The sequence below is a fragment of the Tamandua tetradactyla genome, chromosome 11, assembly GCF_023851605.1.
Source record: "Tamandua tetradactyla isolate mTamTet1 chromosome 11, mTamTet1.pri, whole genome shotgun sequence".
NCBI classification, from domain to species: Eukaryota; Metazoa; Chordata; class Mammalia; order Pilosa; family Myrmecophagidae; genus Tamandua; species Tamandua tetradactyla.
In genome coordinates, this window is record NC_135337.1 from 74,802,252 (window position 1) to 74,874,340 (window position 72,089).

Sequence of the window (72,089 nt, forward strand, 5' to 3'; positions counted from 1 at the left end):
TTCATGGCATCCACCACCGTGTAGCCCCTGCAGAGAACATCTCTGGGAGTACTGGTCAGGTAGTTAGAAATGAATGCATAAACCTTCTTCCTCTCTTGGGTGTTATTGTCCTTGATGCCTGGAGTCATTTGTGTTCCTCCTGATCCATAGAAAATCACAAGTCAAGTGGTGAATCTTTAGAACCAGAACCATGAATAAAATACAAAAGCACGAGCAAATAAATCTCAAACCTTCAGTGCCAGTGAACACAGTCTTGTTAAAGTAGATTGATGCACTGAACTCAGAGGTTTTCCAGATAAATCTGTTTCTGGGACATAAAACTCTGATGATGTGTCAGTTCAGATCACATTCAATTCAGTAGTTCCTGCCAGTACTAGTATTTCTTTGGTCTCAACCATGAGCCTTGGGGTAGCTGGCAGGAGTCCCACATGTGAGCTGTGGACACTCGAGGATTGAGCAGCGTTTAGCTGCCATGCCCTGGAAGGGTCTCGCTTGGTCTGCCGGTCTGTGATGGGGCCTCTGGCCTTGGACTGAGAAATGTGGAGAAATCAGAGGCATCAGCCCGAGTCAGCCTCATGTGTCGGTTTCTGGTGACTTGGTCCGTCCTGATTTTCTACAATGGAATAAAGAGAGCTTTCACCCAAGAAACTGGCCCCAGGCAGGCACATAATGTGGCTCATATTTCCTTTTTAGATTTGTTCATGCTATGTCCTAATGAATAGGAGAAGAGAGCTATGAGGGGAAGCTCTGAAATGCAGGTGAAGGAGCCAGGAGGCCCAAGTTCTGACTTTTATCTCTTAACAGAAAGGCTTGGATTCTTTCCTCTGCTTGTGTTTGTAAATCCACTGGTTTATGTGGGAGGTGTGAGGGGACATTTGAATCCAGAACTCAGACTGCTGGGAGGGAAACAAAACAGGATTTTACTTAGGGAACTAGCAGTGTCATATGTTTCTTCCCTGTTCCAGGAAGCTGGAACTAAAAGAATGCAAGAAGCGGGAATATGAGAGGTGGCCGTTAGCTGCAAAGGAGAAGGCAAAAGCAGCCATGCAAGCAGTTCAGAAATACAAATGAGTTCAGCTGCTGAGCAGCAGTGGCTCTTGGAAACCCTGCTTGTGTGTTTTTCCTGTTTTAATTTTTAATCCTTTGTGCATTGGTCAGACCCAATTACCACAGAAGCATTCATAAATGGTCAGAAGACAGGTATCTTGAGAATATTCACAAGCAAAAATAATTTAATTTGTTAAGTTGACCAATTAAAGAAAAAGTTATCAGACATGTCCTGCTCTCCAATGATGGCCCAACTGTCAAGAACTTAGTTCATGCAAACATTTCTGGCGGTGTTATAAATTATCATAATTCCTTGGGAAAGCAGTTTGGTGTTGGATGAATCAAAATCCATACAGATGGGTGGGCCACGGTGGCTCAGCAGGTAGAGTTCTCGCCTGCTATGCTGGAGACCTGGATTCGATTCCTGGTGCCTGCCAATGCAAAAAAAAATAAAATAAAATCCGTATAGATGATTTAGCCATTTCATAGGACCAGCAGTTACATCCTGAGGAAATATGCAAAGAATATAATGATGGAGGATACACAATAGCAGAATTACTCAGGGACAGAGTGAGAGCAGTTAAAGACAGTATAGCATATCAACTCAGAATCCAGGCAGCAAATGTTAAATAAGTTAACTAGAAATACCTTTGATTCTCCTGCTCTATAATCATGTGAAATGTGTTTTTACATGTAGATAAAGTCCATCGGGGTACGGTTGTGAGGGTGATGAGAAGATGTTTAGAGTACTTATATTTGTATTCAGTGTTGTGCTTTAACTGATGAAAATAATTATAATACATAGGCGAAGCATGGAAGAAATGAAACAAACAATGTGGAAGTCAGAGAGCTCGTTCAGACATCAGGTATCCTCCCCCTGCCTGACAGTAGCAGAATTCTGTAGCACCTAATGCGTGTGATTTCAGCGAGTCTCAGAACCCTAAACATGGTTTTTTTTTGATGTGTTGTCTTTTTCAGATCATCCTTCACGAGGAGAAGGCTCATAACAACTGGGTAAGCATTTTCTTTTTTCTTTCATTCTTCTTCTGCATAATTGACCACTACACTAAATATAAGTGTGTTTGTCCCCCTTAGCTCAGAGCTCGTGCTTTACAGAGGGAGGTGTTTGTGAAGGACACTGAATCTCATGAGTTGAGACAGAGGTAAACAGTTTTTAAGGCTAAGCGGTTTGGTATCCAGGAAAAGACTTGGGTTTCTGTATCTTATTATTATTATTTTAAAATCTTTCCTTATATTCAAGATTATTGGAAGAAACTGAAAACAACAATTTGCGAGAAGAATGCAGGATTTGGAAACCAATGCCAGGAAGATATGACATACAGAAATCTCCATGGAGAGGTAAGGAGCACAGTGCCAAGAGCAGGTATTATTTTCTGCAGCCAAATCCACATAGTGTGGGTTATCATTGTGCTGCTAGAAAACCATCCCAAAGACTTAGTAAAGACCTCATAGTGCCTCATGGGGTGAGAAGACAATGTTCCCCTCCTCCTGCCCCAGCCAGAATGGCTATTTGCACCCATCCCCTGGGACTAGGGGGTCATGCTCTCCCATTAATGTTGAATCACAGCTTACTGGACGCCTCCCCCAGGTTCAATTCTTAACTAAAGAGATATGACTAGAAGGGAACTGGGTCAGGACCCACCTCCCACCATGCAATACCCAGTTTGAAGGATTTATTTTACCTTTTTTTTTATAAAAATGACATGAACTGCATTTTAGAATGTGGGCTCTATGTCCTGCCTAGAGAAGAAATTTTCATGCTTTGTGTTTTGGCTATGCTTTGTGTCTACTTCAACATGGCTTTAAGGCTGCCAACAAGGATTTCTTGTTGTTGGATGTCCTTTTTTTCTTTCAGTTTAATTTTTATTGTGATATGAAGAATTCATCATACCCTTAATACCTTTGTAATTTGAATCCTATGATGCTATAAATGTAACCTCAAGTCATACCATTAATGCCCTGTGGATTGTTCCTTTTCTACTGCTATAATATTAATGCCTATAAGTACATGCTGTCCATAAGCATTTATATACACCTGGGCAGATACAGAAGTCAGATTAAATATAAATTGAAAGGACCGACCAGTGCTGATCCATGCATAGGTTATTCTTCCTGTCCAAAGCAGTTCTTATTTTTATTTTATGTTTCTTTATTAGAGAAGTTGTGGGTTTACAGAATAATCATGCATAAAATACAGGATTCCCGTATACCACCCTATGATTAACACCATGGTTTAGTGATTGGAATGGAACCTTGTTAAAAATGATGAAAGTACCTTTTTTTTCTGCAATATTAACTACAGCCCGTGGTCTGTCTTAGGGTTCACTGGTTGTGTAGTGTAGTTCCAGGGATTTAAAAAAAAATGTATTCTGATACTACGTATTGAAATATTCCCCTTTAAATCACATTCATATATATGTTTCAGAGCTTTTAATTACATTCACAATATTATGCCACCAGCACCAGCATCCATCACCGAAACTTTTCTATCATTCCGAATGGAACACTCTACATTTTAAGTCTGAAATTCCATATCCTATCCCTACCCCATCCCATAGTAATCTGTATTCTCGATTCTGACTCTATCAGTTTGCTTATCGTAATTGATTCAAGTCTGCCTATAAATCATTCACCCTTCCCATACTTACTGAGAGACTCTTGTTTTAGTGTTGAGGTCAAGATACAGTTGAGACCTAACCTGTCCTCAAGTGCTTTGCATGTTGTAATAACACCTGGGTTGGCAGGCAGGGCTTTATGGTGTCCTTCTCAGGGATCAGGGGACAGTCCCTGTCCTGGTCATCAGGGGTCATCTAAGGCACCTAGGAAACCCTGGGTCTCTATTGGAGACCTGAGTGTGTAAAGAGTCCAAGGCAGTGAAAGAAGGGTGTGTAGGGGCAGTGAATCTTCTGAACAGAATGTGCAAGTCAGAATAAAGCTGAGACAGTTCTCCTGCTTCTTTCTGACCCAGGACCTGGTGCAGCACCCCTGTGGAATGGCAGCTCAGGAAGACCACTCCCTACCGAGGGAATGGATGAGGGCAAGGTAAATGCTGTGGGCATTTTCAATGACAAGAAAACCCCCTCTTCTGTCCTCACCTCTGGGTCTGGGATATCTTGACCATCTCAATTTTCAAAATGCAGCAAGCATGGCTTCTCCAAGCCCAGCTTATCACCCGTGGGGAGCCTCCAGAAGCTGTATTGCTTAGAGGCTGAGTAGGACCTTCAGTGTTGTATTTCTGTGATGAACACAAGGAGAACCGCACTTAAATCTCATGGCACAACTGACTCCACTGATTTCCTTTACCGTGGGAGGGTGCTGGGTTATCAATAGGAGGTTGCTATTGTTTTTGAGTTTTAAAAACTTCTCAGTTTTGGGCTGGGTGTGATCCATATAACTTTACAAGATGAAAAATCATCCCTCCAACTTTTTCTTGTATGCTTCATTCAATTGTGAATGCTAGTCAAGGTAGATTCATTGTAAATTTCATAAGTCAGTTTGTCCCACCTCTGTTTGGAAATGTGCTGTTGAAGAATCCCAAAAGATTTTTCTACTAGGTACAAGTATTTTGAATGATGAGAACTTACGTATTAGTAAGAGCAAAGGTACACTAAACTGAGATATTGAACATTGACAGTCATTCCCTGTTGGGCTAATTCCAGCAAAAGGTCTTACGTTGAATTATGTTCACCATCAGCATGATCTCTTGGGGCTTGTGCAGGCAATAAAGCTGTTGATTCCCCTGATCATAGCTCATGCACCTTTCCTCCTTGAAGTAGAACATTTATTGAATTCTGTTATTTAGAATTCCTGACTCAATTTTCATAGAATTAAAGTAATGTGCATCTCACAGTGTACTAAACTGCATTATCACCTAGGACTTAAGATAAACAGTAAGGCTGAGCCTAATTGTTTCTATCAGAAAACACTTTCCACATTCTCTTGCAGGACTCTGGGGATACCATCTCCCCAGAGATCATGAGCCTATGGGCAGAATTTCTGGAGAGTAGAAGACCCTTCTGTCAGGGAAGGAAGCAGAGGGAGACAAGCAGATCTTGCAAGCAGAGCTGTTGTTGAATCAGCTCTGCCTCTTAAATTTGTGTACCTCTGGGCAAGTGCTCTAGTTCCTCTCTGTGGTTCTGTCCCCTTCCACCGAGAAGGGGACTGTTCCACTTAACACGCAGAGTCTTGAGAAACAGAGATGAGCCAGGAAAGGCTGGAGGAAGGCTCTCTGAAAAGGAGCTATTTCATTTCCTTTCATTCTGTGTGTTCTTGATAGCAAATAGTGAGCTTCTGTGGTGGAGGTGAAGGGAGGAGGGTCAGGTGGGTCCTTGGAATGGATACTTCAGGTGGGAATACTCTGTCTTTATTCTTTGGAATTGCCTCTGTTAGTTCCCAGAAGAGCCCCCACCACACATGTCTGCAGACATGGCCGTGACCTGTGTGGTGACAGCTGTTCACTCTGTGCCATCAATGAACTCTTCCGTGACTGAGTGGGAAGTTGGAATTTCCAGGCCCTGAGGTTGCTCAGAGGGGAAAGGTGCCAGGCTTTGACAGTTGCTTCCTTGGGTTTCAGCTTTGGTCTGTAATATGTGAACTCAACTCCTTCTGTCTTCAGGTCAAAAGGACTGCAAGAGGGCCCCCTCTTTTCCCAGGACCACCCTTCATGGACCACCCTGTGAGAGAACTTGTGTCACCAATGGAGAGATATGGGCTGTCTCCTCCACCTTGGGAGTGTTTTGGGCCTTGGCTTCCACCTTCACTTCCAGCTGGACCTCTGCCTCTACCTGCATTTCGACGGCCACCTCCACCTGGAGAACGACTTCCAGCTCCACCTCCACCTGGACCACGACTTACAGCTCCACCTCCACCTGTACCACGACTTACGGCTCCACCTCCACCTGGACCAAAACCTCCAGGTGGAACACCACCTCCACCTCCACCTGCACTACAACCTCCATTTGGACCACGATCTCCACCTCCACCTGGACAACGACTTCCAGATCCACCTCCACCTGGACCTGGACCTCCATGTGAAACACGACCTCCACCTCCACCTGGAGCACGACTTCCAGCTCCAACTTCACCTGCACAACAACCTCCATTTGGAACACGACCTCCACCTCCACCTGGACCACGACTTTCAGTTCTACCTCCAACTGCACCACAACCTCTATGTGGAACACGACCTCCACCTCCACCTGAACCACAACCTCCATGTGGAACACGACCTCCACCTCCATCTGGACCACGACTTCTCGCTCCACCACCAACTGCACCAGAATCACCATGTGGAACACGATCTCCACCTCCACCTGGACCACGACTTCCAGCCACACCTCCACCTGGACCACAACCTGCATGTGGAATACAACCTCCACCTCCACCTGGACCAGAACCTCCATTTGGAACACGACCTCCACCTCCACCTGGACCACGACTTACAACTACACCACCACCTGGACCACAACCTCCAGGTGGAACACCACCTCCACCTCCACCGGGACCACGACTTTCAGCTATACCTCCACCTGGACCGGAATCTCCATTTGAAACAAGACTTCCACCTCCACCTGGACCACAACCACTGTGTGGAATACGACCTCCACCTCCACCTGGACCACAACCTCCAGGTGGAACACCACATCTACCTCCACCTGGGCCACGACTTACAACCACACCTCCACCTGGACCACAACCTCCAGGTGGAACACCACCTCCACCTCCACCTGGACCACGACTTTCAGCTGTACCTCCACCTGGACCGGAACTGCCATTTGGAATACGACCTCCACTTCCACCTGGACCACAACTTCCAGGTTCACCTCCACCTGGACCACGACTTCCAGTTCCACCTCCACCTGCACCACAACCTCCAGGTGGATCACCACCTCCACCTCCACCTGGACCACAACCACTGTGTGGAATACGACCTCCACCTCCACCTGGACCACAACCTCCAGGTGGAACACCACATCTACCTCCACCTGGACCACGACTTGCAACCACACCTCCACATGGACCACAACCTCCAGGTGGAACACCACATCTACCTCCACCTGAACCACGACTTTCAACCACACCTCCACCTGGACCAGAACCTCCATTGGGAACACGACCTCCACCTCCACCTGGACCACGACTTACAACCACACCTCCACCTGGACCACAACCTCCAGGTGGAACACCACCTCCACCTCCACCTGGACCACGACTTTCAGCTGTACCTCCACCTGGACCGGAACTGCCATTTGAAATACGACCTCCACTTCCACCTGGACCACAACTTCCAGGTTCACCTCCACCTGGACCACGACTTCCAGTTCCACCTCCACCTGCACCACAACCTCCAGGTGGAACACCACCTCCACCTCCACCTGGACCACAAACACTGTGTGGAATACGACCTCCACCTCCACCTGGACCACAACCTCCAGGTGGAACACCACATCTACTTCCACCTGAACCACGACTTTCAGCTATACCTCCACCTGGACCAGAACCTCCATTGGGAACACGACCTCCACCTCCACCTGGACCACGACTTGCAACCACACCTCCACCTGGACCACAACCTCCAGGTGGAACACCACCTCCACCTCCACCTGGACCACGACTTTCAGCTGTACCTCCACCTGGACCGGAACCGCCATTTGAAATACGACCTCCACTTCCACCTGGACCACAACTTCCAGGTTCACCTCCACCTGGACCACGACTTCCAGTTCCACCTCCACCTGCACCACAACCTCCAGGTGGAACACCACCTCCACCTCCACCTGGACCACAACCACTGTGTGGAATACGACCTCCACCTCCACCTGGACCACAACCTGCAGGTGGAACACCACCTCTACCTCCACCTGAACCACGACTTTCAGCTATACCTCCACCTGGACCAGAACCTCCATTGGGAACACGACCTCCACCTCCACCTGGACCACGACTTACAACCACACCTCCACCTGGACCAGAACCTCCAGGTGGAACACCACCTCTACCTCCATCTGGACCACGACTTTCAGCTGTACCTCCACCTGGACCAGAACCTCCATTTGGAATACGACCTCCACTTCCACCTGGACCACGACTTTTAGGTTCACCTCCACCTGGACCACGACTTCCAGGTCCACCTCCACCTGGACCAAGACTTTCAGCTCCACCTCCACCTGCACTACAACCTCCATTTGGAACACGACCTCCACCTCCACCTGGACCACGACTTATGACTCCACCTCCACCACCACCACAACCTCCATTTGGAACACAACCTCCACCTCCACCTCCACCTGGACCACGACTTCCAGCTTCACCTGCACCTGCACCACAACCTTCATGTGGAGCACGACCTCCACCTCCACCTGGACCACGACTTCCAGCTCCACCTCCAACTGCTCCGCAACCCCTATTTGGAACACGACCTCCACCTCCTCCTGGACCACGACTTCTAGCTTCACCTCCACCTGCACCAAAACCGCCATATGGACCACAACTTCCAACTACGTCTCCACCAGCACCACAACCTCCATGTGGAACACGACCTCCACCTCCACCTGGACCTCCACTTGGACCTCTGCCTCTTCCTGAATTGAAGCTCCCACCTCCACCTGGACCTCCCCTTGGACCCCCATCTCCACCTGGATTTCATCCTGTACCTACACCTTCCCCATTTTGTCCTTATTTGAGGCTTTTCTTCAGAAAAGTGAAATGTCTGTACTTTTTAATAAGTACTATTCTACATTTACGGCATATTAAGGAAGACATGTATTCCCTAGTGTAGCTTATGGTTAAATTTATTCAGTAATGCTTGAATCATTGTAATCAAGAAAATTGTTCGTTAGAAATTTGAATTACTGAATAACAAATGAATTTTAGTTGTTAAGTGCAATCGAGTAACAGGGAGGACACATTCCTCTCTAGCAAGACAATGAGGGAGGTGTATCATAGAACAAGTAGTAATCTAAAAGAGTTCTCAATGTCAAAGCTATAACAATTTAAGCAACAATTAAATTAAGTGGTATTGCTTATGTCTAAGTTTGTCATGGCTTCTATAACAAAATACCACAAACTGGTTGGTTTTAACAAGAGGACCTTGTAGAATCACAGTTTGGAGTTTAGAAATCCAAAATCCAAGTATTAGCAGAAGAGTCCTCACAGTCTGTAGACCTCTGTTGGTAGTTTGCCAGTTGTTAATATTTGCTCATCACATGGCCATCTCTATTTCTACCTCCTTCTATGGCTTCTATTTTCAGGTATAGATTTCCTTTGCTTATAAGGATTTCAGTCATACCAGATTAAGGACCAGCCTGATTCAATCTGACCTTATCTTAATAGGATCTTCGAAGACCCTAATCATAGATAACTGCATATGTCCATGGCTGGGGTCAAGATCCCATTTATACATGATTTCACACTCCAGGGCCAGGGGATACGAATTGAACATTTCTTTCTGGGTGATGTGATTTAATCTAGTGTAGATTATAATGCAAGGTATAAAATAAATATCCATGAGTCCATACTGATATAAATAAAATATGTGAGAAGAGACACAACTCCTTTGCAGGAGAATTCCAAATAATTTGTGTAAAAGCTCTGCTTAAATTGGAGCACAATTCCCGATTTCTTAAGTGGCTTTCTTCCAAAAAGTGCAATAGTGAATAGTGAGTTTCTTTCTATAAGTATAATCAGGAATAAGGTGGGGAAAGAATAATTTCACAGTTGAGAAACATGACAAATACAACCCTCGCCAGGTGTTAAAGCCAACATCAGCAGTGACACATCACATCGATGGTGCAAACCTTTGTGTTTTTTTTTGCAAGTGCAGGCACCAGGAACAAACTTTTGATTTTATGGGGTGAAAATGGCACTTTGTCTCTGTGGTCTTTCTCCTGGTAGTCCATGATTCCAGTCTAATAATGAGAAAAACACCAAAAAATTCCAGTTGATGGACCGTCTACAAAATACCTGACCAGTACTCCAGAGAACTCTCAATGTCATCTCAAACAATGCTAACCTGAAAAATGTCCCAGCCAAGAGGAGCCTAAGGCTATGTGGTAAGTAATGTAATGTGGTGTCCTGGATGGGATTCGGGAACAGAAAAAGGCTGTTGGCTAAAAACTAAGAAAACTGAATAAAATGCAGGCATTAGTTAACAACACCTTAACGATATTGGTTCATTGATTATAACAAATATATCATAATATACTATGTAATAATAGGGGAAACTAGGTGTTGGGTTTATGAGAACTCTTTATAATTTCTTTACAAATTTTCTGTAAGCCTAAAATTGTTATTAAAAAGTTTCTTAAGAGGGGTGAGAGGGTTGTTCAGTGGTAGAATTCTCGCCTGCCATGTGGGAGACCAGGGTTTGATTCCCCACCCATGTACTTCCCAAACAAACAAGCAAATAAGCAGAAAACAGATGAAAAAAAAATTCAATGAAGGGTGCTGCAACAAGGGGATGCTGACATGGAAAAAGAATGAAATGTGACCCCTGCCATACAGCATACAAAGAAAAAAAGTTTCTTAAATATTGTGTTTCAGTACTTTTATTTATGTTTAGAAATGAAACTTAATTTAAGGCAGAAAGCTGCTACATATAATGCTACAGCACTTGTATACATCTGGCATTTTAATTTATGAAGGAGACATTGCTATTAATTTTTAAACTCGAATTGGAGATATATTTGAAACTAAAAGAGGAGCATCAAAATATTAATGGCGACTATCTCTGGGTGACTGGGTTGTGAAACTAATGGGTGCATTTAAAAAAACAACTTCTAATGGTATAAAATGAGCCTGAAGGATGTGTACAATTAGAAAACAACACACAAAATGTTATTGCAAGAGGAAAAAAATGCACCTGTCAGAAACAGCCTTCCCCTGAGAGTTATGTGTTGTATGGCAGTCACACATTAGTTCCTTGGTTTAAACTTGCTTTTCTTCGACCTTGAGCTGACCCAGCTCCACGACCCCATTCTAATACTCTAGGAACACCTTCCATTTTTGCAGAAACTCAATTGCATGCTAGACCTGATAGCTTTTCTGAAGATGTATTTCCCTGGGGGCTGTATACAGGGTTTTGTCCGATTTCATATGGGTATTTTAAGGCTGGTGGATCCTCTCCTTCCTTCTCTAGACCAGACTCTTACACACATTCACATACACACTCTCTTCCAGAAACACTCGCAATTTTTCTTTTGTCAGCTCTGTAAAGAATGCCAGAAAACCAGAATGGTCTTTTTTCTGAATGAATTCTGATATAGGCCAGTGAGAAGATATCTAGGATGGGAAGAGATAAGATGCATCTTATTCAACAACTGAACGACTGACAACAGACAGGGAAAAAAAAGCTTAAAATCTCTTCAAGCATTGCAAGCCAGGACTTGGTACTCCCAAATGCAATGACTGCCAGGGGCTTATCTTTGGAGAGATCATCTTATCGGTCACAAACTCAATTCTCTGTTAATTGAGAATTTTGCTCACTTATCTCCTCTGTTTTCTTCCCAAATATTTTATTTCATTGTTATTTTGTGTTATTTACCTAGATCTTACTTCCAAATCATACTTTCTAAAATTAAGCTTGTTCTGCTACAAATAATTAAATCTCTAATAATCACTTTATTTTGAACTCACATTTCCATATTCTGAATGTGATCAGTTTCTAAATATATAAATTTCAAGTTGGCTCCTAATTTAAGCGCATGTAAATATTAACTTTATAAAAATCAATACTTTCTGTATACTAAATTTTTTTTAAAGAAAGTCACAATTTCAATGCAATTTTATTGAGATATAGTCATACATCACACAATCCATCAGACGTATACAATCGGTAGTTCACAGTATCATCACACAGCTATGCATTTATCATCATGACCAATTTTGGAACATTTCATTACTACATAAAAGAAAAAAATCCAAAACAGCCCGTACACCTTATTCCACCCTATTATTGACCCCTAGTATTGGTGTTACATTTGTTACTGTTGATGAAAGAATATTAAGACATTACTATTAACCATTGTCCATAGGTTGCAACATGTATATTTCCCATATACTCCTCTATACTAAATACTTATTAATGGTTATATGTAAGAATCTGTAGGAATGTTTTCTGTAAGAGACAGACCGAAACAGAAGGACTGCAGGGATCAACTAAATAATTGTTATCCCTTTTTAGCTATCAGGTATTGACTACTTGCTATTTGCCAAGCTCTGTACTCAGTCCTTTGCATGTACATTCTCATTTAACACTAAAAGTATTAATTTCATTTCACAGTGGATGACATTCCATCAAGGTTAAGAAATTTGACACAAGTCAAATAGCAAATGCAAGGGTCAGACTTGGACCTGGGAAGTTTTATTTAGAAATCAGACACCTCCCACCTCCCTGTGGTTTGAAGGATAAAATATGGGTAGCTTTAAATAGAAAATATGAAATTATGAGTTCAAAACCAATGTATTAAAAGAAGGTAGATGTATTAAAAACTGATGTACTAAAAGCATTATTTGGGAGGTGCTCAAGATAGAGGTAAACAGTAGTGATCATTGAAAATTTTCAAAGATTTTTGGTAAATGCTCTCCATCATGATAATGATAGGTAGATGTTAAAAGCTTTAATAACATTACTTTGTTTAATTTTCACAACTGACTTTGTGAGGAAGTTGTATTTATTATATGCACTTTTTAGTTGAGGACCTAATGGTTGGTTAACATAGTCACAGTTTCCCAAAGTCCCACAGCTAATAAATGCCATAGACAGGAGTTAAATGCTATTTAAACTGACATGGGGGCTTTCACCTTTAACAGCTGTATGCCATTGAAATCTTTCAAAATGTTAGGCTATAGAAAGGATAGAGATTATTTACTGTTTGTGTACAACAACCTGATAAATTCTACATTTAGTGAAAAGCCACATCTTTTGTTGCTCAGAGAGAGGCCACATCTGGGCAATAAGACAGGTTCTCTGGGGGTGACTCTTAGGCCTAATTTTAAGTAGGCTTAGCCTATCCTTTCAGGAATGAGCTTCATAGGGGCCACTGGCAAGATCGAGGGTTGGTTCTATTGATTTGGTTGTCCCTGCTGCTTGCTAGAATATCAGAAATTTTCCAAATGGGGAAGCTGAATATTGTCTGTTCTCCCATCCCCCAAGGGGACGTTGCACATACTCCTTTATTTACTATCCAAATCTCTCTGCGATTCATCAGGGCATCACACTAACTCGGACAAACCAACAATGTCTTATGCCCTATTCAAGATTCCATGTGCTTATGGTGTTAACTAAACTGATCATACAAGTTAAATTAGGAAATGCACTTCCCAAAGTATTAATTTTGCACCAAATAATCATCTCTCCTTTTAGTCTCAAACAGAAGTTGATGTTTTAAAACGTGAACGATACCATCCTTTCCCCAGTCTTCTGATATACCTAGTCCTATCCAGGTCAGCTTCATTCATATCTCTGCTCAATGTCTGATCACTTTTTCAACTTCTTAAACAGTCCCTGTGTGGGGTAGTGCTGACTTCCATAGCTTCAGAGCTCTAACTCTGGGTCTCAGGCGTCACATAAACCCCTGAAGTTTCTGGGAAAGGCCATGTTATATACAAACAGCTCAGTATCTCAGAATTTAGAACTAGCAGTTACACTTCCTGAATAGATGTGACTGCTGTCAGAGTTTATGATCTAGAACCCTTTACAGTAAGCCCAACCTGATAACCCATGCTCTCAACTTTAGTTTACTGAATTTTTACATTATAGCTTGTCCATAGGATGGAGACATGACAATATTTGTCTTTTTGTTTCTGACATTTCATTCAACATACAGCTTTTAAGGTTCATTCATCTGGGTTCATGCCTCACAACCTCATTCCTTCTCGTGGGCACTCAGTAGTCCCTTGTATGTGTATGACCATAGTTCTCTCTTCCATTCCTCAGTTGTTGTTCCCTTAGGCCACCTCCACTCCTTGTGGGTCTTGAACATTGCCACCAGCAACACCAGCATGCAATTGTCCATTCATGTCCCCACACTCAGTTCCTCCAGGTATACACTGAGCAACCGGGTTCCAGGATCTTCCGGCAACCCCACCGCAGCCTCCTGTGGAACCACCACCCTGCCCTCCAAGGGGCTGCACCTCTCAGTTTCCCTACCGATGTCAATAGGTACATCTCTCTCTCTGCATTCTCTCTAGCACTTGTTTCTCTGGTTCATTTTTAAACAGTTTCATTCACACATCAAACAATCCAACCTAATTGTATAGACATGCCATCACCACCATACTCTATCTGAAGACATTTCCTTTTCTTCCACACAGAATCCATCCCCCTTCCCCCGTCCCCCCGCCTGTTGACATTTAGTTTTGGCATAATGCCTTTGCTATATGCTTCCATTCAGTGGAAGCATATTACAATGTTACTGATGATACCAGACCCCAGCTTACATTGATTGTACTTTTTCCTATATACGGTTTACTTGCAACACCCTGCAATACTGACATTCATTTGTTTTCCCTCATGCAAAAACAGTTTTTAATTTGTATATTAAATCACCTTCATTGTACACTCTCGGCCAGTCAGTATTGTCTGTCTTTTATTCTGGTTTCACATGTGCCCCCAGCCCTTCTCCTCTAGCAATCTCACATTCAGCTTCATTCAGTGTACTTGTATTATTGTGCTACAATCGGTAATATTGATGCACTTCTTTTTGTAAAATTTTATGACATGTTTTCATATGGATAGATTCATAAACCTTCATCAATTTCAAGATTGTGTACTGTTTTGTTCCCCACAAAGATACTTCTTTGTATTATTCCTTTATAGTCACACCCTCCCTCCCCTGCTGAGCCCGCATGACCCCTGATCTCTTTTCCATGTCTAGAGTTAATGCCATTCCAGGAAGGGTGTATAATGGAATAATACAAAATGCTACTTTTAGATTGGCTTTATCATTCAGCATAATTCCCTTAAGATCCATCAAAGTTGTTGCAGTATCTGCCATTCATTCCTTTCAATTCCCCAGAAGTGCAGGCAAAAAGCAGTAAAGTCCGAGAACGCTTTTAATCTAGTTGACTCTATTGTGCCTATATAAATTTCCTAGTTTTGGTAAGTACCATAGTTATGTAAATATTTCATATTTTTCAAACTTCGTGTGAGTCTATAGTTGCAAACTTTCAAAATAAAATTATCGGAAGAGATAGTGGAGGTGGAGGAAGGGCTAAAACTCTATTTCAGAAGGATCCCAACTAATAATTAGGAATTGGACATTAGGAAAACTATTTGGAAATCACAGAGATCATAACAGATTCTAGTAGAATCATCGGTGAGACCTAGAGCCATCTGGTGGAATGTTATTGAGAACAGGATATTCACAAAGTCTCACAGCATTGCCCCAGAGATTAATTATTAGTTACCGGATGGAAAGTGACCTTTAAAGTGAAGAAACCACCTTGGCCAAGTGGTCAGACCCGTTATCGCCAATTAAGTGAGAAGCTGACATCCTGATAGGATGCTCCAAAAAGAATACAGCATCTGCTCTGTGATCGTCTTGCCAAAAATACATACCTGCAATTTAATCATGAGAAAATCAGAAAAATCCAAACTGAGGACCATTCTGTAAAACAATAGATATGAATATTTAAAAAAATAAGTATTATGAAAGATTTAAAGGAAAAGTTGATAAGGGGCTTTTCTAGATTGAAGGACGCAAAAATGGAAGTAAGAATCTTGATTATATTCTGTTTCTTTTAAAGATCAACGGAAATTTGATTACAAACCATATATTAAACAATAGTATTGCTGTTATGTTCAAGTTTTGGGTTCATAGGGAAATGCCCTTTTACTCTGGAAATTCATTATGACATTTTTAGGACTAAAGCATGTTGATATCTGAAACTTGCTCTCAATGGGTCCATCAGAGTTAGAAAGAGAAAAACAGTAATAGAGAGGAGATAGAGATGCACAGAGAGACACAGAGACAAAGAGAAAGAAAGAGCAAATTCACAAAAATACACCAGTAGCTGTCAGAAATATGACGGGACTTGGGACTGAAGCAGTAAAGGCAATTTACCGGAATGACCAGCAGATGGCAGTATCGGCTAGTCTTCAGTGCAGTGGCAGAGGGTGGGTTCCTGCTGCCAGCCTGGGTGTGTTGGGACCCCTCCTCCCACACCCACACGGCGCTGGTGGGGAGTGGTAGGTGAGGACGTGGGGACATGCGCACCCACTGAGATGCAGGTCATCCGGCCCCAAGCTGAGTGCTCAGGATATTCAGCCCCAAACTGAAACCCCGTTCACGTGCCACTGAAGGGAACTCGACATTAGACATCAAGGCGTAGGGTGGAAAAGAAAAAACACGAGAGGAAGAAACATCCTCACTGGGGCTGTTATAACTGAGAAGCTGCTGCTCAAGCAGAAACCTGCCCTTGCAGAACCCCAGGGAAAAGAGCCTGCAGAGATCTCATGCGGAGAGGCAGGAAAGGAAACCTGCAGGAGGCCTCAGTAAACCTGAACTATTTCTGGGTGAGCCAATGGTGAGCATTGTGAAAGGACAAGGCAGCCTGTGATTTCACACAGATCCAATGGCATAGTTTTGAATCTGACACCCCTTGTGCACGATCTTCTGCAATCCTTTCAAATGTCTTATGTTCTAGTTTGCTAGCTGCCAGAATGCAACACACCAGAAACAGATTGACTTTTAATAAAAGGGGATTTATTTCATTAGTTCTGCAGAGGAAAGGCAGCTAACTTTTCACTGAGGTTCTTTCTTAAGTGGGAAGGCACAGGGCGATCTCTGATGGCCTTCTCTCCAGGCCCCTGGGTACCAACAACTTTCCCTGGGGTGACGAAGGCCTGGGCTGAGCTGTGCGTGCTGAGATGAGGAATGCCGAGCTGCTTGGGCTGTGCACATTGAGCTCTCTCATTTAAGCACCAGCCAATTAAGTCAAACGTCATTCATTGCCTGCCAATTAAGTCAAACGTCATTCATTGCAGCAGGCACGCCTCTTAGCCGACTGCAGATGTAATCAGCATCAGGTGAGGTTTATGTACCATTGGCTCATGTCCACAGCAACAGAACTAGGTGCCTTCACCCGGCCAAGTTGACAACTGAATCTAACTGCCACATCTTAGAACTACATTCTCCATCTGCCACAAGAAGCCGATAAAGAGTTCTTCTTAGAAGCTCTTCAGGTTGATGGTGTCAACACGGTGACATGAAGAGCTACTGAAAATCTCTCCCTGGAGATTCAGCTGAAAAAAGAACAACTCTGAACTGTTGAGAAATTTGGAAGAATACATGGACTGGAGAGGGACCCTACAAATGCTGAATTGACGAAATAGGAGAATCTCAGGTAGGACGGCAAAGAAACAGCAGTGGGGAACCGTCCCAAGGGGGACAAAGATTACAAATTCTCTCACAGCAGTGGGACAGACACTCACTTTTTAGAGACCCAGGGGGCTTTTCTAGGATACACAACAGATTCAAACTGGTGCAGCCCCTGTGAAACTTATTCTTGCAAAGGAGAAGCTAAGCCTACTTGTTATTATGCATAAGAATCCCCCCCAGAGAGCCTCTTTTGTTGCTCAGGTGTGGCCTCTCTCTCTAAGCCAACTCAGCAGGTGAACGCACTGCCCTCCCCACCTATGTGAGACATGACTCCCTGGGATGTTAATTTCCCTGGGAACATGGGACAGGCCTTCTGGGATGTGCTAGGACCCAGCATCATGGGATTGAGAAAGTCTTCTTGACCAAAAGGGGGAAGAGAGGAAGAGACAAAGTAAAGTTTCAGTGTCTCAGAGATTTCAGACAGATTGTAGAAGTTATCCTAGAAGTTATTCTTATGCATTTATAGATATCCCTTTCTAGTCTATCGTGTATTGGAGTGGCTTGAAGAAAGTACCTGAAACTGTCAAACTGTGTTCCAGTAGCCTTGAGTCTCACAACTCTGGACACAACTCTGTGTTTGGGCTTTCTTGGCATCTCATAGGCAGATACATGGCATGTCTAGGCACCTTCTCTCTCTGTGGGCACTCCAAGCATCTCCAAACATCCGTGTCTCTAAAGTGATTGTTCTCCAAAATGTTTCCTATTTTAAAGGACTCCAGTGAACTAATCAAGATTCACCCTGAACGAGAGGAGTCACATCTCCGTTTAACCAAAAGGCCACACCCACAGTCGGGCCTCATGTATTTTGGAGCACTCTGGCTCGGCGCATAAATAGTTATGATTGTTATATATCCTTGTTGATTTTTTCTTTTTATTAATACATAGTGTTCTTCTTCTGGAACTGGATTCCAGAATTGGTCCCTTTTAATAATCTGTGTCTCCTTATTGATATTCTTTATTTGGTGAGACATGATTCTCATGGTTTCTTTTAGCTCTTTGGGCATATTTAAAATGCTAATTTAAAGACTTGGTCTAGTACATGTCATGTCTGGGCTCCCCCAGGGATAGTTTCTATTGATTGCCTTTTTTCCTTGTGCATGGATCGTTGCTTCTTTCTTTTTCTTCTTTTTTTTTTTTTTTTGTCTTGTATTTTTTTGGTCGAAAGTTGGATATTTTGAATATTATGATGTGACAACTGTGGAGATCAAATTCTCCCCTCTCTTCAGGGTTTGTTTTGCTGCTTCCTCTATTTGTTGCTTGTTTGGTGACTTTTATGAACTCATTTTGTAAAGCGTATTGTCATGTGTGACCATGGTGTCCAGTCTGTTCACTTAGTGATCACCTTGTAATCAGGGAGGGTTTCTTAAATGCCTGGAGACAAAAAAGTCTACCAGCCTTGGCAGTTGGACCTTCGACTCTCCATTGGACAGTGCACAACTCTGCCTTGGCCTTTGTTTCCTGCTTGCTCAGAAGCCAAATGTCGGCCAAGGTGAGCCCTTAGGGACCTCTCAGGGGTCCTCCTGACTCAGTCCTGGCCAACTAGATTACCAGGAATGGGGAGCTTTTTTTCAAAGCCCTTGTTCCCCAAAGCCTCTCATTCCCCAGCCTTTCTTCCCAAGATTTGTTTGCTCCAAATATTTTCCTTGCCCCGGGCAGCAGGGACTGATGCATTTGTTGTAAATGTTTCCCACAAACACCTCCCCGGCCTCTTCACTCCCTTTTGCACCATCCCCCAGGCAGGTGGAAGAAGCACCCACAGTTCTGAGCCTGTTCTGCTGCTGGGGAGTGAGGCCAGGGTAAGTTAAAGTGGCACCTGAAGTGGATTTTTTTTTCGTCAGAAAATATATTTATTATTGATATTGGGTGAAGTGTAGATGTCAATATACACAATAGAGAAGAGGTTGTATAAGCCAAGGTTACCTTTATGTTGATTTAAAAAAAAAGCCTTATTTTACTTGCAATTATAAACATTATTCTAGTAAAAGAGGTACATTTTCTCTCCTTTTTGTCTTCTTGCATGATCACCATAAGTTAAAACAAAGCAACTCTATATATTTATATAATCAAAGGAGAACAGAGAGAAAACCTACATGCCACAGCCCACATGATTCCATCCAGCATGGGTGACCAAGATCAACATTTCATGTGCTCTCCTCTCTAACTTAGGCCTCTCCCATCTTTGTAGAGTGGAGGTTCAATAGAAGATGGAGCTTGGTTATGGGGAAACATTTATGGTCGGCAGAAGTTGAATGGAAAGTACAAAAAGGCGGAGAGGTCTGAGCTTTTCTTTTCATTATCATAAATGGTTTTTACTAATACTGAAGAGAATCGTTTGATGATCCCTGCTCTAGGCCTTGGCTTTTCATTGTTGCTAATCAAACTGTGATATCCTTCTGTTGAAAACTGTTCTTTGGTGCTTCTCTTTAATGTTCTTCTCTTTAAATATGTTATTTTCTTACTAGGGAAAAAGAAAAAAAGGTCCACCTCTGGAATTAATGTTGATGAGAGTTTTGCTTGCTTTAAAAGCTGATTTTATCCTCCCTTCTCAAGCATGCTCTGTTTAGCATGATTGACACAGTGCATGTACTGGCTGGCCAGAGCAGGGCAGCAGAGGGTCTGGTTGGTGTTCTGGTGGTAACACTGGAGGATTTTGGCCTGCAGATCAGCACAGACCGATGAACCTCATACCGCTTGAACTTTGCTTCTACTTCTTCAGCAGCTTTCTGATATTGCTCAGTGGTGACTTTGTAGAATTCTGAGCTCCTTTCCTCCAGTCTAGCCAGCTGCTCTTTGTAGAATGCATCCTGCTTCTTTATTACTCGGTCTTTCTCTTCCAGCTGCTTAGCCAGGTGCTTTGCCTTAGAGCGTTCCTCCTCACTTGATATTCTCTCTCGAAGAATGGCTCTGGTTAACTGCTCATTGGCAGTAGCCCTCTCTCGGTCCAGTCGTTTTTTATTTTCAGATTCTTTCTTAGCTTGTTCCAATGCCAGCTCCTCAGCTACTCTTCTTTTCAGTTCTTCTTCAGAAACTGAGGCACCATAACCACTAGAATACCGCTGAGACTTCAAACCAGATGGAGAGGACTCCTTCATTCGATCAATCACGTTTTCTGAAAGCCGGATGCCCTTCACCACCGCGATGTTCTCATTCTCATCCGCCTCGAAGGTGACCCGGCGGGTGCTGCCCGTCCCGCCCATGGCTCCCGCAGCGATCTAAAATGGACCCACGAGCACTTCACGCCCCACGCACACACTCGAGCATGAAGGGGCCCGACGCCTTCACTTGCACGGCGGGAGCAAGGCCACGACCCCAAAATGCAAGGAGAAGGCGCCGGTCCTGAAGTGGATTTTTCTTGCCTATGCTTTCCCCTGCTTGTTGCAACCGTTTAGTTAGTTTTTGGAGTTCTAAACTGTTGGCTGTGTTTTTTCATTGCTTTTACGGACGGATGGACTTCTGGAGTTCCTTACCCTGCCATTTTCTCTGACATCTGTTGTCAGAATTTGAAGTTATATTACAAGAAGACGTGAAATTTGCATCAAGAAATATTTCTCCAACTGGGATGTGATCATGTCTGGTGCTGACTGGGCTGCCACTTAAAGACCTTTCTTGATCCATGTGCCAAATTTTGGGAGAGATGGGTCAGGAAGGGTTTTGAAACGGGGTGCCGAGCGGGCTGCCTGGGCTCTGGGTGGCCTCAGTGGCTCTCATTGGGTAATCCTCATCCTCACTGGGTGGCCCTCCCTGACCTTTGCTGCCCTCGCTGCCCCTTCTCTCCTAGATTGTCCTTCTACTCCGGACACTCGTCCTTCACCATGTACTGCATGGTCTTCCTGATGGTGACTCTCGTTCCCCAAGGCCCCACCCTTCCCCGGGATTCAGTTTCCCCGCCTGGTGGGAGGGGCTGCCTGGAGGTGGCGGGGATGCCTGGTGGTCCCCCAGGCCAATGCCGCCCCCCTTCCCCCAGCTCTATGTGCAGGCGCGGCTCAGCGGGCGGTGGGCGCGGCTGCTGCGCCCCACGGGGCAGTTCTTCTTGGTCACCTTTGCCCTCTACGTGGGCTACACCCGCGTGTCCGACCACAAACACCACTGGAGCGACGTCCTCACTGGGCTCCTGCAGGGGGCGCTGGTGGCCGGCCTCACCGTGAGCCCCTCGACCCGGCGGACCCCGTTTGTCCTCCTCCCCCATCAGAGACTCCACTTTACCCTTTCCCACCAGGGACCCCGCTTTATTCTCCTCCCCCCAACCTCCCCTGTCGGGCCCCACTGCCCCTCACCTCCTATTCCCTACCCGGGACCCCACTCCCCGCCCTCTCCGGGCGCCGCCTGCTTAGCTGCCACCTCCTCGTTCCCCAGGTCCGCTACATCTCTGACTTCTTCAAAGTCCGGCCCCCGCAGTGCTGCCTGGAGGGGGAGGAGGTGGAACGGAAGCCCAGCCTGTCCCTGACGCTGACCCTCGGCGACACTGACGCAACCACTACGGATACCCCGTGTCCTCCGCCTGAGTGCGGGACCCCCTGGGCGGCCGAGCCTGGCAGTAGATGGCCCTCCGATGGCCCACCCCCAGATGGACCCCCGGATGGACCCCCGGATGGACGCATGGATGGACTCACGGCCTGGGAGGCCCCCCCGGGTGGATCCCCACGGATGGACCCCCGGATGGAACTGCAGTCATGGTGCACCTGGGTGGGGGCGGGGTGGGTGGTGGAGTGGGTCCCCTCCTCCTACTTCCCATGCACGGACCAGGGTTTCTGGGGGTGCCTGCGGCGGCCCTGAGCCCCTGGGGTGGGGACCCTGCTCTCCTTGCAGTCTGAGGGCCACCCCCCTCCTGTAGGGATGAGGGAAGGGCCCGGGGGGCAGGACACAAACCGTTTTTGTAAGATGTGGTATATATGTGGCTTTTTAGTTGAAGAGACCGTCTTTGACAAACTTCTGCCCGCGTCTGTTCCTTCCAGCGCATTCTGAGGCGCCTCCCCCAGCCTCCGCACACCTGGACAGGGCGCCCCCACCCCCCGCGTGCCCACACAGGTGCCCAGCAGTCGGACAGGCGGCCCCAGGCCCATAGAAATCCTGTGGTAACACCTGAGCGGGAAGGCTCCTGTAACGGGGAGAAGAGCGGGAAATGGAAGGGGGCCCCGTATTTGGGGGTGACAGGGGCGTCCCTCTCAGGGACAGCTGAGGGGCTGCCAGGCCCACGCGTGCAGCGTTTGCGGGAGAGGTGGGTACGTGCTGGGTTTCACCGACTCCGCTTGGCTCTCCGCGTCTCCACGTCTCAGCTGCCCGGACCCTGTCCTACACTGACCCACGCAGAAGATGCGGTTTCCAGACACAAGTGCTGTGACGGTCCCCTGCGAGCTCGGTTGACAGGGGAAGGAGGCCCAGCTGCAGGACGCCAGCAGCCGAGGGTCAGGAATGCGGCCTCATGGGAGGTGCTGGGCGGTGCCTGGCCAGGGAAACCACCGCGAAGCTCCCTATGCCTGGGGGGTGCAGGACCCAGGAGAAGGCATGAGGGTCACTGCGCGTGAGGAGGACACATCAGGCTGCGAGCTGTGTCCACTTGTGTCCACGTCAGTGCAGGGGGACGCTTCCATCCAGATCCCACGGCGGCGCCTTGAATAGGGAGGCAGAGGGGAATTGGGGAGGTGGGTGCCCCTGGTGCCAGCCACCGCCTCGCCCTCCTCCCGGGCAGTGGCCTCGGGATCCCTGGAAGTCGGGAGTGCAGGGATGGTTTTGGCCAGAACAGTGGGTGCGACTCAGTGTGGTTTGCTGGAGGACACGGGTGTGTTCCTGGACAGGTGATGAAGAAGAGGGAGTGGAGGAAACACGGGTGAGGGAGAGGAGGAGGGACGGGGGAAGGTGAGGGAGAGGGAGAGGAGGGGGAGTGGAGGAGGGAGAGGAGGAGAAAGGTGTTTTAAAGCGAGTGGGAAGTTCGGTTTATTGATTATGCAGTGGGAGTATTGCGTTCCAATGATGGCATTAGTACAATTAACCAAATGAATGACCATATGGTGAATTAATAAAGAAACAATACCTTGTAATTCTATGATCCTCCCCTACGGGGCGGGGAAGGACAGGGCATGGATGGCAGGGACATTTCTTCAGGTGCCTACTTCTCTGCCCAGGTGGGCACACCGTGCACTCAGCAGCAGGCAGTGCCCCCGGCACAGTGGGCTTTCCCAGAACCAGGGCTGTTCTTGGGCTGCGAGCAGAGTGGGGGGTCTGAACATCAAGAGATGTTCTGCTGTAAATTTGAACAGTCAGTATTCACATTGTGATACTTAAAACACTAAAAATGTTTGTACATCACCTACAAGAATCAACCTCAGTTTATGAAACAAGGAAATTGATATATGCAATCAGGGTTTGTGGTTGGGAGAAAGAAAAAATAAAATCTCAATGCTGAGGGGGAAAGGCAAATGTGATCATTGATCATTGAAGTTTCTTACGAATTTATGGCCAGTGGATTGCCTTGTTAAATTCCCAGTATGTTTCAGGTTGAGGCCCTTATACTTACATAATCAGTCTATTTAATGGATTAGTCAAATGTCCTCAGCCACATAATGACTTGATCTACATAAATGCTTAGAAACACCTTGCCCTTGACAATGGGCGATTAGTACAGAAAACTTAGAAAGTTATGAAGATGACTTAGTAATATTGAGAGATATTGTAATGCAGTGAAAGGGGTACACTTATTCTTACATCCAGAGCTCTGTTTTGGGACTTAGGCAAGGACACACCCAATGTTAAAATTGCATTGACGGACCCACTGGCCCTCTGTGATGTGCTTCTGGATTGAGGGGCACACTGCCCACTTCTCCTGGAAGCTCCCAGCCAGCAGGAAAGTTCTCATAGCTCAGAATCCAGGTCATGCCAGGTGTTTTCTTTTCTCCTCCAAAGAAAGCTGCTCTCCAGCACTATTTTTAAACTGCTGTTCCTCAGGAGAGGGTGCAGCTAAATGAATTGCACCATGTGAAATGGAAAGTGAACTCAACTTGCAAAATAAAGCAGGAAAAATGAGAAACACATTTGAAATATTTTAGGATGCTAGTTCTGTGGAAAATCACGCCCTGTTATTGGTTGAGTTCTGCCTGTCACCCCCCAAAAAAGACATCTTCAAGGCCTAACCACCACCCCCCACCCCCACCCCAGTCCCAAGAATATGACCCTGTTTGGAAATAGTGTCTTTGAATATATGATGAGTTAGGATGAGGCCAAACTAGACTGGGTGGTCCTAATCCAATATGACAGGTCCTTATAGGAGAAAATGTGGACACAGGACAGTGCCACATGAAGCCTGAAACTGAGATTGAAGCTTGGGATGGCTGGCAAACCAGAAGCAAGTGAGAGGCAAGGAAGGGTATTCTCCATACAGATTTCAGATTTGTCCCCAGAACTGTGAGACAGTCAATGTTTAAGTCACCCAGTTATAGTTCTCTGTAGTTGCTGTCAGGAGCATGGTGCTGCTGTAACAAATACCTAAGAATATGGGAATGGCTGTGGAATCAGCTAATGAGTAGAAGCTAGAAAAACCTAGGTTTCCTTGAAGAGACTGTTCTAGTTTGCTAGCCTCCAGAATGCCACAAACCAGAAACAAAATGGCTTTAAAAAGGGGAACTTTACTAAGTTGCAAGTTTACAGTTCTAAGGCCGAGAAAATGTCCCCATTAAAGCAAATCTACAAAAATGTCCAAATTAAGGCACCAACAAGAGGTTACCTTCACTCAAGAAAGGCCAGTGAAGTTCAGAATTTCTCTCTCTACTGGAAAGGCACATGGCGAACACGGCGACATCTGCTAGCTTTCTCTCCAGGCTTCTTGTTTCATGAAGCTCCCCGGGGGCGTATTCCTTCTTCATCTCTAAAGGTCTCTGTCTGCTTGGGCTCTCTGCTTCTCATCACTCTCTCCTCGTTGTAAAAAGGGACTCCCTCCAAATGCTTCCTCTTTTAAAGGATTCCAGTTAACTAATGAAGACCCACCTTGAATGGGTGGAGTCACATCTCTTTCTATTCAAAGTTAATACCCATGATCAGGCACAGCACATCTCCATAGAGACAATCTAATCAAAATATTTCAACCTACATTGTTAAATAAGGATTAAAAGAAAAGGCTGCTCTCACAAGATTGGCTCAGGATTAATACATGGATTTTCTAGGGTGCATAATCCTTTCAAACCAGCACTGACTTTTAGTAGAAGCGTGGAAGTTAAAAGCAATTCTGGTAAGGGCTCAGAGAAAATGAGAGCTGTAGACAAAGCTCCTATGACCTTAGAGAATACTAGGTCAGCACGAACAGAATGCTCTAGAACTGTGAATGCTAAAGGCGCTTTGGACGAGACACAGATGGAAATGAGGGTCGTTTTATTGGAAAATGGAGGAAAGCAGATCCTTGTAAAAAGTTGCAGAGAACTTGGTGGAATTGTGTTCTGATGTCGGAACTTGAAAGTGGCAAGCTAGGAAACTTAGTGGAGATTTTTGAGCAAAGTGTGGAAGGTGCAGCGTGGTTTCTCCTTGCTTATAATAAAATGTAAAAGAGAAGAGATAAATTGAAGAATGAACCAGTAAGCTAGAAGCCACCTGATGTTTTGGAAAATTCTCAGCCTATACCAACAGGGGGCTCTGGAGGCAGGACCAAGGCTGTGGCTAAAGAGATTAGAAATGCAACTTGTGGATCAATCAACCATCTCATCATGAGGCAGGTATGCAAATATGGTGAAAACCACGAGGCCAATGTGGTTTTCGAGAACTTTGTACCAGCAGAACCACTGGGAACTTGGCCTAAGAGGGACAGAGATGGGGTGAAATGAAAGAAGAGCACCTCGAGGGCAGTGCCAACAGATGTGGAGGTCTGGGCTGGCGGGTCTCATTGGTCAGGAGGGTGAGGCCGCCTTTCTCTGCTGGACTGGCATTGGACCCACAGGTCACTCAGGCCTTGAGGTCTAGTGAAATTTGCCCGATGGGTTGCAAATTCGCCAAGACCAGAAACCTCCTTTCTCCTTCCAATTCTCTCTTTTGGAATGGAAATGTCTGGCCCATGCCTGTAGAACAGGTAACTCGTTTTAGAGTTTCAGAAGTCCACGGATGGGAAGGAATTGCCCCAAAATGGATCATTCTCATACTCTCAGCCATACTTTATTTAGATGATTTGAAAGATGGGATTTTGGTCACAGAGTTGGTACCGCAATGGCTGAAGACTTCTAGGGATATCGGGATGAAGAGAATGTATTTTGCTCGTGGGAAGGACCTGAATTTTGAGAGTCCCAAGGGCAGACTGTTATGGGTAGAATTGTGCTCCCCAAAATGATAGGCTCAAGTTCTAACCCCCCGTTCCATGAATGTAGTCCCTATTTGGAAATAGGGTCTTTGAAAATGTTATTAGTTAGATGAGGCCAAAGTGGGTTAGGTTGAGTGCTATCCAATATGACGGGTGTAGAACAGAAACAAGTTATCTGTTCTACAGGCATGGGCCAGACATTTCCATTCCAAAAGGGAGAATTGGAAGGAGAAAGGAGGTTTCTGGTCTTGGCAAATTTGCAACCCATTGGGCAAATTTCACTAGACCTCAAGGCCTGAGTGACCTGTGGGTCCAATGCCAGTCCACAGAGAAAGGCGGCCTCACCCTCCTGACCAATGAGACCCGCCAGCCCAGACCTCCACATCTGTTGGCACTGCCCTCGAGGTGCTCTTCTTTCATTTCACCCCATCTCTGTCCCTCTTAGGCCAAGTTCCCAGTGGTTCTGCTGGTACAAAGTTCTCGAAAACCACATTGGCCTCGTGCAATTCACAGGGATCCTCGTGCAATTCACAGAGGAGGTTTGGATAGACAGACAGACACAGGGGCAAAAGCCATGTGAAGAGGAGGCAAAGATTGAAAACTCAAGGGTTTTCAGAGCTAGGCAGGGTTTTCCCCTACAGATTTTACATTTAAAGCCTTCAGATTCATGAGGCAATCAGATTTCTGTTTTAAGCCATCCAGTTTGTGGTCCTTTGTTACAGCAATCCTAGGCAAATGAGATACCCCCTGTGCCAGTTGGAAAGGATTTACGTACTCTAGAAAAGCCATACTTTAATCCTAACTAATCTTTTGTGCAAGCAGCCCTTTCTTCTAAGCCTTAATCAGTACTATATATTAGAAACTTGATTAGGTTATCTCCACAGAGATGTGACTCACCCAGTTGTGGATATGAAGTTTTGAATAGAGAGATGTGATTTCACCCATTCCAGGTGGGTCTTGATTACTTCACTGGAATTATTTAAAAGAGGAAGCATTTTGGAAAAGCCTTGAGATTCTGAGAGAGCAGAGAATGACAACACAATGATGAGAGCCACGAAGCAGAGAGCCCACGCCGCCAGAGACCTTTGGAGATGAAGAAGGAGTATGTCGGTGGGGGAGCGTCATGAAACAAGAAGCCTGGGGAGAAAGCTAGCTGACATTGCCATGTTCGCCATGTACCTTTCCAGTTGAGAGAGAAACCCTCAACTTCATCGGCCTTTCTTGAGTGAAGGTAACCCAGACTTGCTTTAATGGGGACATTTTCTCAGCGATAGAACTGTAAATTAGCAACTTATTAAATTCTCCTTTTCAAAAGCCATTGTTTCTGGTATATCACATTCCAGCAGCTAGCAAACTAGAACCGTGGCTGATTCAGTCAATGACCAATTGGTCCCATGAACTACAGGCTCTGAGGGAACATTACCTGGTTCACTTGAGAAGGCCAGCATTACGCTGTTATGAATTCCAGATAAAGTCATCATCAGAAAATTACAGGTCAATTTCCCTTATGAATATAGATGTGAAAATCCTTAACTAAACACTAGCAAACAGAATCTGGCAGCATATTAAAAAAGATAATATGCCATAACCAAGTAGGATTTATTCCAGGTCTTCAAAGATGGATCAACATACAAAAACCAATCAATGTTAACAAACCACATAAATAGTGATGGAAAAAGCCCACAATGATCTAATTTGTTGGCATACAATTGTCCGCAGTATTTTCTTGCCCTTTTTATATTTTAAAGTCATTAACAATGCCACCATTTTCCTTTCTGATTTCAGCTATTAATGTCTTTTCTCCTTCTTTGTCAGTGTAGCTCAAGATGTGTTAATTTTAGTGCTCTTTTTCTTGATTCAGTTGTTTTTCTATTGTCTATTTTGTTTGTCCTGCTTGTATCCTAATTATTTCCTCCCTTCTCCTAACTTTTGGGTTACTTTGATTTTCTTTTACTAGGTCTTCAAAATGTGCAGTTTGTTATTGATTTGAGATCTGTTTTTAAAATATAGGCATTTTTGCTATAAATTTCACCCTGAGCACTCCCTTTGCTTCAGCGCATAAATTTTGTATGCTGTATTTTCGTCTTTATTTTCTACTTGTGATTTCTTCTTTAACTCATGAGTTATTTAAGAATGTGCTGTTTAATTTCCATGTATTTTTTTTTGAGGTAGCCTAAACTCATTAGTTTAGGTAGCTTTAATTTATTTATGAAAATTAATCCATTTATGATACATGGCTTTTTTTTTTAATTTTTTTTATTAATCAAAAAAAAGAAAAGAAATTAACACAACATTTAGAAATCATTCCATTCTACAAATGCACTCAGTAATTCTTGGTATCATCACATAGATGTATGGTCATCATTTCTTAGTACATTTGCATCGATTTAGGAAAAGAACTAGCAAAACAGCAGAAAAAGACATAGAAAGTTAATATAGAGAAGAGAATTAAAATAATAACACTAATAATATATATATATATATATAAAGGAAAAAGAAAAAAAACAAAAACAAAAGATACAAACACACAAACAAAAAACCATATTTCAGGTGCAGCTTCATTCAGTGTTCCAACCTAGTTACATTACACTTAGGTATTATTGTGCTGTCCATTTTTGAGTTTTTGTATCTAGTCCTGTTGCACAGTCTGTATCCCTTCAGCTCCAATTACCCATTATCTTACCCTGTTTCTAACTCCTGCTGGTCTCTGTTACCAATGATATATTCCAAGCTGATTCTCGAATGTCGGTTCACATCAGTGGGACCTTACAGTATTTGTCCTTTAGTTTTGGGCTAGACTCACTCAGCATAATGTTCTCTAGGTCCATCCATGTTACTACATGCTTCATAAGTTTAGTCTGTCTTAAAGCTGCATAATATTCCATCGTAGGTATACGCCACAGTTTGTTTAGCCACTCGTCTGTTGATGAACATTTTGGCTGTTTCCATCTCTTTGCAATTGTAGATAATGCTGCTATAAACACTGGTGTGCAAATGTCCGTCTGTGTCTTTGCCCTTAAGTCCTTTGAGTAGATACCTAGCAGTGGTATTGCTGGGTCGTAATCCATTCTGCCATTCTACGTCTTTTGATTGGGAAATTCAGTCCATTAACTTTTAGTATTATTACTGTTTGGATAATATTTTCCTCTACCATTTTGGCTTTTGTATTATATATATCATATCTGATTTTCCTTCTTTCTACACTTTACTCCACACCTCTCTTTTCTGTCTTTTCGTATCCGACTCTAGTGCTCCCTTTAGTATTTCTTGCAGAGCTGGTCTCTTGGTCACAAATTCTCTCAGTGACTTTTTGTCTATAAATGTTTTAATTTCTCCTTCATTTTTGAAGGACAATTTTGCTGGATATAGGAGTCTTGGTTGGCAGTTTTTCTCTTTTAGTAATTTAAATATATCATCCCACTGTCTTCTAGCTTCCATGGTTTCTGCTGAGAAATCTACACATAGTCTTATTGGGTTTCCCTTGTATGTGACAGATTGTTTTTCTCTTGCTGCTTTCAAGATCCTCTCTTTCTCTTTGACCTCTGACATTCTAACTAGTAAGTGTCTTGGAGAACGCCTATTTGGGTCTATTCTCTTTGGGGTGCGCTGCACTTCTTGGATCTGCAAATTTAGGTCTTTCATAAGAGTTGGGAAATTTTCAGTGATAATTTCTTCCATTAGTTTTTCTCCTCCTTTTCCCTTCTCTTCTCCTTCTGGGACACCCACAACACGTATATTTGTGCGCTTCATATTGTCATTCAGTTCCCTGATCCCCTGCTCAAGTTTTTCCACTCTTTTCCCTATAGTTTCTGTTTCTTTTTGGAATTCAGATGTTCCATCCTCCAGTTCACTAATTGTAGCTTCTGTCTCTTTAGATCTACCATTGTAGGTATCCATTGTTTTTTCCATTTTTTCTTCTTTGTCCTTCACTCCCATAAGTTCTGTGATTTGTTTTTTCAGATTTTCTATTTCTTCTTTTTGTTCAGCCCATGTCTTCTTCATGTCCTCCCTCAATTTATTGATTTGGTTTTTGAAGAATTTTTCCATTTCTGTTCGTATATTCAGCATTAGTTGTCTCAGCTCCTGTATCTCATTTGAACTATTGGTTTGTTCCTTTGACTGGGCCATATCTTCAATTTTCCGAGCGTCATCCATTATTTTCTGCTGGTGTCTGGGCATTTGATCAGATTTCCCTGGGTGTGGGACCCAGCTGGTTGAAAGGTTTTTCTGTGAAATCTCTGGGCTTTGTTTTTCTTTTCCTGCCCAGTAGGTGGCGCTCGTGGCGCTCGTCTGTCTGCACGGCAGTCGGCCCGGGAAACCGCGCGTGGAGGCGGGGGTCGCTGGCCGCCGCGGCTTGGGAGAGTGCCGGTCCTAATTGCCCAGCTGGCCAAAAACGCCAAGCGTGACGGGAGGGCCCCGCTATCCAACGTTCCCAGTCAGACCGGGGAGCCACGTGCGTGGAGGGGACCCCAGTCGCCAGCCGCCCCGGCCGGGAAAACGCGCGCCCCTCGGGTATCTCACCGCAGCAGATTCTCCCTGCCCGTTCAGCTGTTCCAGAATGGGGTACGCTGTCTTTTTGGTCTCTGTCGTGACTCCGGGAGCTGTTTCGTATTGTTTCTGTTTCTTTAGTTGCTTTTCTGGAGGAGGAACTAAGACCCGCACGTCTTACTAAGCCGCCATCTTCTCCGGAAGTCAATTTCCATGTATTTACAAAATTTCCTGTTTTCCTTCTGCTTATTGCTTTCTGGATTTGTTTCATTGTGGTTTGAAAAGACACTTTGTATTATTTTAATATTTTACAATTTATTGAGACTTGTCTTGAAGCCTAGTATATGGTCTATAGTGAAAAATGATCCATGTGCACTCAATAAGAACATGTGTCCTCTCGTGGGGTCACGTGCTCTGTATAGATCTGTGTTCTAGTTTGCTAGCTGCCAGAATGCAATATACCAGAAACAGAATGGCTTTTAAAAAGGGGAATTTAATAAGTTGCTAGTTTACAGTTCTAAGGCCGAGAAAATGTCCCAATTAAAGCAAGCCCATAGAAATGTCCAATCTAAGGCATCCAGGGAAAGATACTTTGGTTCAAGAAGGCTGATGAAGTTCAGGGTCTCTGTCTCAAGTGAGAAGGCACATGGCGAACAGGGTCAGGGTTTCTCTCTCGGCTGGAAGGGCACGTGGTGAACACGGCACCATCTGCTAGCTTTCTCTCCTGTCTTCCTGTTTCATGAAGCTCCCTGGGAGGCATTTTCCTTCATCTCCAAAGGTCGCCGGCTGGTGGACTCTCTGCTTCTCATGTTTTTGTCATTCTGCCCTGCTATCTCTCAATCTCTCACATTCTCCAAAATGTTTCCTCTTTTATAGGATTTCAGTAAACTAATCAAGACCCCACCGGATGGGTAGAGACACATCTCTACCTAATCCAGTTTAACAACCACTCTTGATTGAGTCACATCTCCAGGGAGATGATCTAATTACAGTTTCAAACACACAGTACACTGAATAAGAATTAGAAGAAACAGCTGCCTTTACAAAATGGAATTAGGATTAAAACATGGCTTTTCTAGGGTACATACATCCTTTCAAACTGGCATAACCCCAAACCCTGCTCTCAGACTGATATCAGTGGTAATCATTCACTCAGGCCATGTGGATTTTCTTCTTCCATCTCCTTAAGGATTTTTATTATGATGTCATTGTCCCTGTTGTCATTTGTTATTTTATTTTTCTCCATACTGCTGCCATTGCTGTTATACCATTGAAGAAAGCTTCTATGTCCATGTAATTTTTTTTCTTTTGGTATGGTATATGGTGGGGTCACATTTCATTGTTTTTCCATGTGAGTATCCTGCTATTGCAGCACCATTTGTTGAATTTTTGTTTGTTTGTTTCCTTCGCTTGTTTTTGGGGGAAGTGCATGGACTGGAAATCGAACCCAGGTCTCCTGCATGGTGGGTGAGAATTCTACCACTGAGCTACTCTTGCACCCCCTTCATATGAATTTAATGAAAATGAAGACAAGTTTCCTAATATACAAATATCTCATACCCGGTCATCCAAGGCCCCTCACCATGCTCTCCAAAAAATCTGAAAGCCATTTATGGGGACCAGGACCATTCCCAGGCACTAGGGCAGGCCCACTAGTTGTCCCTTCCTGGCTTGGGTATCTTTTGGTGCCCAGTGGTCAGAGGAACTACCCCTAAATTTCCTAAGTCCCTCACTGGTGGCCAGGAATTGTCCATGATGTTTTGGGCAGTCTATGAAGGCAAGCCTGGCCGGGGTCCCCCTTGATGCTAAGTATTGGATATATATCATCGATATTTTCCAAATTCCTAAAGGGCCCTGGACAGGCTCCAGCCAGCCCAAGGACCTTGAGGATAGCAACCTCTTAACTGCTCTAGGTGTCTTGTTGGTCCCAGTTGTCAGGTGAATCCCCAGATATTGTTCCAAATTGCCACTCCATCCCCACTCCCGTCGCTGCTGATGGGACAATCTGTGTGCAGGCTGAGGCTGTCCCAGCTTGCTTCTCTCCAATTTGGAGGAAGACACACTCACCCCACTCATAATAATAATAAAAAAGATCATTACTAATTTCCCACAGAATTATACTTTTGTTGTAAATCTTAAGTTGGGCATATATATGACGTTCCTTTTCTGATTTATGTACCTTAACTCTGTTTGAAAATCACATTGCCATTCCTTTGCTTTATTGTTCTTTGTAGATGTAGTTCGTGTATTTCTTTGAAACTTCCATTGCTTAAGGTAGACCTTCTCAAATACAATTACATTAAAAAAAAAAAAGCTGAAACACATAACTCAAATATATAGCGAACACTGCTTTAGATGCATTGAACTGGTTAATGAGGGAACCAGCTGGAGGTAAAGCTGGTTCTGAGTCGCATAGAAGGATGATGTCCATCAGGGAAAGAAAGAACACTGAAATAAAAACTAAATCAGATATAAAGCTGGCTAAAGGTCCTGAAGGCAAAAAACTACAAAATCTTTGGGGTTAAAATTCTCTGTAGGCTAGCAATCACTTGTTTCTATAATGGACGGAATCATTTGCAATTAGTCCATTCTCTACGTCTAACTACGGAACTTGGACGATGATCAATAGCCAATCAATTGTCAAAAGTCCAGCCTCGGCAGGGCGTCTGGTGGCCTGAGGTGGGCTTACTGGACACTACTGGAGGGACTACGGTCCCTCTGGCCAAATGCAGCCTGCGCTGGCTTGTGTATGAGCCTGAGCCAGGGGTGTGGACGAGCCTGATGAGAGTGGGCGAACTGTCTCCTCTTTAACAAGGAGCACCGTGATTTGACTATCTGAAAGGAATGTAGAGATGTATTCCTTTTGCTCTTCATTTTTCGACCTTACACAATTTTACCTTTTTATTTAAGAACACTTCATCCTTGGAATATTTTGTTCATAACAGAGACCATCAGGAGATAGAAATAGGGTAAGATATTGGGTAATTGGAGCTGAAGGGATACAGACTGTGCGACAGGACTGGATACAAAAACTCAGAAATGGACAGCACAATACTACCTAACTGTAGTATTACACTGAATGAAGCTACATGTGAGAATGATAGAGGGAGGAGGGCTGGGGACATAAATGAAATCAGAAAGAAAGATAGATGATAAAGACTGAGATGGTATAATGTAGGAATGCCTAGAGTGTATAATAATAGTGAAATGTACAAGGTAGAATTTAAAAAATGTTTTTGCGTGAGGAAGAACAAAGGAATGTCATTATTGCAGGGTACTGAAAATAGATGGTAATTAATATTTTAAAATGTCACCTTCTGTGTGAGACTAAAGCAAAAAATGTTTATTTGTTACAGAATTTATATTTTGACTAGTGCATTTCCTAATATAACTTATGTAGATAGTTTGAATGCCATAAGTACTTGGAATCTCAGGTAGGACATGAGATTTTGCTGATTTGTCCAGTGTGATGCCCCGGTGAATCCCAGAGTGACTCGATCAGTGAGTGGAAAAGTATCTGCAAAGTCCCTTTCGGGGAGTGGTGAGAACAGGGAGAAATTCAACTTCCCCAAGCTGAATTCTTGATATTCTCACAAGCAGTGTGGACAACCAAAGCTATAGGCAGAGCCCCCAGTCTTGGGGTTTGTTCATATGAAGTGCACTCCCGCAAAGGATAGATCAAGTCTACTTAAAATTTAGGCTTAAAAGTCACCCCTAAGAGAGCCTCCAGATGTGGCCCCTCTCTCCAGCCAACACAGCAAGCAGTCTCACCACTCTCCCCCTCTCTACGTGGGACGTGACTCCCAGGGGTGTGGACCTTCCTGGCAAGGTGGGACAGAGATCTTGGAATGAGCGGAGACTCAGCATCAAGGGATTGAGAAAAACCCTAGAATAAGCTGAGACTCAGCATCAAGGGATTGAGAAAACCTTCTCGACCAAAAGGGGGAAGAGGGAAATGAGATAAAGCGTCAATAGCTGAGAGATTCCAAATAGAGTTGAGAGGTTATCCTGGAGGTTATTCTTATGCATCAAGTAGATATCATCTTGTTATTCAAGATGTAATGGAGAGGCTGGAGGGAAATGTCTGAAAATGTAGAGCTGTGTTCCAGTAGCCATGTTTCTGGAGGATGACTGAATAATGATATAGCTTTCACAATGTGACTGTGTGATTGTGAAAACCTTGTGTCTGATCCTCCTCTATCTACCTTGTCAACAGATGAGTAAAACATATGGAATAAAAATAAATAATAGGGGGAACAAATGCTAAAATAAATTTAGTTTAAATGCTAGTGATCAATGAAAGCAAGGGGTAAGGGTTATGGTAGGCATAATCTTCTTTTTTTCTTCCCTGTGTTCATTTTATTTCTTTTTCTATTGTCTTTTTATTTCTTTTTCTGAATTAATGCAAATGTTCTAAGAAATGCTGAATATGCAACTAAGTGATGATATTGTGAATTACTGATTATGTATGTTGTTTTACTTTATTTTTTTAATTAATAAATAAATTTTAAAAAAGTAAAAAAAAAAAAGAACACTTCATTCATCTTCCAAAAGCGTATAATACTTTTCTCAAACACTCTATTTCATGATTAATTTCCATAATTCTCATACTCCCTCTACTCAACCTTGTGACTTCTCAGCTGCGACCTGTCACTAGGGACACAGCCACGCCCTAGGCGCAGGCTTTGGCCGGGCGCATGCGCGGGCACGGGCGCAGGCGCAGTTCTTCCCGTGCGTGGGGTGGGGGGGATGGGGCAGTCGAGGTGGGGGGGCATGGGACAGTGCGCATGCGCCTAGGTAGGCACGTTGCAGCGGGACCTCCTGTACCCGGAAAAACGGGTCCTAGCAAACCCGGCAGGGAACCCCAATGCGCTTTAAATTGAAATTAAATCAAATTAAGAATGCTTTGTTTTATAGCCAGAGAAGCGAAGGAAAAGGACAGACGTCAAGGATAACTCCATTTTTGTTGGGGATTGAGTCATGCCCCATGGAAGGCGTCCTGTGGGCGTGGACGTTGTGGACGTTATTGGTGAGGCCCCCAAACCGATGAGGGGCCTCTGCCCGCAGGGCTGATTCCTCCTAAGCCGAGGGGACTGGACGCGGCAGGTGGACGCCACCGGAGAAGACACTGCCGCGTGCATGGTCGGGTGTGGCCAGGCCAAGGAAGCTCAAGACAGCGGGAGGAAGCGGCTCGCAGCCTGGGAAGCCGTGAGGCAGTACCTTTCTCAGCCACCACACCCGTTCTGGCAGCTGGGAAATGAAAACAAGAGTCATCACGGCTTCTGGATTGCACGTGAATGCTCATCACAGCCTGTTTGTAGGACCCCAGTGCCCACCTGTAGGTGGATCAAATATGGTGGTATGCCCATACAGTGCAATTACTCGTCAGTGAGAAAGAAGACCGTGGCAACCACCACCACATGGGAGAATCTGAAAATAGTGATGCCGAGGGAGAGAAGCCAGACATTCTTCTGGATTCCATTTAGAACCTGGGAAATGTGCGGTAAACTATAGTGGGAGAAGGCAGATCACTCGTCGTGGAAGATGGAGAGTGGAAAGAGGGCTGGAGTGCAGATGGTCACGTGAGCATCTTGAGGAAGAAGTTCATAACTTGATGGCGATAGTGTTTTCATGCATGTAAGTCCTCATGATCTACTTTATGTGCCATATATTATGTGTCATTTATATGTCAGTAAACCTGCAAAATGTGCACGTGGCATAATTTATCAGATATACTATAAATGGAGAAATGACAGAATGGGCAAAAAGTACCACAACCTTATAATTAATAAGAATTCTGACCAATTGGCAAATTGTCAGAATTTCATCCATTTTTTTGCCAAGTAGTACTCCATTGTGTAGATACACCACATTTTGTTTCTCTGCCCATTAGTTAATGGAGATTTGGGTTGTTTCTACTTCTTGGCTGTTACGAATAATGCTGCCGTGGGCAATCATTTACAAGTTTTTGTGTGGATGTGTTTTAATTTCTCTAGGATAGGTATCTAGGAAGGGAATTACTGTGTCATATGCTAACTCGTTGTTTAATTATTTGAGGAACTGTCAAAGTGTTCCAACATGGCTGCACCATTTTGCATTCCCATTAGCTGTATATGAGGGATGACATTTCTCCTCATCTTTGCCAACACTTATCTTTCTTTGTAGCCATCCTAGGGACTGTGAATTGATATCTTACTGTTTTAATTTGCATCTTCCTAATGACACATAATGCTGCATATCTTTTTATCTGTAAATTGGCCATATATCATCTCTGAAGAAAAGTCTGCTCTAGTTGTTTAATAATTTCTGATAGGTTTATGTCCTTTATCATTGAATGGTAGGAGTACTTTATATATTCTTGATAAAGGAATCCATGAATATGACTTGCAAGTATTTTCTGTTCTTTTGGTTTTATCTTAATTCTGTTGATGGTGTCCTATCAAGCCCCAAATTTTCACTTTGATGAAGACCAACTAATCATATGTTCTTTTATAGCTTTTGCTTTTGGTGTTGTGTATATGAAATGATTGCCTATTTTTTTAGCTTTATTTTGTATTTTAAAAATTTATTAGTGGGCGGGCCATGGTTCTTGCCTGGCAGAGTTCTTGCCTGCCATGCTGGAGACCCGGGTTTGATTCCTGGTGCCTGCCCATGCGAAAAAAAAAAAAGTTATTAGTGAAGTTGTAAGTTTACAGAAAAATCATGCAGAAAATATAGAGGTCCCATATACCGCTCCCCCCATACATAGTTTTCCCTTCTATTGACAACTTGCGTTAGGGTGGTGCCTTTGTTACAACTGATGAAACAATGTTATTATAATTATAACTATTAACTGTAGTCTGTGTTTTATAGGGTTCACTGTGTTGCACAGTCCTATGAGTTTTTTTTAATTATTCTAATAACATATGTACAATTTAAAATTAACCCATTTATCGTCATTCAAATCTATAATTCATTGGTGTTAATTGCATTCACAATGCTGTGCTACCATCACTGTCATCGATGACCAAAACTTTCCTATCACCCCAAACAGAAACTGTACCAATTAAGCACTAACCCCCTTTGATAAGGTGGTCAAACAAACCCAGCTAGGACAGAGCAACCTCTTCAATGAATGGTGTTTGGAGAACTGGATGTCCATATGCAAAAGAATGAAAGAGAATCCATCTCTCACTGCCTATACAAAAGTTAATGGATCAAAATGGATCAAAGGTCTAACCATTAGAGCTAATACTGTAAAACTTTTAGAAGAAAACATAGGGCAATACCTTATAAATCTTATGATAGGAGATGGTTTCCTAGACTTTACACCCAAAGCCCAAGCAATGAAAAAATAAATAGATGGGGTCTCCTCGAAATTAAATATTCTGTGCATCAAAGAACTTTGTCAGGACAATAAGAAGGCAGCCTATGCAATGGGAGACAATATTTGGAAACCGCACGTTAGATAAAGGTTTAATATCAGAATATATGAAGAGATTCTAGAACTCAAAACAAAAAGGCAAACAACCAGGTTAAAAAATGGGCAAAAGACGTGAACAGACAGACACTTTTCAGACGAGAAACTACAAATGGCTAAAAGGCATATAAAAAGATGCTCAGCTTCCCTGGTTGTTAGGGAAATGCAAATCAAAACTACTATGAGGGGTGGGCCACAGTGGCTCAGTGGCAGAGCTCTTGCCTTCCATGCCAGAGACCTGGGTTTGATTCCTGGTGCTTGCCCGTGTATTTAAAAAATAAAAAAAGAAAAGTTTAAAAAAAAAGAAAAAAATTGCTATGAGATATCATCTCACACCCACTAGAATGGCCATTATCAAAAAAACAAAACAAAAAGTGCTGGTGAGGATGTGGAGAAAGAGGCACACATGTCCGCTATCGGTGGGAATGTAAAATGGTGCTATGGCTTTGGAAGGCAGTTTGGTGGCTTCTCAGGAAGCTAAGTATAGAATTTTGCCATATGATCCAGTAATCCCATTACTAGGAAATGAAGGCCAGAACACAAAGTGACATTTGCACACTGATGTTTATAGCAGCATTATTAATGATACACATTCTTCTTAAGTGTGCATGGAACATTCTCCAGGATAGACCATATGCCAGGGCACAAAACAGTTGTTAATAAATTTTAACAGATTGAAATTATACTAAGCACTCTCTCTGATTATAATGGAATAAAGCTGGAAATCAGTAACAGGCAGAGAACTGGAAAATTCACAAATGTATGGAGGTTATTAAGAAAATCAGTGGGTCTAAGAAGAAAGTGCAAGAGAAATCAGTAAATATCTTGAGATGAATGAAAGCAAAACACAACTGTGCTGGTTTGAAAATATTATGTACCCCAGAAAAGCCATGTTTTAATCCTGATCTAATCTTGTTGGAGCAGCCCTTTCTTTTAATCCTGATTCAATAGTATAGGGTGGAAGATTTTTATTAGATTATCTCCACAGAGATGTGGCATGTCCCACTGTGAGTGTGACCTTTTGATTAGATGGAGATGTGACCCCCCCACCCATCCAAGAAGGGTCTTGATTAGCTTACCAGAGCCCTTTAAAAGAAGAAACATTTTGGAGAAAGCGCAGTGCTGATGCAGATGCTTGGAGGACAGTTGTTTTAGAGTTGACAGAGCCAAGAGGATACCCAGGTGTTTGGAGATGCAGGGCCTAGCAGTTGCCATGTGCCTTCCCATGAGATGCTAAGCAAGCCAGAGCCCAGAGTTGTGTTCTGGAGGAGCTTAGTGAAGGCCCACAGATGTCAGGTGAGGAGCCCTCACAGGATGGCTTTCTGCTCACCCTTATCACCATGCACGTCCCCTCCTGTAGCGCCCATATCAACCATTCTTTCTGAGATTCCTGCAGTTCTCAGACCAGCTTGTGTAGATGCATTCTTCTGTGAAACCCAGATGTGCATCTGCTGTGTACTCAGGCTGCTTATTCTCATCGGTATCATCTCTACCTCCTATTCTCTATCTTTTTAATTGTCCACTGCATGTGCTCTGCTGAAAGTTGGAACATGGGCTTTACCACAAGTTTATCTCACTTATCATTTATGGGTATTAAATGAGGTTTTTTTCACTTCAAGATGTGAAACATGCTAATATGTCCAAGGGAACAATTCAATACAAAGAAAAATATGTTGATGGATTGAGCAGTGGAGAAGCTTTCAGAGGTCTGAGACTTGAGAGTGATGGAATATTGACACCTTTGTAGAAGAGTAAAGGATGACTGTCTTCAGAACCATGGCCTTTTTATCAACCATAGACAGATTAACAGGAGCTAAAGCAGACATATGTGGTGTGCTGGTTTGAAAGAATGTGTCCCCTAGAAAAGCCATATTTTAATATAAATCCCATTTTGTAAAGGCAGAATAATCCCTATTCAATCGTGTATGTTTGAATCTGTAATTAGATCATCTCCCTGGAGATGTAAACCAGTCAGGTGTGGTTGTTAACCTGAATTGGGGGAAATGTGTCTCCACCCATTTGGGTGGGTCTTGATTAGTTTCTCAAGTCCTATAAAAGGGGAAACATTTTGGAGAATGAGAGCTCTGAGAGAGAGCAGAGCAGAACGACATAGCCACGTGAAGCAGAGAACACCAGGCAGCGACCTTTGGAGATGAAGAAGGAAAATGCTCCCGGGGAGCTTCATGAAACAGAAAGCCAGGAGAGAAAGCTGGCTGATGATGCCATGCTCTCCATGTGTCCTCCCAGATGAGAGAGGAACCCTGACCGTGTTCACCATGTGCCTTTCCAGATGAGAGAGAAACTCTGACTCTGTTTGCCATGTGCCCTTCCACTTGAGAGAGAAACTATGAACTTCACTGGTCTTCTTTAACCAAAGTATCTATTCCTGGATGCCTTTGATTGGACATTTCTATAGACTTGTTTTAATTGAGACATTTTCTTGGCCTTAGAACTGTAAAGTAGCAACTTATTAAATTCCCCGTTTTAAAAGCCATTCCATTTCTGGTATATTGCATTTGGCAGCTAGCAAACTAGAACAGATAGCAACAGTAGATTCTCTTCTGACAGCTTCTATTTTTCAGTGCAGGTAAGAGCAAGGAGAGCATCTGTGAATGAGGAGGATAGAGGGGTTGTTTGGTATTTAAAGCTTGAGAAGAGAGGAGAGACTTTAACCTGAATGTTAATGAACTAGGCAGGTATTTCAGAATTTTAGTGCAGATTTAGGACATCCTAGGGATTGAATTTAAGAAATTAATGTAAGCGTGTTTGTCAGATAACCCATGAAGCATACTTAGAAATTAGTAAGCATTCATTAGGTTGACTACCATTAATCAAGTCAATAATAATAAAAATAAAGATGACAACAACTACTGTCACCTACTACTCTAGCCTTATCATAACATATGAAAGAAAAACATGTCATATTCATTTATATTTGCCCAGTGCCTATAGTTGACAGCCTATAATGTGTGCTCAAGAGTTGTTTGTTTAAATGATTGGTCTGTTTGTGCAATTAAAGGCAGTACAAACAGTATTCTTGCCTTGTGGACCTTTTGGTATTATGTGCCATGATTTGGCCTCATGTTGCTAAGATCAGACGTTAAAGACATCCCTAGGCCTGAAACATCCTTCTCAAATCTGGTCTTTGTGATGGTTTCTCTGCTGACAAGCTGAGTTCCCATTTCCTCTGGGAAAATACCCTGTCCTTACCCAAAAAACAGAATCAGTGAGATTCTTCTGTTTTCCTATAGATTTCATTAAAATACTCTGTCATTTACCTTTGTGTATGCCTTATAGGTGATTGTTCTGCTCTTAAGGTGATTGGTTTTTATGTTTGTTTCTTTCCTTTTCATAGTTTATTGATTTTATTATTTCAACACCAGCCCTCCAAATTCAGAGGCCATTTAGAGGTGTATTAATAAGTTCTGCTTGGAGTTCAACCAATAGAAGTTTGAATCTTGGCTTTGTTGTTTCTGGGGCTAGTGTTCTTGAACACGTCACCTAGGCTTTTTCTGCCATTGTTTCCTTTGTTGCTTAGTGGTAATCAAAAGTTAAGAAAGGGGAGACTTTTCTTAAAACAGAGATAGCTTCAAATCTGTAACTTCCCATTTCTGTCACTCCTTAAGGCACAGGGAGCTCTGGGTCCTTCATTTCACTGTGGATTCTCCAGTTACAACTCGAATCAGGAATTTCTCATGATTCATTAAGTGTCTTATACCCTATACTTTACTGACAGCCATTTGTGACTCTTATCTGAGCCTTTTAGATTTTTCCACTTTATTCCTTGGCGTGCTAAGGTGTCTTTGCAGGGAGAAAGCTATAGGAATCTCAAAGTTATAATCAGATTCTGTTTTGACTTTGGTAAGAGACACTGGGAAATACCTTAATCTCATATTTCTGCTACCTTTTGGCTAGTTAACAAAAGCGCTCTATCTTGCTTGATGTAGTCTTAAAACAATTTGTGTTAATAGGGGAATAAGACAACAAATATGTAAACCAACTATGACAAACATGTAAACCAACTACGAAATAAGACAGTCTTATTGTGGGTACTTTGGAAGGTATGGTTGTTATTTTGTTTTTCTTTTTGACATTAAGTACTTTCTGCCTTGAGCAGGTGTGCTGGTTTGAAAGGACATATGTCCCCTAGAAAAGCTATGTTTTAATCTAAATCCCATTTTGTAAAGGCAGAATAATCCCTATTCAATACTGTATGTTTGAAACTCTAATCAGATCATCTCCCTGGAGATGTGATTAAATCAAGAGTGGTTTTTAAGCTGGATTGGGTGACGACATGTCTCCACCCATTTGGGTGGGTCTTGATAAATTTGAGTCATATAAAAGGTAACGTTTCAGAGAATGGAGGTTCAGAGAGAGTAGAGAATGCTGCAGCACCATGAAGCAGAGAGTCCATGAGCCAGTGACCTTTGGAAATGAAGAAGGAAAACACCTCCCGGGGAACTTCATGAAACCAGAAGCCAGGAGAGAAAGCTGGGAGATGGTACCGTGTGTACCATGTGCCCTTCCAGCTGAGAGGGAAACTCTGACCGTGTTCACCATGTGCCTTCTCACTTGGGAGAGAAACCCTGAACTTCATCGGCCTTCTTGAAGCAAGGTATCTTTCCCTGGATACCTTAGATTGGACATTTCTGTAGACTTGTTTTAATTGGACATTTTCTCAGCCTTGGAACTGTAAACTAGTAATTTATTGAATTCCCCTTTTTAAAAGCCATTCCGTTTCTGGTATGTTGCATTCTGGCAGCTAGCAAACTGGAACAGCAGGTATTTAGTTGCCATCATCATTATTTCAGTGGCAGTGGTGTGCTGTGTTTAACAGCGCAGATGAGCTGGGTTTCAACTCTAGCTCCCCCGCTAGGGGTACGGTCACTTAACTTCTTTGTGCCTCAGTTTCATCCTTTTGTACGCATTAAATATGATCATATAAGTAGAGCTTTTTCCTAGTACCTAATTCTCTGGTAGGTAATCACCAGGGTACATCTCAGTTAGGGGCACAGTGTTGAGGGTCAGCGTACATGAGAGTGGGTCCTTTGAGACAGGAGTATTTACCATCCTCAGAGTTTCTGTACAGTTTGGGACATCATAATATCTTCCTTATTAAATAGGGAGGAAAGTTGGTGGGAACACTTATGTCCGCAGCTGGCTTTGGGTGAGAGCTCTTGGGTGTTAATTCTCATAGCCTCATGACCGTTCTATATGGAGCAGCCTCTGCCAGGTACTGTGCTTTCGATGGCATATCTCACTTTAACTTTACAGCCATTCCAGAAGCAATCAGAATAATACAGTGAATTAAATAAAAATCCCATACACACAATTACTTGGTTTGTTGCTAAAAATAGCTTGCCCAGAAGGTTTTCTTACTTATTTTTTTCAGATAAATTTTTGTAATTATCAAATCCCAGAAGTTTATTGCCTTAAAAAGCTTTCTTAGGCAATGCTCGCCCTTTTATTATTTAAACTAAACAAAGAATGTTAACTGTTCTAGTTTATTAGCTAACGGAATACAATATACCAGAAACAGAATGCTTTTAAAAAGGGGAATTCAATAAATTGGTAGTTTACAGTTCCAAGGCTGAGAAAAAGTCCCAATTAAAACAAGTCTATAGAAATGTCCAATCTAAGGCATTCAGGAAAAGATACCTTGGTTCAAGAAGGCTGATGAAGTTCAGAGTTTCTCTCTCGAGTGGAAAGGCACATGGCGAACAGGGTCAGGGTTTCTCTCTCGGCTGGAAGGGCACGTGGCAAACACGGCATCATCTGCTAGCTTTCTCTCCTGGATTCCTGTTTCATGATGCTCCCTGGGAAGCATTTTCCTTCTTCATCTCCAAAGGTCGCTGGCTGGTGGACTCTCTGCTTCTTGGGGCTATGTCATTCTCTGCTCTCTCAGAATCTCCCACTTTCTCCAAAATCTTTCCTCTCTTAAAGGATTCCAGTAAGGTAATCAAGACCCACCTGAATATGTGGAGACACATCTCCATCTAATCATTTAACAACCACTCTTGATTGATTCACATCTCCAGGGAGATGATCTAATTAAAGTTTCCAACATACAGTACTGAATAGGGATTAGAAGAAATGGCTGCTTTTACAAAATGGGATTAGGATTAAAACATGGCTTTTCTAGGGTACATACATCCTTTCAAACTGGCACATTAACCACAATGCTACTTTATAGGGGAAAGAATAATTTGGACACAATTATTTGCAGCTATTTTTTTGTAAGATTTTCATTGAATACTTAACGTGCTTGTATTTCCAGTTTACCATTCTAGCAAGTATATTTAATTTCTTTTTAAACATTATTTATAATTATTTAAATGCATATTATTCTATGCAATATAAAACCTATTTTATTAAAACTCCACTAGTGTTTTTCACTAACATTTTTATTCCAAGGTAATTTTCCATGGATTAATGTTTTACTTAAGCACAACATTGCATAAGAAAGCATGTCCACCTTCAAGTTTCATGATTCTGAATCCAGAGGAGCAGGTGGTCCAGGATGGAGGCAATGTTCTGGCCTTCTTGGGCTCCAGGATCCTGGATTTCTGAGTTGAGCTGAGAGCCTATTTTACCAGCTAAGGCTCAGGTGGCCCTCCAGAGGACGTTTGCATAAACCCATTCAAAGTGACTATGTGGGTTCCTCGTGGCCAAGGAATAGTTTTCAGGGATTTTGGGAAACTAAATAACTCTTACAACTTAAGGATGGAGGCAACAACAGGGTTTTATGAGACAATCATATTATAAATGGTCTTTAATCTATTTTTGTTTGTAGAAGATGATAGAATACATAGAAGTACCAAAGCAAAATCTTAGAGTTTCAATGATCATCAGAAAGCAAACACATGAAAGCAGGTGTGTACCAGCCACCTAGAGTAAGATTTCAATATCGCCAACACCCCCCCACCTTCTATGGCTTGTCCCACTCATCACACTGCCCACCACAAAGTTGTTCCTTACGCCGAGTTTTGTAACTTCTATTTTAAATATACATACAAAAAGTTGTAAAATTATTACAGCATTTCTATGTATCACTCATCCATTTTCCCCTGATATTGGCCTTTTGCATAGCCATAATTACAATGATCAGAACTAGGAAATCAACATTTCAGGTGGCCTTTATCTGTTCCAGAATCCCTTCCAGGATTCCCAAACTACCTTTAGTTATTACTTCTGCTTAGTCTCTTTCAGTCTGTAGCAGTTCCTGAGTTGGAGCTGGATATTTTTGAAGAGTACCCATTTGCTATTTTTGCTGAATGAATTTGATGATAATCATTTTCTTGGTTTTTTTTTTATAGTTACATTACCAGGCAAATGTATATCCAGAAATATTATAGCTTAATTTTTACTGTTTGTCTAAAACTATATTACAAATGTGTGCCATTATACTCTTTAGTGTTTATCTGGAATTTTGAGAGGACTCATTTTTGCAGTGAGAGGAACCCATAAGAGTGCATGTGTGAATATATATACATGCATTGTCATAACAAGAAGTACTACAAAAGGATTTTTATCTATAGCTGCAAAATATAAGTGCTAAAGTGATAGAGAAAATGCCCAGTGAACTCCAAGGTGGAGACTAGTAGACAATCGAAGTAAATCTAATCTTGTAACATGGTGACAAGTAGTGGTATCCACAAATATTAGTAGCTGTCATATCCCTCAAGAAAATGGAATTAAAAAGACCCACATAAATACAAATTTCTTATCTGTCCCTTGATCAAGACCAGATGATCTCCAGAGTCCCCACCATTCAGCAATACGAGACTGACCGTAGTGGAGCTTAATTTGACCTAGCTGAGAACCAGAATTGTTGAACAAGATCCAAGGAGAAAGTTGACACAGTTGCTCACCAAAAGAGCAGGGAAGGTGAGTGTTCTGGTTTGTTAGCTGCCGTTATGCAATATACCAGAAACAGAATGGCTTTTAAAAGGGGAATTTAATAAGTTGCTAGCTTACAGTTCTAAGACTGAGAAAGTGTCCCAGTTAAAGCAAGTCTATGGAAATGTCCAATCTAAGGCATCCATCCAGGGAAAGATACCTTGGTTCAAGAAGGCCGATGAAATTCAGGGTCTCTCTCTCTCATCGAGAAGGCACATGGCGAACACAGTCATGGTTTCTCTCTCGGCTGGAAGGGCACATGGCGAACACGCGTCTAATCTATTAAATAAAATATATAGATATTAGCCCTGTCCTAACTTCATAGCTTATTTCTGATTGGGGAATATAAAATGTCCACACACAGGGAAAAACTAAACTCTAGGGTCATTTTTTTCTAACTTTTTTATTGTATAATATAGCATATGTACAATGCAAAGAAAGAAAAAAAACAATAGTTTTCAAAGCACTCTTCAACAAGTAGTTACAGGATAGATCCCAAAGTTTGTCACGGGTTACCATACCGTCATCTCAGATTTTTCCTTTTAGCTGCTTCAAAACATTGCAGACTAGAAGGAATGAATATTTTTTTTATCATCACAAATGACTTTTTTGTGAAAAATAACCTATGTACAAAAAAGCAATAAATTTGAAAGCACAGTGCAACAATAGTTTATTGAACAAATTTTAATAATATGGGTTGCAATTCCACAATCTTAGGTTTTACGTCTAGCTGCCCTAAGATATTGGAGACTGAAAGAAATATCAATATAATGACTCAGCAATCATACTCGTTTGTTAAACCCTACCTTCTCTGTATAATTCCACCATCATCTTTGATCTTTCTCCCAGTCTTTAGGGATATTTTGGGTATGTCCATTCTAACTTTCTCATGTTGGAAGGGGCTGTCAATAATATGGGGTAAGTAGATGGAACTAGCTGATGTTCTGGAGAGGCTGGGCCCTCTAGGTTTCAGGACTTATCTGGTCCAGGAACCCATGTGGAAGTTGTAGGTTTCTGGAAAGTTACCCTACTGCATGGAAGTTTGTAGAATCTTATATATTGCCCCAGGTATTCTTTAAGATTGGCTGGAATGGTTCTGGTTGGGGGTTGACAGATCATGACAGGTAGCAGTGTCTACCTGAAGCTTGCATAAGAGCAACCTCCAGAATAGCCTCTCCACTCTATTTGAACTCTCTTAGCCACTGACACCTTGTTTGTTAAACTTCTTTCCCCCATTTGATCAGGATGGCATTGTTGATTCCATGGGGTGTCATATTCAGTGCCACCAGGGAGATTTTCACTCCTGGATGTCATGTCCCATGTAGGGGGGAAGGCAATAATTTCACTTGCAGAGTTGGGCTTAGAGAGAGTGAGACCACATCTGAGCAATAAAAGAGATTCTAGGGTCTTTTTTAAGCAAATAATTTACTAAATAACACACCTTCATGTCTTTCAACATGAGTGAGTGTAAAATTCACTGCTGTGATATGAGGAATTGAGTAGTGCACAATAAAATTCTGGAGCAAAAAAGCAATGATAAAAGTCAGCTATTAGAGGGTGTGGGTTTTAACATACAAATTCTGCAATTAATTTACAGCAAAGAACCCTGGGTCTAGGCATCTAAAAATGCACCCTGCTCTGTGAAGTTCTACAGAATTTAACACAAATTCCTTTCAAGTTCAGGGAAATTGTGTGCCCTCTGAATTTATGAAATCCTAATCCTTCCCATCTTCAATTTTTAAACTTCCACTTCAAAGCAGTGAGCAGCTTACCTGAGAAGGGACTCAGCTCAGTGTCCTCCCTGGACTGCATCTGCACAGTGTCACCCTGGCTCTGCTCTGGATTTGACCCCCTCAGGCTCCCCCACCCAGTGTGACTTCCCAGTGTTGTGTAGACATTGGGTGGTGGGGAATAAGATGTCACGCGTGGTATGAGACCTATTTATGATATGCATGATGGAAATTGACTAAACGAACCTGTTAAAAGGGGAAAGATGTTACAGTGGGTTGATTGGATCCAGGCTCCATTAGAGCTGGAATTTCACGTTTATTTAAGTTCTAATACTTGGACACATTTGAGGCTTTTTTCTTTTTCTATTAGGATAGAGACATTTTATTTTTCCTTCAGCAAGATTGCATTGTTATTAGAATTGAGTGTCAGGAGCATCAGAAGCAGTATGATAATAAAAAAAGGAGATTCATACTGAGATTTCTTTAAAGTTGTCAATTATCTTGAGTAAAATCTACATGTTTACAATGTTTAGATTTCCATCCTTCTTCTTTTTGTCCATTTGTAGAGTGTGATAATGCTTTATTTCAGATATCGCACATTTTGTGGACCTTTAAAAGTGGTTATAAAATATAGTAAAGGTGTATTTTATAAAATATAATTGATTAATCTGCTTTAAAATTAAGCTGATTTACTTTAAGTAAGTCTGATTTACTTGAATAGGTACTTTCCTCACTAAGATCTTATTAGGTTGGTTTTTATATTTTTATATAATGCTTTATGAGGGAGAACAAATGAATGTCAACATTCATTTGTTGAAATGAATTTATATTTTTATATAATGCTTTTATTTTTTTATTTTTATTTATTTATTTATTTTTTTATATAATGCTTTATGAAGGAGAACAAATGAATGTCAGCAATCATTTGTTGAAATGAATTTCAGCCCATTGAAAATGGGATGGGATACAGGAAAAAATATCAGTGCAAGCTAGGGTCTATAGTCAACAGTAACATTGTAAGATGCTTCTACTGTATATAACAAAGGCATTATACCCAAACTAAATGTCAACAAGCAGGGGATATGGGAGAGGGGTATGGGATTCTTTGTGGAAGAAAAGGAAATGTCTTTAGATAGATTGTGGCAGTAAAGGTATGGCTATGTGATTATACCAGGAACCATTGATTTTTTACCTAGGATGGATTGTATGATGTGCAACTGAAACCGTTTAAAAATGAACAGAGAGAAACAAGTATAGGGAAAATGCGAGAAAGAGGTGTAGCTATTCACTGCTGGTAGGGAAACAGAGAGGTGCAGCCCCTTGGAGGGCAGTGTGGTGGTTCCACAGGAGGCTAGGGGTGGGGTTGCCATAGGATCCTGCAGCCCCATTGCTAGGAGGAGCTGAGTGTGGGGATACAAACAGACACGTGCAAACGTGTGTTTATGGAGCAGTGTGGGCGATAGATGGAGGTGGCCTAGGTGGGCAATGACTGAGGGATAGAAAGGGGACCTGTAGTGTATACATACAATGGACCATAAACAGCTGCAAGAAGAAATGAAGTTGTGAGGCTTGCATCTAGGTGAATGAAACTTGAGGACAGTATGTTGAATGAAATGTCAGTAACAAAAAGACAAATATTGTCATGCCCATTCAAATGGACTAACTGAAATATACAAACTTGGAGAATTGAAATCAAGAGCACAGCTTATCAGGTTGGGGCCTATTGTAAAGGGTCCTAGATTATAAGCTATTACTGCAGTCACATCTATTCTGGAGGTGTAACTGAAATTTGGTGTAAAATTTGTATTTTGGGTAGTGCGTTATCTAATTTAACTTGTATGGTCAGTGTATTAGACACCATAATTGCATGGAATCTTGAATAGCGCGTGAGACCTTGTTGGTACAGGTGAGTGTGTCCCAGTACATCCCCAATACATACCAGAGTAATTTCAGCAGGGAATAAAAAAGCATTTACAAAGTCGCTTTGAGAGTTTGGAGAGAAAGGTGGAAATATTAAGCTTCCCTATCTGGGGAATTCCTGATTTTCTCACAAGTAGTGGGGACAAACAATTCAATAGACTGAGCCTTCAATGTTGGGTTTCATCCCTAGGAAATTTATTACTTCAAAGGAGAAGCTAATCCTAACTATGATTATGTCTAAGGGTCACCCCCAGAAGAACCTCTTTTGTTGCTCAGATGTGACCTCTCTCTCTGAGCCAACTCGGCAGGTGAGCTCACTGACCTCTGCCCTATGTGGGACATGACTCCCAGGGGTGTAAATCTCCCTGGCAACATGGGACAAGACTCCTGGGATGAGCTGGGACCTCACATCATGAGATTGAGAAAGCCTTCTTGACTCAACAGGGAAAAGAGAAATGAGACAAAATAGAGTCTTAGTGGCTGGGAGATTTCAGAGTTGAGAGGTTATCCTGGAGGTTATTCTTATGTATTATATAGCTATCCCTTTTTATTTATGGTGTTTTGGAATGGCTAGAGGGAAGTACCTGAAACTGTTAAACTGTATCCCAGTTGCCTTGATTCTTGAAGGCAATTATATAACTATACAGCTTTTACAATGTGACTGTGTGATTGTGAAAACCTTGTGTCTGATGCTCTTTTTTTTTAAATTTATAATTTATTTTTAATTTTGGTAAAATACACGTAACATAAAAATCATTTTTAAGTGGACGATTCTTTTACATTAAGTACACTGACAATACTGAATGACTTTTACACGTATCCATTTCCAGATAATTTTTTTTTTATTAACGGAAAGAAAGAAAAAAAAAAGAAATTAACACAACATCACAACATTTAGAAATCATACCGTTCTACATATGCACTCAGTAATTCTTAACATCATCACATAGATGCATGATCATCGTTTCTTAGTACATTTGCATCGGTTTAGAGGAACTAGTAACACAACAGAAAAAGATATAAAATGTTAATATAGAGAAAAGAAATAAAAGTAGTAATAATAATAAAAAACAAAACCAAAAAACCCTATAGCTCAGATGCAGCTTCATTCAGTGTTTTAACATGATTACTTTACAATTAGGTATTATTGTGCTGTCCATTTTTGAGTTTTTGTATCTAGTCCTGTTGCACAGTCTGTATCTCTTCCACTCCAATTACCCATTATCTTACCCTGTTTCTAACTCCTGCTGGACTCTGTTACCAATGACATATTTCAAGTTTATTCTCGAATGTCCGTTCACATCAGTGGGACCATACAGTATTTGTCCTTTAGTTTTTGGCTAGACTCACTCAGCATAATATTCTCTAGGTCCATCCATGTTATTACATGCTTCATAAGTTTATCTTGTCTTAAAGCTGCATAATATTCCATCGTATGTATATACCACAGTTTATTTAGCCATTCTTCTGTTGATGGACATTTTGGCTGTTTCCATCTCTTTGCAATTGTAAATAACGCTGCTATAAACATTGGTGTGCAAATGTCCGTTTGTGTCTTTGCCCTTAAGTCCTTTGAGTAGATACCTAGCAATGGTATTGCTGGGTCGTATGGCAATTCTATATTCAGCTTTTTGAGGAACCGCCAAACTGCCTTCCACAGTGGTTGTACCATTTGACATTCCCACTAACAGTGGATAAGTGTGCCTCTTTCTCCGCATCCTCTCCAGCACTTGTCCTTTTCTGTTTTGTTGACAGTGGCCATTCTGGTGGGTGTGAGATGATATCTCATTGTGGTTTTGATTTGCATTTCTCTAATGGCCAGGGACATTGAGCATCTCTTCATGTGCCTCTTGGCCATCCGTATTTCCTCTTCATTTCCAGATTATTTTTGTCATTCCAAACCAAAACTCATTGTCTCCCTAATTCCCCCCTCCTCCCACCACTGGTACTCACTATTCTGCTTTCATGCTCTATGAATATGCCTATTCTAAGTGTTTTATATATAAGAAATCATACAATATTTATTCTTTTTGTGTCTGACTTCATTCAGCATGATGTCTTCAAAGTTCATGTTGTATGTAGCATATACCAGCACTTCATGTCTTTATGGCTGAATAATGTTCCATTGTATGATATTTTAGTTTCCTAGATGCTAAAACAAAAACTGTACAGTTTAAACAATAGGGATTTATTGGCTCACAGTTTTAGAGGCTAGGAGGAGTCCAAAATCGAGGTGTTGGCAAGGCAATGCTTTCTCCCCAAAGACTGTGATGTTCTTGTACTGGCTGCAGGTGATCTTTGGTCCTTGGCTTTTCCATTACATGGCAATGCATATAGCAGCATATTCTCTTTTTCCTTCCAGGTTCAGTTGACTATCGGCTGTTCCTTGTAGCTTCTCTCTCTATCTAACTTTTTCTCTGCTTATAAAGGACTCTAATAATCCTGATTAACTGTATATCAATGTTAATCTTGATAATTGCCTTTGATACACATGAGGTTTCAATTTTGATGTTTATTTTATTATTTTTTTCTTTTGTTGCTTATACTTTTGGTGTAATATCTAAAATTCCAATTCCTACTACAAGGTCCTGGAGGTATTTCTCTATTTTTTTTAAAAGAGTTTTATAATATTTGCTCTTATATTCACACATTGGTGTGTAAATGTCCATTTGTGTCCTTTGAGTAGAGACGGTATATAGATGGGTCCTGTTTTTTAATCCGTTCTGCCAGACTATGTCTTTTGATTGGAGAGTTTAATCCATTAACATTCAGTGTTATTACTGCATGGGTGGTACTTTCTTCTACTATTTTGCCTTCTGAATTTTATATGTCGTGTCTAATTTTCCTTCTTTTTACCTTTACTGATAGTCTTCCTTTCTACACTCTTCTCCACACCTCTCTCTTCTGTCTTCGTATCTGTCTCTAGTGTTCCCTTTAGTATTTCTTGTAGAGCTGGTCTCTTGGTCACAAATTCTCTCAGTGATTTTTTTTGCCTGAAAGTGTTTTAATTTCTCCCTCATTTTTGAAGGACAGTTTTGCTGGATATAGAATTCTTGGTTGGCAGTTTTTCTCTTTTAATAATTTAAATATATTATCCCACTGTCTTCTCGCCTCCATGGTTTCTGCTGAGAGATCTGCGCATAGTCTTATTCGGCTTCCCTTGTATGTGATGGATTGCTTTTCTCTTGCTGCTTTCAAGATCCTCTCTTTCTCTTTGACCTCTGACATTCTGATTAGTAAATGTCTTGGAGTATGTTTATTTGGATCTATTCTCTTTGGGGTACGCTGCAATTCTTGGATCTGTAATTTTAAGTCTTTCATAAGAGTTGGGAAATTTTCAGTGATAATTTCCTCCATTAGTCTTTCTCCTCCTTTTCCCTTCTCTTCTCCTTCTGGGATACCCACAACACGTATATTCATGCGCTTCATATTGTCTTTCAGTTCCCTGAGTCCCTGCTCATATTTTTCCATTTTTTTCCTATAGTTTCTGTTTCTTGTAGGATTTCAGATGTTCCATCCTCCAGTTTTGAAATCCTGTGTTCTGTCTCTCGAAATCTACAATTGTAGGTTTCCATTGTTTTTTTTTCATCTCTTCTACTGTGTCTTTTATTCCCATAAGTTCTGTGATTTGTTTTTTCAGACTTTCAGTTTCTTCTTTTTGTTCTCTCCTTGCCTTCTTTATATCCTCCCTCAATTCATTGATTTGGTTTTTGATGAGGTTTTCCATGTTCGTACATTCTGAATTAATTGTTTCAGCTCCTGTATGTCATTTGAATTGTTGGTTTGTTCCTTTGACTGGGCCATTTCTTCAATTTTCCTAGTGTGATTTGTTATTTTTTGCTGGCGTCTAGGCATTTAATTACCTTAATTAGTTTATTCTGGAGATTGCTTTCACCTCTTTTATCTAGGGTTTTCTTGCTGGATGAATTTGTTGTCTATCTGTTCTTTGACATTCCGTTCAGCTTTATCTGGACCTTTAGCTTAAGTTTTGTTTAACAGAGGAGAATTTTTCAGTTCTTGTTTTCTTGTTTCTTGCCCTGCTTGTGTGGTGCCTTCCCCCCCACACACACTTAGGAGGGTCTACTTAGATACTATAGACCCCAGCCAGATTTTCCCAGACCAGACTGGCCTCTTATCTGGAGGAAAGAGTCACCTGCGTTGGTTTTCCCTGAGGGTGAGACCCAGCAGCTTGAAAGACTTTCCTGTGAAGTCTCTGGACTTTGTTTTTCTTATCCTGCCCTGTGTGTGGCGCTTGTCTGACTACAGGTCCCACCAGCATAAGATGATGCAGTACCTTTAACTTTGACAGACTCTCCCTGCTGGGGGCATGGTGGAGACAGAGGAGAGGTTGTAGGCTGGTTTTAATGGCTTCAAATTACCAAGCCCTGGGGTCTGAAATCCTTGATGGAGGGATTCCACCTGAGTTGGGCTTCACCCCTCCCCTGGGGAAGGCACAAGCTCCAGATAAGCCCCCCAAAGAGCTCACTTCTGCCTATGCCTGGGGCAGTTGCAGCCTGAAAAGTCCTGCCGCTGTATCCAGAGGCAGTCAAGCCTTTGTAGATACACAGCCACAGAAACGTCTGTTTCCTTCTTTTTTTTTCCCCCTTTTTCTGTCAGTCCTGCCCCCTTGGTGCTGGGGCAAAAATGAGCAACCTCTGCTTTGATCAGGTTCACCTAAGCTGGGGGCCTATTTTTAGTAGTCATAATTTGTTAATTAGTTCCACAGTTGGCGTTTGATTGTGCCCAGTCCCTGCTGCTGGTAAAGTCCTTTCCTTTCCCCTCTGGGAAGCGGTCTGTGGGGGAGGGGCACCCACTGCCGCAGCTTTGGGAACTCACGGTTCTGGGGGTGCTCGCAGCTGGTCCAGCTGGTCCAGACTGGGGTACGCTGTGTGTTCGGTCACTATCGTGGCTCCGGGAGCTGTTCTGTACTGTTTCTGGTTATTTAGTAGTTGTTCTGGAGGACGAACTAAAACACACACGTTGTTAAGCTGCCATCTTGACCCGGAAGTCTCTGATGCTCTTTTTATCCAAGGTATGGACATAGGAGTAAAAAAGTAAGGACAAAATAAATAAATAATAGGAGGGGTTAAGGCATAAAAAAAATGGAATGGATTGAAATACTAGTGGTCAACGAGAGGGAGGGGCAAAGAGTATGGGATGTATGAGTTTTTTATTTTTTCTTTTCATTTCTTATTCTTGAGTAATGCGAATGTTCTAAAGATGATCATGGGATGAATACACAACTATGTGATCATATTGTGAGCCATTGATTGTATACTTTGGATAGGCTGTATGTGTGTGAAGATATTTCAACAAAAATATTAAAAAATATATAATACTTTACAGTAGATTTCTCATTTAATCCTCTAAATGACCTTATGTAATTGAAATTGTTACTGTCCAGACACAATCTTCTAAAGTCTGCCCTAGCCTATCTCTTCAAGCATCTTTGGCTTTCTCCATTTTACTCTCTAGTTATCCAGGTATATTAGACCTCCTCCTAATTGGGGATCATGTCATGATGTTTTTTATGTATAGAATCAGGGCCATTGCTATCCTACACCTTGCCGTACTTCCTGGATTACTTCTTCCACCAATCTTTACTGCCTCAGCTCTATCCTCTTCAAATAGCAGGGCAACAGCTGAACTCTAGGCTCCACCCTCCTCAAGCATTGGGGTGACAGCTGGATTCTGTGCCGTCTCTGGGGCACAGGCTCAACTCCCTAGAACAGTGGGGTGGCAGCCAGACTCTCCCCAGTCCCTGGGGAATGTGCTCCATCATATCTGAAGCCTGGGCAGAAGGACTCCTAAATGTATAAAGTGTGCTACTCACTGTCATGGTCAGGTTCATGTGCCATCTTGGCCAGGTGGTGGTACCCGGTTGTCTGGTTGGGCAAACGCTGGCCTGTCTGTTGCTATGGGGACACTTCATTTGCTCATCTAACGGGAGTGTCTTCTGCAATGAGTGATGCTTAATCTCATCACTGGAAGAATTTTAAGGATTGTTCAGAAGAGGTAATCCCTCTTCCTGCTTCAGCCAGCCAGCCTCTCCTGAGAGTTCATTGAGGGCCCTCACTGGAGCTACCAGCTTGTGTCCTGCCCTATAGACCTTGGACTCTGTGTCCTCATGTTTACGTGAGACACTTTTATAAATTTTATATTTTGTATAAATATCTCCTGCTGATTCTGTTTCTCTAGAGAACCCTAATAATACACTCACCCTTTCCATGTAAATGGGTGGGTCCATCTTCAGGCCCAAGGTGTCTTTGCTTCAGACCTCAGTTTCCGTGGTTCTGCCTTTGAAGTAATTTTTCTTTCAACCTGTCCATTTTCTGTCCCTTTTATTCCTGGTTGGCAGTGGTTCCATTCAAACAGATCTTGCAAATAAATTATTGATATCGGATTCAGCACACTGGGATCCCTGGATAACTGCATTTCCAATCCTGACTCACACTGAAATGGCTGGTTCCATGATCCATTAAGTTCTCACTGGGGCTCTATTCTCTGAGGACTCACTTTCTAGAAACTCAAAATTTTCTAGACCATCAAATTCTGGTGTCTTTGTACCCAAGAGTTTAGGTCTCAGTTTATCCCTTTCCTCATACATTTTACTATAAGCTGCAAGGAGAAGCCCAGTCATACTTTCCACATTTAATTTGGAAATCTCTTCAGCTATATATCTAAGCTCATCACTTTTACGTTTTACCTTCCACCAGAAATCAGGGATCAGTTTTGCAAAATTCTTGCCACTTAAAATAAGGGTGGTCTTTCTTCCAGTTTGCAATTATACATTCATGATTTCAGTCTACTAACCTCATTGGAAGTACCCTTAACATCCATACTTCTACCAAAAGTCTCTTCAAAGCAATCTGGGACTTTTCTACTAATCTTTTCACACTTCTTCCAGAATCTTCCCCTTTATCCATTTTGTAAAGTTGTACCAGCATTTTTGGTATTTGCAAATCACACTCCACTTCTTGGTACCAAAATCTGTTTTGGGTCGCTAAAGCTGCTGGAATGCAATATACCAGAAATGGATTGGCCCTTATAATCGGAATTTATTAGCTTACATTTAACCAGAAAATGCCCCAATTCAAGACTTCAACAGGACAATACCTGGACTTTGAAGGCAGGATTCTGGTATCGGGGACTTCTCTTTCTCATGGGAACACACATGGCCAACATCTGCTGGCCCTTCTCTCCTGGGTTTCATTGCTTTCAGTTTCTGGCTGTGTGTTTCTTTCTTTTAGCTGCTGTTTCTCTTAGCTTTTCTGGGTGTGTCCTTGTCTCTTAGCTTCTCTAGGGGTTCTTCCATGAACTTCTCTCAGTTTCAACTCTTAGCTTCTGTAGGTCTTTTATTCTCTTATAAAGTACTCCTGTAAGCTGATTAAAACCTACTTTGAATGAGGTGGGTCACATCTCAACTGAAATAATGTAATTAAAAAGGTCCAATCTGCAACAGGGCTTCACCTCCAGGAGTGGATTAAAAGCACATGGCCTTTTCAGGGGTATATAACATCTTCAAACTACTACAAATTCCATTCATGATATCATCCCAAAGAATAAAATACGAGGAATAAATTTAACCAAGAGGATGAAGGAATTGTATTTGAAACAGTGTGCCAAAACTGGTGAAAGAAATTAAAGAAAACCTAAATAAATGGCAAGATATCCTGTGTTCATGACTAACAGAACTTAATATTGGCAAGATGTTGTGCCAAGTTGAAGCTGTTATATGCCTCAAAAAAGCCATGTTCTTTTAATCCAGTCTTGCAGGGGAAGACCTGTTGTTGGGTGAGACCTTTTGTTTAGGTTGTTTCTATGGAGATGTGGCCCTGCCCACACAAAGTGGGTCTTAATCCACTTGCTGGAGTCCTTTAAGAGTGAGACATTTTGGAGAAAGCACAGATGTGTGAAGTAAGAAAATGCCCAGCCCAAGCAAGAAGGACTCACAGGAGCTGAGAGAGCCGTTTAAAAAAAAATTATTTAGTAATCGAAAAAAATTTAACAAACAAACTAAACCATTAACATATATAATCAGTAATTCACAATATCATCACTTAGTTGCATATTCATCATTTCTTAGAACATTTGCATCAATTCAGAAAAAGAAATAAAAAGACAACAGAAAAAGAAATAAAACAAGAACAGAAAAAAAAGATTATACATACCCTTACCCCTTGTTTTCATTAGCATTTCAAACTAAATTTATTTTAACATTTGTTCCCCTTATTATTTATTTTTGTTCCATATGTTCTACTCGTCTGTTCACAAGGTAGATAAAAGCAGCATCAGACACAAGGTTTTCACAATCACACAGTCACATTGCGAAAGCTATATCATTATAAAATCATCTTCAAGAAACATGGCTTACCAGAGCACAGCTCTACAGTTTCAGGCACTTCCCTCCAGTCTCTCCACTACATCTTTTTTTTTTTGCATTTTTTTATTAATTAAAAAAAATTAACAACAAACAAACAAAACAATAAGATATCATTCCATTATACATATATAATCAGTAATTCTTAATATCATCACATAGATGCATATTCATAATTTCTTAGAACATTTGCATTGATCCATAAAAAGAAACAAAAAAACAACAGAAAAAGAAATAAAACGATAATAGAGAAAAAAAAGTTATACATACCATACCCCTTACCCCTCGCTTTCATTTACCACTAACGTTTCAAATTAAATTTATTTTAACATTTGTTCCCCCTACTATTTATTTTTATTCCATATGTTCTACTCTTTTGTTGATATGGTAGATAACAAGAGCATCAGACACAAAGTTTTCACATTCACAGAGTCTCATTGTGAAAGCTATTTCATTGTTCAATCATCATCAAGAAACATGGCTACTGAGATTCAGAGAGAGCAGAACAACATAGCCACGAGCAGAAGCAGAGTCCACCAGCCAGTGACCTTTGGAGATGAAGAAGGAAAACGCCTCCCAGGGAGCTTCATGAAACCGGAAGCCAGGAGAGAAAGCTAGCAGATGAGCCCGTACTCGCCATGTGCCCTTCCAGCCAAGAGAGAAGCCCTGACTGTGTTCATCATGTGCCTTCTCAGATGAGAGAGAAACCCTGAACTTCATCAGCCTTCTTGAACCAAGGTATCTTTCCCTGGATGCCTTTGATTGGACATTTCTATAGACTTGTTGTAACTGGGACATTTTCTCGGCCTTACAACTGCAAACCAGCAACTCATTAAATTCTCCCTTTTAAAGGTCAAAAAAAAAAAAAGAAACATGGCTACTGGAACACAGCTCTACATTTTCAGGCAGTTCCCTCCAGCCTCTCCATTACATCTTGAACAACAAGGTGATATCTACTTAATGTGTAAGAATAACCTCCAGGATAACCTGTCGACTCTGTTTGGAATCTCTCAGCCATTGACACTTAGTCTCATTTCACTCTTCCCCCTTTTGGTCGAGAAGGTTCTCTCAATCGATGTTAATTCTTAGCTCATTCTAGGATTTTTCTCAGTCCCTTGATGCTGAGTCTCAGCTCGTTCCAGGATCTCTGTCCCACGTTGCCAGGAAGGTTCACACCACTGGGAGTCATGTCCCATGCAGAGAGGGGGAGGGTGGTGAGACTGCTCGTCATGTTGGCTGGAGGGTCTCCACCACATCTTGACTAACAAGGTGATATCTATTTAATGCGTAAGAACAATCTCCAGGATAACCTCTCAATTCTATTTGGAATCTCTCAGCTATTGACACTTTATTTTGTCTCATTTCAGTCTTCCCCCTTTTGGTTGAGAAGGTTTTCTCAATCCCTAGATGCTGAGTCCCAGCTCATTCTAGGATTTCTGTCCCATGTTACCAGGAAGGTCCACACACCTGGGAGCCACGTCCCACTTTGCCAGGGCGAGGGTGGTGAGTTTGCTTGTTGTGTTGGCTGGAGAGAGAAGCCACATCTGAGCAACAAAAGAGGTTCTCTTGGGGGGTGACTCTTAGGCCTAATTTTAAGTAAGCTTGACCTATTTTTGTCGGGTTAAGTTTCATATGAACAAACCCCAAGATTGGGTGCTCAGTCTATTGCTTGGGTTGTCCCCAGTGCTTGTGAGAATATCACTAATTTCCCACTTGGGAAGGTTGAGTTTCCCCCCTTTCTCACCATTCCCCCAAGGGGACTTTGCAAATACTTTTTTTACTTACTTCAAATCACTCTCTCAAGTATTTTTATTGTGAAAAGGAAAAGAATAGAGGGTGTTAGGTGGAAGTGGATATATGGGACTAAGGGTGCTTTTTTCTTCTTTTCTTAGAAGGAAAAAATATTTTGTTTGTACGCTAATGGGAATGAACCAGTAGGAGGGTGAGGAGGGATTTAGTGAATGAAGAAAGAGGAATAATTGCATGATTGTTGAAGTTGAGAACAAATGGGATCTAGGGCATGGGTGGAATTTTAAGATTTATTTGGGGGCAAAGATAACATCTTTAATCCTTTTTCATTGGGAAGGAAAGAGATGTGTATTTGTACAGATACAGGTAGATTTTTGTTTTTGAGTGGTTTGGAAAACGAAGAACTTTCCATTTTATAGTGTCAGTTTTAAAAATAATATATGGAGCGGTGCAGTGGTGGCTCAGTGGCAGAATTCTCACTTGTTATGCAGAGACCTGGGTTCAATTCTTGGAGCCTCCCCATGCCAAAAAAAAGAGAAAGTTTATAAAGTGAGGTTTTCAGCAGAGAATAGGGGTTAGAGGGTAGGATATCGGAGGTCTAAAAAGAAAGAATTATGGAAAAGTTCCTAATAAAGAATAGGAAAGGAAACTACTGAGGGAAATGTAATAGCACTGATAGGAAGTGTCTATTTGGATTCTTTTTGTCTTGAATATATCTGGTTTTAAACTTACTATAAAAACATTCAAACATTTATGAAAGTGTTAGGAAAAGTATAATGAACCTTCTGTACCCATTGCCAGTGTCAATCATTGTCATCATTTCCCAGTGCTGTATCTTTTATTTCCATTTTCCTACCCTCGCCTTTTCTTTTATTTATATAGTTTAGAGCAAATCCCGGATGTCTTATCCTGTCACCCAAGTATGTATCTGTAACACAAAGGGGTGTTTTTAAAAACAAAGAAAAAATCATAGTCACAGTTACACTGTTATTTCTTAGAACATAAGAACTCATTTCATCTAACTTCCACTTCCTGTTCCAATTTCTCAGATTATCTCACAAATGGGTTTTTTGTTAAAAAAAAATGTTTTTACAAATGCCTTTTTACAGTTGGTTCATTTGAATCAGGATCTAAGCAAGGTTGAGATCTTACATTTAAAGTGAGAACTGACCGTGGTTTTGTCATGTTTCTCGAGGTAAGTTTTGGGGTTCATGGTTGGGTTTGATGAGGGATGGGGTTTTGCCATGTGAATAGAGACAAGGCCATGGATTGAAGAAACCCCTTTATAATGGTGGACCAAGGACTTAAAGCTGATTAGAATGGATAAAAGTCTTTGAGAGGAGATAGAAAATGAAAATGAAGACGGGTCACTAGATTGGATGCCTCATCAGAGTTAGAAATTGTTGGAATGCTACTTATGTAGGTGAGCTGGAAGAGCCAAAATAGGTGGCCACAGAGTGCTAAATGTGGAAATATTCTAGAGAGTGCTTTTCTGGTGGTGACAGAGCTCCAGGGCATGGCCAGGGATGTATATCTGTGATGAAATAAAGGAAATGATTGTGAATGAGGAACCAAGGAACTGAGAATTATTTTTGAAATGCTCTCTTCCTTTGGTTTTTATGAGTATGCATTTAATTCCCCTACCCCGAACCAGCCCACCCCCTACTTCCTGACTCCTCCTCCCTCTACTTTTCAGATGTGGATTCCCTTTGCCTTACTCATCCTTTGAATTATGTGCATCCCTAAAACTCCTTTCATCTCACCCTACTTATCTCCCTCTGAATAATATTTTCTTATTTGTTAATAGCTGTAAATCAGAGAGATGTTTTCTCTCTAAGCATCTGTGTGTCTTCACTTAGCTACTCCCTGACACAACTCTGGGTTCTGGCTTGCTTTGCATCTCATGGAAAGGCACATGGCAACACCTGTGGCTCTGCCCATGTCTCGTCATCTGCTCTCTCTGTCAGCACTCTAAGCATATCCAAACATCCATGTCTCTGTTAGCTCTGAAGCAGCTGTTCTCCAAGCATCTGTAGCTGAGGTTTCTCCATAATGTTTTCCCTTTTAAAGAATTCGAGTAAACTAATCAAGACCCACCTTGAATGGGTGGAGTCATGTCTCCATCTAATGAAAGGCCACACCCACAGTTAGGTGTGTCACATCTCCATGGAAAGAATCCAATCAAAATTTCCCACCCTCAGCTGTAGGTCTGGCCCTGCAAGATTGGATCAGGATTTAAACATGGCTGTTCTGTGGTACATAATATTTTCAAATAGGCACAAGTACTGTTCACAGATGTTTGTTGACTTAATCTGTGACCATGTCTGGAGCAGCTAGGGACATGCTGTTTTAAAACTACAAGCCCATAGGATGGCCAAATCTCCTTTATCTGTTTGTGTTTGAAAAATATTTAGATTTATTTTTTGATCAACAGCTTCATGACTTTCCTTTGTGATTATTATCAATCTAGGTCTTTTTTTCCCCATCAGAAAACTTGTGATTTTTATGTACAGTTTTCATGCCTAATTGTTTTTCTTCATCTGTATTCTAATATGCTAAATATTATGATAATCAATCTTGATAATTTTCAGTAAGTTACTTTTCAAGCATTCTAGCTGTTCTTCAACACCCAGAATTCAGATAAAACTCTGGTATTTGTCATGTTTGTCACAATTCAGAAGTATCAAGTTACTTGGGAGCAAGTTTGTGGTAATTATCATTATTTATTAAATAAGATAATACACACATGCATAAAACAATTTTTTTATCAACTCCATTTATTATTAGTCCACATATTGTTCCTCCTGCTCTTATTTTATTTTTTTTTATTCTTCTTTTTTATTTTTTTATTAACAGAAAGAAAGAAAAAAAAGAAAAATAAAAAAAAGAAATTAACACAACATTTAGAAATCATACCGTTCTACATATGCACTCAGTAATTCTTAACATCTTCACATAGATGCATGATCATCGTTTCTTAGTACATTTGCATCGGTTTAGAGGAACTAGCAACACAACAGAAAAAGATATAAAATGTTAATATAGAGAAAAGAAATAAAAGTAGTAATGATAGTAAAAAACAACAACAAAAAAACCCTATAGCTCAGATGCAGCTTCATTCAGTGTTTTAACATGATTACTTTACAATTAGGTATTATTGTGCTGTCCATTTTTGAGTTTTTGTATCTAGTCCTGTTGCACAGTCTGTATCCCTTCCGCTCCAATTACCCATTATCTTACCCTGTTTCTAACTCCTGCTGGACTCTGTTACCAATGACATATTTCAAGTTTATTCTCGAATGTCCGTTCACATCAGTGGGACCATACAGTATTTGTCCTTTAGTTTTTGGCTGGACTCACTCAGCATAATATTCTCTAGGTCCATCCATGTTATTACATGCCTCATAAGTTTATCTTGTCTTAAAGCTGCATAATATTCCATCGTACGTATATACCACAGTTTATTTAGCCATTCTTCTGTTGATGGACATTTTGGCTGTTTCCATCTCTTTGCAATTGTAAATAACGCTGCTATAAACATTGGTATGCAAATGTCCGTTTGTGTCTTTGCCCTTAAGTCCTTTGAGTAGATACCTAGCAATGGTATTGCTGGGTCATGTGGGAATTCTATATTCAGCTTTTTGAGGAACCGCCAAACTGCCTTCCACAGTGGTTGCACCATTTGACATTCCCACCAACAGTGGATAAGTGTGCCTCTTTCTCCGCATCCTCTCCAGCACTTGTCATTTTCTGTTTTGTTGATAATGGCCATTCTGGTGGGTGTGAGATGGTATCTCATTGTGGTTTTGATTTGCATTTCTCTAATGGCCAGGGACATTGAGCATTTCTTCATGTGCCTCTTGGCCATCCGTATTTCCTCTTCTGAGAGGTGTCTGTTCAAGTCTTTTTCCCATTTTGTAATTGGGTTGGCTGTCTTTTTGTTGTTGAGTTGAACAATCTCTTTATATATTCTGGATACTAGACCTTTATCTGATGTGTCATTTCCAAATATTATCTCCCATTGTGTAGGCTGTCTTTCTACTTTCTTGATGAAGTTCTTTGATGCACAAAAGTGTTTAATTTTGAGGAGCTCCCATTTACTTATTTCTTTCTTCAGTGCTCTTGCTTTAGGTTTAAGGTCCATAAAACCACCTCCAGTTGTAAGATTCATAAGATATCTCCCTACATTTTCCTCTAACTGTTTTATCATCTTAGACTTAATGTTTAGATCTTTGATCCATTTTGAGTTAACTTTTGTATAAGGTGTGAGATGCGGGTCTTCTTTCATTCTTTTACATATGGATATCCAGTTCTCTAGGCCCCATTTATTGAAGAGACTGTTCTGTCCCAGGTGAGTTGGCTTGACTGCCTTATCAAAGATCAAATGTCCATAGATGAGAGGGTCTATATCTGAGCACTCTATTCGATTCCATTGGTCGATATATCTATCTTTATGCCAATACCATGCTGTTTGGACCACTGTGGCTTCATAATATGCCTTAAAGTCAGGCATCGCGAGACCTCCAGCTTCGTTTTTTTTCCTCAAGATGTTTTTAGCAATTCGGGGCACCCTGCCCTTCCAGATAAATTTGCTTATTGGTTTTTCTAATTCTGAAAAATAAGTTGTTGGGATTTTGATTGGTATTGCATTGAATCTGTAGATCAGTTTAGGTAGGATTGACATCTTAATTATATTTAGTCTTCCAATCCATGAACACGGTATGCCCTTCCATCTCTTTAGGTCTTCTGTGATTTCTTTTAACAGTTTTTTGTAGTTTTCTTTATATAGGTTTTTTGTCTCTTTGGTTAAATTTATTCCTAGGTATTTTATTCTTTTAGTTGCGATTGTAAATGGGATTCGTTTCTTGATTTCCCCCTCAGCTTGTTCATTACTAGTGTATAGAAAAGCTACAGATTTTTGAATGTTGATCTTGTAGCCTGCTACTTTGCTGTACTCATTTATTAGCTCTAGTAGTTTTGTTGTGGATTTTTCCAGATTTTCGACGTATAGTATCATATCGTCTGCAAACAGTGATAGTTTTACTTCTTCCTTTCCAATTTTGATGCCTTGTATTTCTTTTTCTTGTCTAATTGCTTTGGCTAAAACTTCTAACACAATGTTGAATAATAGTGGTGATAGTGGACATCCTTGTCTTGTTCCTGATCTTAGGGGGAAAGTTTTCAATTTTTCCCCATTGAGGATGATATTAGCTGTGGGTTTTTCATATATTCCCTCTATCATTTTAAGGAAGTTCCCTTGTATTCCTGTCTTTTGAAGTGTTTTCAACAGGAAAGGATGTTGAATCTTGTCAAATGCCTTCTCTGCATCAATTGAGATGATCATGTGATTTTTCTGCTTTGATTTGTTGATGTGGTGTATTACATTAATTGATTTTCTTATGTTGAACCATCCTTGCATACCTGGGATGAATCCTACTTGGTCATGATGTATAATTCTTTTAATGTGTTGTTGGATACGATTTGCTAGAATTTTATTGAGGATTTTTGCATCTATATTCGTTAGAGAGATTGGTCTGTAGTTTACTTTTTTTGTAATATCTTTGCCTGGTTTTGGTATGAGGGTGATGTTGGCTTCATAGAATGAATTAGGTAGTTTTCCCTCCACTTCGAGTATTTTGAAAAGTTTGAGGAGAGTTGGTACTAATTCCTTCTGGAATGTTTGATAGAATTCACATGTGAAGCCGTCTGGTCCTGGACTTTTCTTTTTAGGGAGCTTTTGAATGACTAATTCAATTTATTTACTTGTGATTGGTTTGTTGAGGTCATCTATGTCTTCTTGAGTCAAAGTTGGTTGTTCATGTCTTTCCAGGAACCTGTCCATTTCATCTAAATTGTTGTATTTATTAGCGTAAAGTTGTTCATAGTATCCTGTTATTACCTCCTTTATTTCTGTGAGGTCAGTAGTTATGTCTCCTCTTCCATTTCTGATCTTATTTATTTGCATCCTCTCTCTTCTTCTTTTTGTCAATCTTGCTAAGGGCCCATCAATCTTGTTGATTTTCTCATAGAACCAACTTCTGGTCTTATTGATTTTCTCTATTGTTTTCATGTTTTCAATTTCATTTATTTCTGCTCTAATCTTTGTTATTTCTTTCCTTTTGCTTGCTTTGGGATTAGTTTGCTGTTCTTTCTCCAGTTCTTCCAAGTGGACAGTTAATTCCTGCATTTTTGCCTTTTCTTCTTTTCTGATAAAGGGATTTAGGGCAATAAATTTCCCTCTTAGCACTGCCTTTGCTGCGTCCCATAAGTTTTGATATGTTGTGTTTTCATTTTCATTCACCTCTAGGTATTTACTAATTTCTCTTGCAATTTCTTCTTTGACTCACTTGTTGTTTAAGAGTGTGTTGTTGAGCCTCCATGTATTTGTGAATTTTCTGGCACTCCGCCTATTATTGATTTCCAACTTCATTCCTTTATGATCCGAGAAAGTGTTGTGTATGATTTCAATCTTTTTAAATTTGTTAAGACTTGCTTTGTGACCCAGCATATGGTCTATCTTTGAGAATGATCCATGAGCACTTGAAAAAAAGGTGTATCCTGCTGTTGTGGGATGTAATGTCCTATGGATGTCTGTTAAGTCTAGCTCATTTATAGTAATATTCAGATTCTCTATTTCTTTATTGATCCTCTGTCTAGATGTTCTGTCCATTGATGAGAGTGGTGAATTGAAGTCTCCAACTGTTATGGTATATGTGTCTATTTCCCTTTTCAGTGTTTGCAGTGTATTCCTCACGTATTTTGGGGCATTCTGGTTCGGTGCATAAATATTTATGATTGTTATGTCTTCTTGTTTAATTGTTCCTTTTATTAGTATATAGTGTCCTTCTTTGTCTCTTTTAACTGTTTTACATTTGAAGTCTAATTTGTTGGATATTAGTATAGCCACTCCTGCTCTTTTCTGGTTGTTATTTGCATGAAATATCTTTTCCCAACCTCTCACTTTCAACCTATATTTATCTTGGGTCTAAGATGCGTTTCCTGTAGACAGCATATAGAAGGATCCTGTTTTTTAATCCATTCTGCCAGTCTGTGTCTTTTGATTGGGGAATTCAGTCCATTAACATTTAGAGTTATTGCTGTTTGGATAATATTTTCCTCTACCATTTTGTCTTTTGTATTATATATATCATATCTGACTTTCCTTCTTTCTACACTCTTCTCCATACCTCTCTCTTCTGTCTTTTTGTATCTAACTCTAGTGCTCCCTTTAGTATTTCTTGCAGAGCTGGTCTCTTGGTCACAAATTCTCTCAGTGACTTTTTGTCTGAGAATGTTTTAATTTCTCCCTCATTTTTGAAGGATAATTTTGCTGGATATAGGAGTCTTGGTTGGCAGTTTTTCTCTTTTAGTAACTTAAATATATCATCCCACTGTCTTCTAGCTTCCATGGTTTCTGCTGAGAAATCTACACATAGTCTTATTGGGTTTCCCTTGTATGTGATGGATTGCTTCTCTCTCGCTGCTTTCAAGATCCTCTCTTTCTCTTTGACCTCTGACATTCTAACTAATAAGTGTCTTGGGGAACGCCTATTTGGGTCTAATCTCTTTGGGGTGCGCTGCACTTCTTGGATCTGTAATTTTAGGTCTTTCATAAGAGTTGGGAAATTTTCAGTGATAATTTCTTCCATTAGTTTTTCTCCTCCTTTTCCCTTCTCTTCTCCTTCTGGGACACCCACAACACGTATATTTGTGCGGTTCATATTGTCCTTGAGTTCCCTGATACCCTGTTCGAATTTTTCCATTCTTTTCCGGATAGTTTCTGTTTCTTTTTGGAATTTAGATGTTGTATCCTCCAAATCACTAATTCTATCTTCTTTCTCTTTAAATCTATCATTGTAGGTATCCATTGTTTTTTCCATCTTTTCTACTTTATCCTTCACTTCCATAAGCTCTGTGATTTGTTTTTTCAGTTTTTCTATTTCTTCTTTATGTTCAGCCCATGTCTTCTTCATGTCCTCTCTCAATTTATCGATTTCGTTTTTGAAGAGGTTTTCCATTTCTGTTCGTATATTCAGCATTAGTTGTTTCAGCTCCTGTATCTCATTTGAACTATTGGTTTTTTCCTTTGACTGGGCCATATTTTCAATTTTCTGAGCGTGATCCATTATCTTCTGCTGGCGTCTGGGCATTTAGTCAGATTTCCCTGAGTGTTGGACCCCACAGGTTGTAAGATTTTTCTGTGAAATCTCTGGGTTCTGTTTTTCTTATCCTGCCCAGTAGGTCACGCTCGTGGCACACGTTTGTCTATGGGATCCACCAGTAAAAGTTGCTGTGGTTCCTTTAACTCTGGAAAACTCTCGCCGTAGGGGAGGTTTGGCAGCTGAAGCGTCTTGGAAGAGTGCCAGCCGGCCCAGGGGTCCGAACGCGGGGAGGGTCGCCAGCCGCCGCAGCACGTGAGAGCGCCCGACCAAATTTCCTAGTCGGCCCGGGGCGCCAAGCATGGCGGAAGGGCGCCAGCTGTCGCAGCCCGGGAGAGTGCACTGTTCCCAGGCGGACCGGGGAGTCACGTGTTTGGAAGGGACCCCCTGGTCACCGTTCTCCGCAGTCTGGGGATTTCTGACCCAACTCTTTCAGTTGGTCCGGGGGGCCTCGCGTGGTGGGGATGCCAGCCGCCGCGGCCTGAGGGGACCACCTCCCCAATTCTGCCAGCTGGCCTGGGAAGGAGGAAGGGAGGGACTCCGGCCGCTTGCCGTCCCGCCCAGGAAAGCCTGCGTCCCTCGGTGTTCTCACCGGAGCTGGTTCTCCCAGACAGTCAGCCATTACAGGATGGGGTACGCTGTCCCTTTGATCTCCGTCGTGGCTCCGGGAGCTGCTCTGTATTGTCTCCACTCCCCCAGTAGCTGTTCTGGAGGAGGAAAGGTGAGGGCGGCAAGGCTGTCGAGGCTGGTGGCGGAGGAGCCGGTGAAGGCGGGGGAAGAGGGCACCGTGGTGGTTGGAGAGCCGCCGGAGCAGGACGGGAAAGAGGGGGAAGAAGGAGGGCGGGCGGGTCGGCTGCTGCGGGGCGTGGGTGCCGCGCGGCGGGCCGGCGGAGAAAGAGAGGGGAGAAGGAGGGTGGGCGGGTCGGCTGCTGCGGGGCGTGGGCACCGCGCGGCGGGCCGGCGGAGAAGGAGCGCATAAAACAATTTTGCAAGCCAAAACGCAGTATGAAAAATATGGGCTGTTATTGTCATTCATTAAAAAAAATTTCCAAAGTTAAAAAAATTTATTAAAACCATCATAAAACATTAATTAAAAATATTTTATTGAGAAATATTTACCACATACATAGTGTAGAATCTATGGCTCACTGTATCATCCCATAGTTCTGTATTCATCACAATGATCACTTTTAAAACACTTGCATCACTGCAGGAAAAGAAGTAAAAAGAATAAAAAGAAAAATCACATACATCCATATCCCTTAACCCCTCCTTCTCATTGATCACTAGTATTTCAATCTACCCAATTTTTTACCCTTTATCATCCTCTATTGTTTATTCATATTTTGTCCTTATTTTTTTCACCCACCTGTCCATACCCTGTGTTTTTGTTTGCAAGCTGCTGGAATACAATATACCAGAAACAGAGCAACTTTTAAAAGGGGGAATTTAGTAAGTTGCAAGTTTAAAGTTCTGAGCCCACGAAAATGTCGCAATTAAAGCAAGACTATAAAAATGTCCAATCTAAGGCACCAGTAAGAGGTTACCTTCACTCAAGAAAGGCCGATGAAGTTCAGGGTTTCTCTCTCATCTGGAAAGGCACATGACAAACATGGTGACATCTGCTAGCTTGTCTCTAGTCTTCTTATTTCATAAAACTTCCCCAGGGACATTTTCCTTCATCTCCAAAGGTCTCTGATTGTGTGGAGTCTTGTGGTTATTGTGGCTCTCTTTCCTTTTTTAAAGGGTTCCGGTAAACTAATCAAGACCTACCTGGAATGGATGGAGTAACATCTCCCTCTAATCAAAGGTTAATACCCACAATTGGGTGAGTCACATCTCCATGGTGATGGTTTAATCAAGTTTCCAACCAGTAGTACTGAATAGGGATTGAAAGAAACAGTTGCTTCTGTGAGATTGGATGAGGATTAAAACATGGCTTTTCTAGGGTACATAAATCCTTTCAAACTGTCATGGCCTATGCTCTGGTTTGCTAGCTGCTGGAATGTGGTATACCAGAAAAAGAATGGCTTTTAAACGTGGGAATTTTTTAAGTTGCATGTTTACAGTTCTAAGGCCATGAAAATGTCCCAATTAAAGCAAGTCTATAAAAATATCCAAATTAAGACACCAATAAGAGGTTACCTTCACTTTAAAAAGCTGATAAAGTCAAGGTTTTCTCTCTTTTTTTAAATTTATTAATTTAAAAAAATTACAAGAAACAAACATTCCCAACACATACACTCAGCAATTCACAATATCATCACATAGTTGCATATTCATCATCATGATCATTTCCCAGAACATTAGCATCAATTCAGAAAAAGAAATAAAAAGACAACAGAAAAATATAACAAACAGAAAAAAAAAATTTTACTGGCCATACCCCTTACTGATCCCTTTCATTGATCACTAGCATTTAAAACTAAATCTATTTTAACATTTGTTCCCATTATTTATTTTTATTCCATATGTTCCTCTCATCTGTTGACAAGGTAGATAAAAGGAGCACACACAGTTTTCACAATCACACAGTCACATTGTGAAAGCCATATCATTATACAATCATCCTCAAGAAACATGGCTATTGGAACACAACTCTACATTTTCAGGCAGTTCCCTCCAGCCTCTCCATTACATCTTGGATAACAAGGTGATATCTACTTAATGCATAAGAATAACCTCCAGGATAACCTCTTGGCTCTGTTTGGAATCTCTCACTCATTGACACTTTTTCTCATTTCACTCTTCCCCTTTTTGGTCGAGAAGGTTTTCTCAATCCCTTGATGCTGGGTCTCAGCTCATTCTAGAGTTTTTCTCAATCCCTTGATGCTGAATCTCAGCTCGTTCTGGGATTTCTGTCCCACGCTGCCAGGAAGATCCACACCCCTGGGAGTCATGTCCCACGTAGACAGGGGGAGGGTGGTGAGTTTGCTTGCTGTGATGGCTGGAGAGAGAGGCCACATCTGAGCAACAAAAGAGGTTCTCTTGGGGGTGACTCTTAGGCTTAATTTTAAGTAGGCTTGACCTATCCCCTGTGGGGTTAAGTTTCAAATGAACAAACCCCAAGACTGGGGGCTCAGCCTATAGCTTTGGTTGTCCACACTGAAGTTTTTCTCTCTTAACTGGAAAGGCACATGGCAACACAATGACATCTGTTAGCTTTCTCGCCAGGCTTCTTGTTTCATGACGCTCCCCCGGGGACATTTTCCTTCTTCATTTCAAAAGTTCTCTGGCCTTGTGGGTTCTCATGGTTCTTACGGCTCTGGGGCTCTCTCCGAAATGTTTCCTCTTTTAAAGGATTCCAGTAGACTAATTAGTGAAGACCCACCTCAAATGGGTGGAGTCATATCTACCTCTAATCAAAGGTTAATACCCACAAATGGGTGTATCACATCTCTGGAGAAAATCTAATAAAGTTTCCAACCTACAGTACTGAATCGAGATTAGAAGAAATGGCTACCTCTACAAGATGGGTCATTATTAAAACATGGCTTTTCTAGGGTACAAACCAGCACACCCTGGATAAAAGGAACATCAGATACAAGGTTTTCATAATCGAATGACCCCTTTGTAAAAGCTATATAGTT

The 72,089-nt window shown here is 41.7% G+C and overlaps 1 protein-coding gene, 1 long non-coding RNA gene and 1 pseudogene across 11 annotated transcripts in view; 2 read left to right on the forward strand and 1 right to left on the reverse strand.

Annotated features, from left to right (window-relative positions):
* Nucleotides 1–16,504: 16,504 nt before the first annotated feature.
* Nucleotides 16,505–22,377, forward strand: LOC143650303 (uncharacterized). The gene is made up of 4 exons (XM_077120916.1): nucleotides 16,505–17,412; nucleotides 21,226–21,283; nucleotides 21,412–21,588; nucleotides 21,801–22,377. The coding sequence occupies exons 2-4, from the start codon at nucleotides 21,260–21,262 to the stop codon at nucleotides 22,218–22,220; spliced, it is 621 nt and encodes a 206-aa protein (XP_076977031.1). The 5' UTR covers nucleotides 16,505–17,412; nucleotides 21,226–21,259; the 3' UTR covers nucleotides 22,221–22,377.
* On the reverse strand, nucleotides 19,307–20,804 carry LOC143650302 (MICOS complex subunit MIC19 pseudogene; annotated as a pseudogene).
* A 13,643-nt stretch (nucleotides 22,378–36,020) lies between the features above and the next one.
* Nucleotides 36,021–72,089, forward strand: part of LOC143650304 (uncharacterized) — a 149,227-nt gene continuing 113,158 nt past the window's right edge. For 6 of the 10 annotated variants that reach the window (XR_013159511.1, XR_013159512.1, XR_013159514.1 and 3 more), the window contains exons 1-2: nucleotides 36,021–36,840; nucleotides 70,246–70,327. This is a non-coding gene — a long non-coding RNA (uncharacterized LOC143650304). Of the gene's footprint in view, nucleotides 36,841–46,110; nucleotides 46,550–61,447; nucleotides 61,536–70,245; nucleotides 70,328–72,089 lie in introns of those variants that run through there. The other 4 variants (XR_013159508.1, XR_013159513.1, XR_013159509.1 and 1 more) reach the window with 4 other exon arrangements.

What these genes read in the sequence shown, in the direction of transcription:
- LOC143650303 (XM_077120916.1), top strand. Translation starts at nt 21,260, where the DNA reads ATGTACTGCATGGTCTTCCTGATG. An exon ending in ACTGCATGGTCTTCCTGATG is followed by an intron (nt 21,284 to 21,411) that starts GTGACTCTCGTT and finishes CCCTTCCCCCAG; the next exon opens with CTCTATGTGCAGGCGCGGCT. An exon ending in CGCTGGTGGCCGGCCTCACC is followed by an intron (nt 21,589 to 21,800) that starts GTGAGCCCCTCG and finishes CTCGTTCCCCAG; the next exon opens with GTCCGCTACATCTCTGACTT.